We start from the raw sequence: 72,089 nt of genomic DNA on the forward strand, positions 1-72,089 counted from the left end.
AAAGGAAAATAGAGTTTTGCATCAAAAATAGTCTAAACTATGATCTATGAAAGTAAATGTTGAGGAATGTTGCAAGAAAGGAAAGCATGAAAGAAAACTATTGCAAATAAAGAAATAAGCATGATGAAGAATATCTGAATCAAACAAAATTGGGCTATTAACCTACTACAAAATCTGCAAACACTAGAAGTCCTATGAATGAGGAAAATATGTGTTTTTGGGGCAGCAAGAGGGTATTTTCCTAAACTCATAGTCCCAAAGCGAGGAATAGAGGCCAAGGCACTATTTCTAGCCTTTTGAATCTTTTCTTTATCACTACTTAACCTGCTATCGAAAGCACAAATGGAAGAAAACTACTAAATCATCAAAAGCAACCTATTCTTAACCATAAAAGAAATACATCTAACAACAACCTAATCTACAAACTGAAATAAAACATACAAATACAAGTAAAGAGGAGCTTGGCTACTTGGATTGGGCCCTAACCCAAGAGCTTCAGCTCTCTAAGGTAACTCAGTGCTAGCTCAAAAAGGATTCCATCTTTATTATCAAAACAATAACAAGATTACATGAAACTGCCACAAAATAATAAGCTCGAAGTTGGAGCAGAGTTTACATAAGCAAAAATACAACAAAAATATGACCCTAGTGAGGCCCTAGGCCTCTCTACTTACACAAAGGAAGCTACCAACAACTTCCTTAAAATCAGGGAGGCTTGGCTCCCAAAACTCGATATAATCATCAGTCATCCTACACTTGCTTGGTTGCCTTTTAGTGCATGACTTGGATGCTTGTACACCGAGCTAAATGAAGGGGAATTCGAAGTGATGAGTAATAAATGAGGGGGATTCCTTCCTATAATTCCTCTCCTTTGTCAACTTCGAGTTATTGCTACCATTTGTCCACTGGATCCTTGACTTTGACCTCAAAATTCATCAATAATCTGCATTAAACACATGTTAGACCACATGGCATCATAACTAACTCAACTCACTCTATAAGCATGAACATAATCAGAAAATCATACAATAATATAAGAGAATGTTGATTTGACTAGGTTAGGAGGTAAAATGAGCCCATATAATTACCCATTTATGAGGCTCATCATCACCCCCCTACTGAAAGTGTTGCTCATCCTCTCAGCAACTTAGTCCATCTCCTCATCTTTTATGGCCCTGGTGGCCTCCCTAGCATCCCAATCCTCTGATGTGGTCTCCTCTTCCTTGTCATAGAACCCTTCCTTCCTTTCTATCTCTTCCCACTGCTCCTCCTCTTCTTCTTCTCTTCTACCTTCTAGCATGCCTAGCAGCAGTGGGGGACTCAATTTGAGGCCAATCCAGTTGACCTTTAGCCTCTGCATGGAGCGCTTATACATTGGCAGTCTTCTTAATGCCTCCTTCATCCTCATGGGGGAATGATATTACCTGATCTGCAGACTATGTGTTAAGGTGCTCCATCTCCTCATGCATGTATGCACACAATCATCCCCAAATAGCCTTTGCATATCCCCAAAGTGTGCAATGGATTGTGCTTGATGACTTATATATCTAGGGGAAATCTAAGGATTATTGGCATGTAAGTTATGTGTTCTGATGAGTTCCATGGGATCTAATTCCTTTGCCTTGATCCTTAATGGCTCATTCCGCTCTTTTATCATCAATCTTCTTATTTCTGTCATCGTTACCTCTTCATGGTTCATCCATGAGACCATGGCCATTAGTTGTAGGTCTCCTAGCCTGGCATTGGGGTCCCCCACATTCATGTCTATGAGGACCATTTTATGTAGGTATAATTCTACCATCTTTGTCTTATCATCTGACGTGCTTTGGTCACACAAGTCCATAAACTACCTGTAATCTTGGAAAGGAATTGTGCCTCTCCGTGCCAAGGTTTTTATCTGAAATTGCAACCATTGGTCCTTGAGATATAGGCCATAGGATTTTGCTAGTGTTCTACATTGCAATGCCTCCATAAATAAGATGGTCATGCATGCCAGCTGGGTCTCTTTCTCTTGCAGCTGCCTCCTTAGCAATTCATTTTCAGTTTCAAGGTGGCTTCTTGTAATTGCTTCCTTATGTTTGATAGCACTCAACTCTCTGCCCATTTCTCTGAGTTTGTTTTCCATATGGCCAATATCCTCAACTCCTTTGGATTTGGATATTTTCATCCACCTATGTGTTCTTATTATCTCTTTCTCTAATTCAAAGAATAGTGGAATTGCAAATTTTTGTGGAATTATCTTTCCTCCCTCAAGAAGATTGTAGTAGGAGGCAAGACTAGGCTAGGGATCAGGTTCTTGTAGCTCTGTTTCTTCCTCCTTTACCTGTGGCTATCCTTCTATCCTTTTCTCAAGCTTTTGGGTCTCCTATAGTTTTGACAGTGTCTCATGTAGAACTATCTGAGCCTCTTGTAGGGTTGTTTTTGGGTCCTGTAGTTCTACCTTTTCTTTCCATGTGGTAGATCTAGGAGTCCCTCTTTCATATGTGATAGGTGCCTTGGAAGGGGATTCTTTTCCTTGGGTAGAGGGTGAATCTTCAATTGTAATTGGCACTTTTGAAGAGGGCCGAGGTTTCCCTGTTTTGATTCTTGTGCTCTTCCTAGCCCTAAAATACATGGAGGCCTACCTTTTCCTCTTTTGTTTTGGCTTGATTGGTGTATTGAGGGTAGTGAGAGCAGTTGTTGCCTCTGTTTCCAGAGTCTCAGGGGACACTTCTCCTTGTTTTATCTTTTCTGCCTCTTTTTCTCTTCCTTCTGTCTCCTTTTTTTGTCTTTGTTTGCTCTGTTTCTTCCTGCTTTGTCTCTTTAGTTGTCTCTTACTCTATATTAGTTTATTCCTCCTTCCCTTCTTGTTCTGCTAAGTCACCAGTTGCTTCATCTTCTCCCTCTTTCTACTCTTCCTCCTCACTACCAGTAGGACTAATATCATAGGTTAGGGCCTTTATGTCATCCTCAGTTGTCATGTTTCGGAAGACTTCCCATGTTGTAGGGAGTGTGAATGTATGGAGGGCTTCTTCCACTAGGATTTTGATTAACCCATGGTGAGCTAACTGCTCTGAATTTCCTGCTTGAACCTTAGTGCTGGAGTCAATGAGGGACTGTAGGAGGAAGTAGGGGATGCTGAGCTTCTAAGGGGCTGGAGTGTCCATGCCATACCTTAATTCATGAAGGATTCTAAAGTGGTAACCATAGACAATGATGTACCTCCCCTCACACGAAATATATTTGATTATTTAGTAGATAACTTCATCTCAAGGATATGGTATGCTAGCCTTCTAATGCCATTTTTATCCTCTATAGGGGTTTCATTGTTTTGGAAAAAGTTTTTCTTAGCAGCCTGGCCAATTGGTTTCTCATCCTTACTCCAAGGCAGCCCAAGAGGAAGGGTAGTGACCCTACTGATAAATTCAGGGATTATCTCCATGGAAATACCTCTAAAGATGATAGTGGCATGTGTTCTGGTGTGAGGGACCAAAGAGTGGGCAAATTCTTGGGCAATTTCCTCATCAAACCCTTGGACTTTTTCAGAAAGGTTCATCCAATTTTCTCTTGTGAATATGTCCACTACTTGGGGATGTGCATGGAGCCTGGAGGAGTTGGGGGGATCCTTCCTCATTAATCCTCTTGTCATTTTGTTTATACTTCTTTGGGAAACCAAATGTGGAGATGGAAACAACAATTTTTGAAGAAAAACAGAGTGACTGTGTTTTTTTTTTTTTAAACAGATTTCTTTTGTATTTCCTCCTTCTAAAGGCTTTATTTCCTCTTCGAATTTAAAACAATGCTTACATATTTTGATATTCAATGGGGGCATGCATGGAACCTACCTAAGATCAAAAATCATGCTAAAACCTGCATTTTCTCCCTTCAAAATAGCTCACTGCCCCTCCTGTAGAAGCCTGTTGTCCCTCCTGTAGAATTCCTATAGGTGCTCCTATAGAACCTGTAAGTGCTCCTGTAGAAAATTCCGAGAGCAGGAATATGGGAGAGATCAATGGAGAACAATGGTTACGAGGCTGTGGGGGCACAAAGAGACTGTTGTAGCTGATTTTCAAGGAGAGAATGAAGGAAAAGGTGGTGAGAGTGCTTGAAGAGGAGTACTTATTGCCCTTTATGGATATCTCCGGTGATGGAGGGTGAGCTAGAAAAGTGTATGTTGGCCATATTCAGATCGTTGGTCCCCACCTACCTTTTCATCATGGCCCCTCCTCATAATCATCCCTCATGGTTGCATTAGAGTTCACACTTCCTCCACTACCTGTCCTTGACATCTTTCTTAAGTTGACTATGCACACGTGTGGGTGACATCTTCGGATGAGTGGAGTCAACTAGATGAAGGTGGCCAAGTTAACTGGCCACCTTTCCCTTGTTCAAACTCAACCATCTCGGTTCTTTTGCATGCATTCTAATTACACAAATGCAAACATAGGATCAGGTTAGTTACTTACCTGACATCTGAATGTATTTGCTGTGAGGTGTTGTGGCTCTCTCTCTACTACATGCCCTTGTTTCTTTTGATGCATGTTGTCTACTTGCTGATGTGTGGTTGTGTCTTATGTAGGTTCTTCTCTGGTTGGATCTGAGCTTCAAGTGTCTTCTTCAACCTTCATGTTTGCACTCTCTTGCTACTGCTGTTGGATTTTAATGGGATCAGTTGCCACAAGAATTCCTACATGAGCTCCTATAGTTTCTTCTCCCCTTGAAATTTTAGCTTCTTTTTATGCCTGGAGCTGTGAGGATGATGCCAGAGATGTAGATAGATATGGAGAGGTAATAGGTAGGCTTCGTGTGATGTGGGTGGCGTTGTTTCCTTATTTTTTTTTTCTTTTCCTAAAAAAACTGTTTTTTTTTTCTGTATTTTTCATGGACAGGATGAAGAATGATGCTTGGGGTGTGACGCAAGCTCAGAAATGATGGTAAGGAGGTTTGAAGACAGTAGTAGGGTTTATAAGTTCTTTATGAAGCTTCCCTACCCCTTGAACTGCCTTTTATATCCATTTTTGGCTCTCTGTAATTCCTACAAGAGCCTCTTGTAGAAAACACAGTTCTTGGAAAAGAAGCACAGTGAGGTGAAAGAAATGTCAAGAATGATGGAGAAAGGTGTGGAAAGGTAGGATAGGTGTTGGTGTTATTTTCAGGGCTCCCTTGTCACATTCTATTGCTTCTTGTAGTCCTCCTGCAAACTTGCAATGCAACTGGAAATTCATTTTTTTCTTTTTTTTTGAAAACAACTAGGCACCTTACGGAGGTTTTCATGCTAATTGCCTACCCTGGGTGCCTCCAAGGGAGGTTTTCACCTAGGGATCTTATTTTTCTCTCTCTCTTTTTTATTTTTTTTTTGTTTGACATCACTGGGCTGCCTCAGAAGAGGTTTTCAACCAAATGATGGGACTCGAGCGCCTCATGGAGGTTTTCACTTGAGCCCTTATTTTTTATTTTTTATTTTTCTTTAGTGAGTGAGTGAAGTGGAGGCTAAGACATGCTCCACTACCATCACTATCTTATTCAGAGCTTTAATGAACTCTCGCCTGGAGAGGGTTTTCTTGTAGACTTTCAGCCAATGTCCATTGACAAGTATGGGGATGGCTTCATCATCAGTGGTTCTAATTAGAATTGAGCCATTGTCATTTCATTTCTCCACAGTGTAGGGTCCTAGCGATATTGTCCTTAGCTTGCCCTTGAGATATTTGTATCTTGAATCATAGAGTAGTGCCTAATCTCCCTCTTGGAATTGCTTCTCCTTGAGATTTTTGTCATGCCAGATCTTTCTCTGAAGCTGAACTACCTCTGTATGGAGAAGGGCCTGCATGCTGTGTTCATCCAATCCATTGAGTTGAAGTAATCTTTCTTTATATGCATGGCTAAGGTCTAGGTCCAGCTGAGTTGCCATCCTTAGGGTATTGAATTCAAATTCTATTGACAATAAAGCCTTCTTCCCTTAGACCAACTCATAGGGTGTGAACCCTGTAGTGGTCTTCCATGTTGTGTTGTAGGGCCAAGTGGCCTCAACTAATCTGTCAGCCTAGTCTTTTTTGCTGCTGCTCACTACCTTTGTCAGGATCCCTTCCAATGCTTTGTTAGAGACCTCCACCTACCCATTGGCTTGTGGATGGTAAGGGGTTGAAGTCCTGTGCTTGATTCTATGATGTGTGAGCATGTCTTCAATCAAATTGGAAGTAAACTGACTGCCTTGATCTATGACCAACTCTCTTGGATACCCAAACTTGTAGAATATGTTTTCCCTCAAAAACTCAACTAATTTTTCCTCTGTCGCTACTTTGATTGCTTTTGTTTCTTCCCACTTTGTCAGGTAGTCAGTGCACACAATGATGTATTGTTTCTGTTTTGAAGGAGGGTGGATAGGACCCACAAATTCAATGCCCCACTTCTCAAATGGCTCAAAGGTCACTTGAGGTTGCATGGGAATCTCATCCTTTGGAGTAGGTTTCCCCATCCTCTGACACCGATCACACTGGCTGGTATATCTCCTCACATCCTGATGAAGAGTGGGCTAGTAGTAGCCTGCTTGCAGTATCTTGAAGGCAGTTATTTTTGCTGCAAAATGACCTCCAGAAGGTCTGTCATGACATGTCAAGAGGATGTCAAAGACTTCCTCCTCCCTAACACATCTTCTCAAGATCTGATCTGGGCGAAGTTTGAAGAGGTTTCCCCTAATCCAAGTGAAAGGGGCACTTTTCCTTAGTATCTTTCTCTTCTCTTTTGAGGACAGGTGTGGTGGGAACTGTGCTGAAACCAAGTAGTTTTCTATATCAGAAAACCATGGAGAAAGTACTGAGATAGAAAACAAATGTTCATCTGGCATTTGGTCATCCACCATTCTTTCTTTACCTGAAGGAAAATTTACTCTAGAGAAAAAGTCAGCAACAACATTTTCTTTACCAGGCTTATCAATAATGGTCAAATCAAACTGCTACAGTAAAAGAAACCATCTAATAATGCAAGCATTTACATCAATTTTGTTCATTAAATATCTTATTGCAGCATGATCAGTGTGCACAAAGGTTTGATAGCCTATGATATAATGCCTGAATTTGTTTAAGGAATGCATGACAGCTAGGATCTCCTTCTCAATCACTTTATAGTTTAACTCTTCCTTTGACAAGTTTTTTCTTATAAATTATATGGCATAAGGTAACTTTTCATCAATTTCTCCCAACAATGCTCCTATTGCTTTGTTCAAGGCATCTGTATGAATGTGGAAAGGTAGGGCCTAGTTTGGGCCTCTCAAAATTGGGGCAGTCATGAGCTTACTCTTCAAGGTATCTAGGGCTTCTTGACAATTTTCCAACCATATGAACTCAACATCTTTACCTAAGAGGCCAAAAAAAGGATAGGCTAGCTTACTAAAATCTTTAATGAATTTCCTGTAATACCCAACTAAGCCTAGGAAAATTCTGACATCTCTTACCTATTGAGGAGGTGGGATCCTTTAGATGATGGCAATTTTGTTGGGGTCCACCTGCAGTCCTTGCTGAGATATTGCTTGACCTAGCACGGTCCCTTCAGTCATCAAGAATTCACATTTTCTTTTACTGAGGGATAGGTTCATCTCAATACACTTGTCTAGAACTTTTCCTAGATTAGATAAAGCTTCCTGAAAGTCAAAGCCATAAGGATTAAAGCCATCCATGTATATCTCTACTGCATCATGAATTAATTCAGAAAATATACTCAGTATCGCTCTTTGGAAAGTGGTTGGAGCATTACAAAAACCAAAAGGAAGGACTCGACATGCAAAAGTACCCCAAGGAAAAGTGAAAGTGGTCCTATCTTGGTCTTCCGGGCTGATTTGAATCTGATTGTACCTGCTAAACCCATCTAGGAAAGAGAAAAACTTTTTCCCTGCCAGACTATCTAACACTTGATCTATGAAAGGTAGAGGAAAATGGTCCTTCTTAGTGGCTTTGTTTAATTCTCGATAGTCGACATAGATTCTCCACTTAGCATTTTTCTTTGGCACTAGCACCAAAGAAGAAACCCATTCACTGTCAGACATGGGATAGATGAATCCTCCATCAAGCAATTTCTACATTTCTTCCTTAACAATATCTTTAAGTGATGGATTCATCCTCCTTTGAGGCTGCTTGACTGGCTTGCAATCCTCCTTGATGTATATATGATGAGTACATACTAAAGGGTGCACTCCCTTCATCTCCTTATAACTCTAGGCGAAGGCATCTAGGTGTTTTCTCAGCAAGCTACATAGTTCTTTCTCCTAGGAAGTGGATAGGGATGGATTGATTTTCAAGGTTCTTTTTGGGCCAAAATCTATATTCTTAACACAGAGAGGAGTGGAGTCGGCCACACAGAGATTATTTGAGGGGTTGTTTTTGGTTTCTCTTACTATTTCCTCTAATGGTGATACACTGGGAGGTGGATCTTGAATCAGATTTTCAATCATATCATCCTCATCTTACTGTTTTCTCCACATGGTGGTTTCTAATGCGCAAAACGGTGAAAAATAGACTTCATCCTCATCTTCCTCCTCCAACCAGAGAGGTAGATCATGTTCTAACAAGGGTTGCACAGGAGGATATAGGATTAAATGTTTGGACATATGCTCGTTCTTTATGGTCATGCTCCCAGCTCGACAGCTAATGTAGGCATTGGCAGTAGCCAACCAGGGTCTTCCCAGAATGAGAGGATACCCAGTGAGCTTTGCCTTTGGCTAGAGAACTAAGAAATCAATAGTGTACTCCCAAGAATCAATAGATATCATCACATCTTCCACAATCCCCTCAAGGGTCACGGTGGAGTGATCCGCTAGCTGTAGCACGGTCGTGGTCTTCGTCAGGGAGCTCTGGAGGTTAATTTTGAGCACTATGTCCTTTGTCATCACATTAATGGCAGCTCCTAGATCAATCAAGGTATGTGGAATCATGGTGCCATTGATTTGGACATCAACTACTAGGCTTCCAGGGTCCAGATATTTTGAACAGATGACCTACCCTAACATCAGGTCAGACAGTTGTCCTATGACATTGATGGTTGGGGCATCTCTCTTGAACCTTCCTAGATGCCTAAAGCACTTCTCTTTGATCAACCTATTGTAGATAGGCACATATTTTATGGCTTCGAGAAGTGGTATATTCACACATAAATGTTTTAATTCCCCCAGGAGTTCAGTTTCTTCTAGGGTAGGTTGGAATATCATGGATGGTCTCTTAGGAAAGGCTGGAATTACTTTAGGTTCACTTTCCTCTTTATATTCTTCAACCTCCCTAGGTGGAGGTTGGCTACCTGGGAGAAATTTCCCAGATCGCAAGTTAATTTCCTGAATCTCCACAACATAAGTTGGGCATGATGGTTCCCCACTATACACTTTCTGACCCTGTCCGTTGTCCGGGTTCAGATTTGGTTGGGCAGGCATCTAGGGTTTCTTTGGACGAGTAGGAGGTAACAATTGTGGTTGGGTAGGTGGTGGAGGCAAAAGAGTAGGAAGAGATTTATACTGGGGCCTCCACGCCTGATGAGGTGCCATTGAGGTTGTGGCTAAGCATAGGATTGAAATGGATGGTGGCTAGTTGGACTTGATATTGAGATGTGAAGGACCAAGGAGGAGGCATAGACCAGGAAGGATGAGCAGGGGAGCCCCAAGAAGGTATGGAAGTGACTTGGTTGGGGTTGTAGTATGCTTGAGATGTCCCTTGCATCCCCTACAGGTATGGCCTAGGTCCATGCAACCTCCTTTAGTTTATATAATAGAGTTGTTCAGTGACTCCCTCAGCCCCTTGATATACAACTTTAAGTCCGAGTAAGGAAGGGCACTTGTCTGTAGAATGGTTTTCTTCAAAGACTGAACAAACCTCTATAGAGTTCAATGAGCATTCATTCCTAAGATGCCTCCTGGTGCATCTAGGGAAAAAAATGGCCAAAGCCCTCTCTGTTTCCTCTTGTTTCCTTTTGATATGCAAGGTATCCATTTGCATGAAAAAAGTCTGCAGCATCTCACTCTTGAAGTCTTCCAGCATGTTTTGAATTTATCCTTTAATGGATGAGTTAGAGGAAGAGGTACTGGCTATGGGTTGACTCCCCCTACCTTTCTTTCTGGCTGCTCTAGAATGGTTTCTAAAAACAGTCCTTATGTCCTCATAGGATAGTTGGTAGATGTCTCCACCGGCTAGTAGATGGAGGGCGTCTAAAAGATCTTCTAAGATTCCCCTAAGCAAGACCAGCTTCAGAGACTCAAGGTCAAGTGTACAAATGGCCCTTTTGTAACTAAGCTAGAACCTCTCTTCATAGTCCTCCAGGGACTCAACACTTCCTATGGTCATTCGGAAAATTTCTTCTTTAGTATCGTTTAACCTACAATAGTGTCGATACTTGTTTTTAAAGGCTTGTTGCATCTGAGCCCAAGTGGTAATGCTATTACCAGGTAATCCCATGAACCAGTGCAGTGCTACATCTTTGAGAGTAGAAGGGAACAGTTTCAACTTTTTCTCATCTTCTACATAGTCATAGGTTCGACAGATAACAACAAACTCAAACAAGAAGGTGTCAGGATCTTCTGTAGTTAGACCATGGAAATGAGATAGAGTGGAAGGGCTTATATTCTTCATTTTGGTGTACCCATTGGTCTCCCGAATGGGAAAGGTACCCTCTATTCTCAGCCATTAGCTCTAGAGGAATATTTTCTTCTTCTTCTTCCCCTATAGGTTCTTCAAATATGTCTTGTTGTTCACCTAAGGGTTCTTCTTAATCGCAGTCGCCAAAGAAGAGAGAAGGCTGGTTGTGTGAAGCAGTGGGGATGTTGGGAAATAAATTTCCTGAGTTATCTCTATTCCTACGATGCATGAAAGGAAATATTTTTGGTTGGTTTTTGTTTCTTTTCCCCACACTAATAGTACCTGCAAAACTGAAATTTATTTAACAAAACAAATTGAAACTAACTGAAATGAACTTGCTGAAATGAAATTTGCAGAATTGAAAAGGAAAGCAAGGAAATACAGAACTGAAGGAAAAGAAAGGACTATTCTAATTTTGCTGAAATGAAATTCGTAGAATTGAAGAGGAAAGCAAGGAAATGCAGAACTTGAAATAAAAGAAATGACTATTTTACTTTTGCTGAAATAAAATATTAGCAGAATGTTGCAAGAAGAAAATAGAAGAAATAATCACAGAATACTCTGACGATTCCCTGAAAATGGCACCAAAAATTGGTGAGCACCAGTATTGCAGCAATAATGCTGCAACTCCTGGGCTACCTACTTTACTCTTATCAACCCAGTAGTTCGTAACAAACTAGGAAGCATCAATGATGTATGCACAAGTACTAGTTCTTACTATAGGTTGTCACTTGGTCAACTGGCGCAAGATCACTAGGAACTCAAGCCAACTTCTATGGATTCCATAAGAAGCTTTATTTGTGATGAAGGGATAGAAAGATAGATGTTATTCTAACTAAAGAAAGGAGAAAGACTTAAGTGTAAAGTAAAACTAGTGAACCCTAATTAACCAACTAATTCTACTTTTGCAGAAAGCACTATGAAAACCATGAAAGGAATGCTATTACCTACTCAAGGAAGTAAACAACATCTAATTGGGCTATTTCTAGAAGTAAATAAGCAAAATACATCTTTTTGGATTTTTATGTTTTTTTATGTGAATTTGACATGCATGTAATTTATTGTGTGTGAATGTGGAAATGAATAGGTGGTATTGGAGGGCGGTTTTTGGACTTGAGAGGTTGTAGGATGGTGTGGATGGATCCTACAAGGTCCCAGGTGGCCTTCTGGAGGATTTTCCCACACTCGTCCTTCAAAAGGAAGCCTACAAGAAAGTCTACAGGAGGACACAGGAAATCTATTGGAGGAAAAACAACGTTCTACAGGAGGCCATGAGAATTTTTCACTATTTTGAGGGTGTGAGAGTGGGTGAAAGAGGTGAAGGAAGGTTAAATGAGGTGTTAGGGCACCTATGGTCTACCATGAACCACCATGAGAGAGAAAGATGATTGGATTTGCCCAAGGAGAGAGGAAGAAGTTCTATGGAAAATGCAGGAAACTAAGGCAGAATTAAGGTGAGACTTGGGCGACCTGTAGGGCATGGATTAGATGGAGGATGGGATGGATGATAACCTGACCTACTGCTAGAAGAGATCTGCTACAAAGGAAAACATAGTTTTGTATCAAAATTAGTCTAAACTATGATCTATGAAAGTAAATGCTAAGGAATGATGTAAGAAAGGAAATCATGAAAGAAGACTATTGCAAATAAATAAGTGAGCATGATGAAGAAGATCTGAAGCAAACAAAACTAGACTATTAACCTACTACAAAAGCTACAAACACTAGAAGTCCCATGAATAAGGAAAATCTGTGTTTTTGGGGCAGCAAGAGGGTCTTTACCTCAAATCATGGTCCCAAAGGGAGAAAGAGAGGCCAAGGCATTGTTGCTAGCATTTTGAAAATTTTCTCTATCACTGCTTAACTTGCTATCGAAAGCACAAATGGAAGAAAACTACTGAATCATCAAAAACAACCTATTCTTAACAATAAAAGAAATACATCTAACATCAACCTAATCTAAGCTAGTCTAACTAAGCCCTTTTGTAACTAAGCTAGAACCTCTCTTCATAGTCCTCCAGGGACTCAACACTTCCTATGGTCATTCGGAAAATTTCTTCTTTAGTATATTTTAACCTAGAATAGTGTCGATACTTGTTGTTAAAGGCTTGTTGCATCTGAGCCCAAGTCGTAATGATATTACCAGGTAATCCCATGAACCAGTGTAGTGCTACATCTCTGAGAGTAGAAGGGAACAATTTCAACATTTTCTCATCTTCTACATAGTCATAGGTTCGACAGATAACAACAAGCTCAAACAAGAAGGTGTCAGGATCTTCTATAGTTAGACCATGGAAATGAGATAGAGTGGAAGGGCTTATATTCTTCATTTTGGTGTACGCATTGGTCTCCCGAATGGGAAAGGTACCCTCTATTCTTAGCCATTGGCTCTAGAGGAATATTTTCTTCTTCTTCTTCCGCTATAGGTTCTTCAAATATGTCTTGTTGTTCACCTAAGGGTTCTTCTTAATCGCAGTCGCCAAAGAAGAGAGAAGGCTGGCTGTGTGAAGCAGTGGGGATGTTGGGAAAAAAATTTCCCGAGTTATCTCTATTCCTACGATGCATGAAAGGAAATATTTTTGGTTTGTTTTTGTTTCTTTTCCCCACACTAATAGTACCTGCAAAACTGAAATTTATTTAACAAAACGAATTGAAATTAACTGAAATGAAATTTGCAGAATTGAAAAGGAAAGCAAGGAAATACAGAACTGCAGGAAAAGAAAGGACTATTCTAATTTTTTTGAAATGAAATTTGTAGAATTGAAGAGGAAAGCAAGGAAATGCAGAACTTGAAATAAAAGAAATGACTATTTTACTTTTGCTGAAATAAACTATTAGCAGAATGTTGCAAGAAGAAAATAGAAGCAGTAATCACAGAATACTCTGACGCTTCCCTGAAAATGACACCAAAAATTGGTGAGCACCAGTATTGCAGCAATAATGCTGCAACTCCTGGGCTACCTACTTTACTCTTATCAACCCAGTAGTTCGTAACAAACTAGGAAGCAACAATGATGTATGCACAAGTACTAGTTCTTACTATAGGTTGTCACTTGGTCAACTGGCGCAAGATCACTAGGAACTCAAGCCAACTTCTATGGATTCCATAAGAAGCTCTATTTGTGATGAAAGGATAGAAAGATAGATGCTATTCTAACTAAAGAAAGGAGAAAGACTTAAGTGTAAAGTAAAACTAGTGAACCCTAATTAACCAACTAATTCTACTTTTGCAGAAATCACTATGAAAACCATGAAAGGAATGCTATTACCTACTCAAGGAAGTAAACAACATCTAACTGGGCTATTCCTAGAAGTAAATAAGCAAAATACATCTTTTTGGATTTTTATGTTTTTTTATGTGAATTTGACATGCATGTAATTTATTGTGTGTGAATGTGGCAATGAATAGGTGGCATTGGAGGGCGGTTTTGGGACTTGAGAGGATGTAGGATGGTGTGGATGGATCCTACAAGGTCTCAGGTGGCCTTCTGGAGGCTTTTCCCACACTCGTCCTTCAAAAGGAAACCTACAAGAAAGTCTACAGCAGGACACAGGAAATCTATTGGAGGAAAAACAACGTTCTACAGGAGGTCGAGAGAATTTTTCACTATTTTTAGGGTGTGAGAGTGGGTGAAAGAGGTGAAGGAAGGTTAAATGAGGTGTTAGGGCACCTATGGTCTACCATGAACCACCATGAGAGAGAAAGATGATTGGATTTGCCCAAGGAGAGAGGAATAAGTTCTATGGAAAATGCAAGAAACTAAGGTAGAATTGAGGTGAGACTTGGGCGACCTGTAGGGCATGGATCAGATGGGATGGATGATAAGCTGACCTGCTGCTAGAAGAGATCTGCTACAAAGGAAAACATAGTTTTGTATCAAAAATAGTCTAAACTATGATCTATGAAAGTAAATGCTGAGGAATGATGTAAGAAAGGAAATCATGAAAGAAGACTATTGCAGATAAATAAGTGAGCATGATGAAGAAGATCTGAAGCAAACAAAACTGGACTATTAACCTACCACAAAAGCTACAAACACTAGAAGTCCCATGAATAAGGAAAATCTGTGTTTTTGGGGCAGCAAGAGGGTCTTTACCTCAAATCATGGTCCCAAAGGGAGAAAGAGAGGCCAAGGCATTGTTGCTAGCATTTTGAAACTTTTCTCTATCACTGCTTAACTTGCTATCGAAAGCACAAATGGAAGAAAACTACTGAATCATCAAAAACAACCTATTCTTAACCATAAAAGAAATACATCTAACATCAACCTAATCTACAAACTGAAATAAAACATACAAATACAAGTAAAGAGGAGCTTGGGGTACTTGGATTGGGCCCTAACCCAAGAGCTTCAAATCTCTCAGGTAATTCATTGCTATCTCAAAAAGGATTCCATCTTTATTATCAAAACAATAACATGATTACATGAAACTGCCACGAAATAATAAGCTCGAAGTTGGAGCAGAGTTTACATAAGAAAAAATACAACAAAAATCCAACCCTAGTGAGGCCCTAGGCCTATCTACTTATACAAATGAATCTACCAACAACATCCTTAAAATCAAGGAGGCTTGGCTCCTAAAACTCGAGATAATCATCAATCATCATCCACTTGCTTGGCTTCCTTCTAGTGCATGACTTGGATGCTTGTACTCCGAGCTAAATGAAGGGAAATTCGAAGTGAGGAGTAATAAATGAGGGGGATTCCCTCCTATAAGTCCTCTCCTTTTTCCACTTCGAGCTATTGCTGCCATTTGTCCACTGGATCCTTGACTTTGACCTCAAAATTTATCAATAATCTGCATTAAATACATGTTAGACCACATGGAATCATAACTAACTCAATTCACTCTATAAGCATAAACATAATCAGAAAATCATACAATAAGCTAAGAGAATAGTTGATTTGACTAGGTTAGGAGGTAAAATGAGCCCATATAATTACCCATTTATGAGGTTCATCAGAGAGTAAGAGGGAAGGGGATGGAGAGGGAGAGGGCGAGAGAGGGGGAGTGGGAGAGGGAGAGAGAGAGAGAGGGGGGGGGGGTGTTTAGGGGGAGAGAAGAGGAGGGAGCAATAGGGAGAGAAAGATAGGGAAAGAGAGAGAGGGAGAGAGAGTGAGGGAGGGAGAGGGTTAAAGAAGAGAGGGGCAGATAGGGGGGAGAGGGAGAGACTAGTCAGGGAGAGAGGAGTATAACGAGAGGGATTGGGGGAGAGGCGGAGGGAGAGGGGAAGAGCGAGAGATAGGTGGGGGGAGAGATGGAGCACGAATGGGAATGTGGGAGAGAGAAAGGGAGAGAAAGAGAGAGAGAAGGACAGGGAGAGGGGGAGGTAGAGTGAGAGACAAAGTGGGAGAGGGGGAGGTGGAAGGTGAGGTGAGGAGATGTAAGAACCCTATCCTAGGGTCTTCTAGCAAATCTATTTCTCTAGAATTTAAATGCAACTAGAGGGAATAATTTACTTTCTTACAAGGCTTTTGAAGAATGAAAATTTTACCATTTACATCCTAATCCTGATAACTTATAGTGAACATTCCATTTTAATAAATTTACATGAACAATCTATAGAGGAATACCTGTACTGGTGGTTGTGGAGATGCTTGTGAGCTGCTGCTCATGTTGAACACTCCTCTTGATTAACCCAATTGGATTTACCTCCCAGCCAACTAGGAAATAATTCCTAGCCCAGGAAACCTCCATAGATTTCATAGCCCTTTGAGCCCAAGTCCAACCAAATGTAGTGTGTGTCTCCAAGATGAACAATATTTCCCTCCTCTCAGCAACCCAAGAAACCTCCACAGGTTCCTAAGGTCTCCAAAAATCACATCGAGTCCTAAAATCATAGCCAACCCCAAAATCATAAGCAAGACCCAACTTGCCCCTCCCCCCGGTTTCTCCCTTTCCCCTTCCCTTTTTATACCCTCCCCCTATTCTCCATCTCAACCACCTCTCATTAATGTCATTAACTTCTCATCCATCCTTACAATTGAGTTCTCTTCTCCCAAGTAAAGCTGGGAGTACATTTGGAAATGTGACATGAATATAAAATTGGGAAATTAATGGGAGAGGACCATGTATTCTCCCAAGTAAATCTGAATGTAAATTTGGGAATGTGAGATGAATATATATATATATATATATATATATATATATATATATATATATATATATATATATAGATATATAGATATAATTAAATGGAGAGGACTATGTCTTCTCCCAAGTAAATGTGAGGGTACATTGGGGAATGTGAGATCATATATATATATATATATATATATATATATATATATATATATATATATATATATATATGTGTGTGTGTGTGTAATTTTAAATAATGGAAGGAGACCATATCCTACCTAAGATTCAATTTGAGAAGGTAAGTTGGGAATTTGAATAATAGAAATCATGAATCTAATATTAGACCAATATTTCTCAATATTTTCAGATAATGTAAACATTAATAAAATTTGCAATATAAGATTTAAGTGGGGCATTACATACACCCCTCCTTCAGAAAACTTCATCCCGAAGTTAGAATGAAAAGATACAAGGAGTTCGAAAGCATAACAAACTAGAGAGAGTTATAGCAGTAAAATTTGATAAGTTAGACAATGACATTACTTCCCATCAAGAGTCCCCAACTGATCTATATCCCCCTATCCATCCTGACCTACTTCCGTTCCCACCCTATCCTTCCTCTACTACTTTATTAGTGGAAATGGCCATACTAACCACTAATAAAGCCGACATGGTGGAAGCATCAACTATGTCGACCTAAGTTCCCCAGCAAGAAACTGGCATCCATCATCACACGTCTAGGGGAGCGTGTCCACCACTGCCCTCCCACGATTCCAGGTTTTGGAGGATACACGGTGGGAAATGCCTCCACCCCTCCTTCAGAACTAGGGTCAACGCCCTAACATGGACCACACTATAGAGCTGGTTAGACTTATCACCGAATAATCCAGTCAGGTAGTCTTTGCCACCTGTCATTTTCATTTTACTCATGTCATAAGAGTGCATATCAAGTAGATACCAAATGTAATAGAACAATGTGCATTATACCTTCCCCATGAGATGCTCGACCTTCCCTTAATGGAAGAGTAGCTATCAGCTATCATATAGTTCTTTCCCCCTGCAGGTTAGCTCTCATTCATGCATTTATATAACAACAAGATGTATAATCATCACACTATTAAGTCTAGTATCCACATGTCAATTTTGTAGTTCATACTTTAAACAATCATAATTTCATTATGTCATTCATTAGATAGATCATATCCACTTAAGCCATACATGAAACAACAATAGCTCTGATAAGTCATGTACTAGATAAATGATCACCAAGTAAGTCATACATCAAATATTTCCATCATCAAAATCCAACCTAAGTAGTTTCAAATGTTCAAGCAAATGCATCAATATTACACAATGTTCATAAATAAATAACATGGAACTGCAAAATAAAACCTTAACATAGGTAGCTATCTACGTCAAAATGGGCATCATAAATGCTCATGTGACATCCTTGTGGAACTCCTCAAATCAATTAGAGTTGAAACAAATTCAACTATCTGTCATGGAAAGTAGCATGTGAACCTAGATATGTTATAAGGTGGTACCAAAACCAAAATAATGGAAAGCAATGGATTAGTGCACTATCAATTCCACTAGAAGGTGCTAGTTTAAGTTTCTTGCATATAGTTTCTTTAAAACCTTAGAGAATATAAAAGTCCCACTCTTCGAATTTGATGGTTTTTCATTTTCCAAACCAATTAGTTAATCTTGAAAATGAAAGAATCAAAACTTCAGAACTATTTCCAACATGATTTCCATATATTTTTTTTAAATTGAGAGAAATGTCCTCTAAATGTCAAAGGTTCAAATTAATTATATATTTAATCATTGTTTACTAGTACTAAAACAATTTCATGATATATAATGTAGCTCACAATATGACTAGACAAAGGAGAAATAATTAAATGAATGGAATAATTGCCTTTGCCCTGCTGCTATTAGTATTTCCCTTTTAAATGGCACCGCATTTTTAAAGATTCCTACTCCTTTCACAAGTGACCAGTGACCACAAAAGTTGCAAAGAAAGTTGAGGGTCCTTTTATCCAAAACTAGAGACACATTACTTTTCACGGCATTTTATTCAACGCTAGAATAAGGGTAAAAGTGTATTCTAATATTTTCATTGGTTTTTCATTAACTAAATAAGCTTTCATTCTAAAATCTCAATTTCTCTACGAATTGATCTTCTCATTTAATTTAAGATCATTAAAAACAATTATCACAATAAGCCTTACACAAGTCCATGGTATTCAATCTATGTTTCCACTAGAAGATTCCACCACCCATAGAATAATCATTAACGTGACATATAGGGTATTTCAACACATCCTAATCTGAATTCTCACACTTCATAGTCATTTACTTCTCAAATTTGGGATTTGTAATTATGACTTCCTCTATGAAGAATGACAAATTTACTATCTGAAAGATAATCCTACTATCCAAATGGAAAATCTACTATGTCTTAAATAAGAATAATGATAATCTATTATCGTTAGAATAAAAATCCACCCTCATATGTCAAATAGAATTGACTACATTCTTTAGATTGGGACACATTTTGGGTATAAATTACTGGCTCAAAAACTACAAATTTTCAATGCAAATATTGTTCGCACCATCCATATATTTAATAGACATTGAGGTTGGCATCAAAACAAAATCCTCAGGTAAATATTAGTGGGAACAAAACTGAAAATTTCAAATGTAAAATATAGTTCACCTCATTCTTCAATCAAAATTTTGAGACAATTACAGAGTTTGTTCAAAACGTTCAAGTGATACATCCTTCAGCCAAATTTAATCATTGTGATGTGGCAGACTTAACTATACAATTAATGAACTTGGGCTGCATGTCCAAGCAATGGAAGATTGTTGATCTCATTACCACATTATAAATATGGGATATTCATACATTGTCATTTTTAATAGCATGGTTATTGTCTTATTCACTTGGATTGGCAAATGTTGGTCTCTCAACCTCTTCTTTGTACATCTTGAAGAGATCCGCATATTCATACAAATGGGGAAGGTTATCTTGTTGGAAGTACTAGAGTATATAATGGCGGTGCCCTCCTTTACTTTGGATTAAGTAACTGAAGTTGTTTCTTTCATTTTCACCTTATTTGGGATCATTGAGACAACCCTACCAATCATGAATTTCAAAACAACACAATGTATTAGTATTGTTATTCAATGAAATAATTACGAGGTTTTATTGTTATTCATTGTGTGATACATAGAATTCAAAGTTGTTGTTACACAAAATATTGTCACCATGACTTTCTGCAGTCAGTGTGAGTCTATCACCACTCATACTGTCCTCCTTTGGAAGTCTCAAACCTCAGCTCTTCATGTCAAGCCTTAAAAATCAGAGAAGGTCCTTGAAAGCTCTAAAACTCTGGTTCCGCACTTTCTCTTAACCATTACCTGTGGTCCCGCACTCCTTGGTCATGTTACCTATGGACCTGCCTGCTCTGTCTCTAAAGGAGTGGGTGTGGACCCCTGTAAAAGTCAAAAAGGCGCAAGTTTATTATTAACTACTCACTTTGGATTAATTCTCGACACTTCTAGAAGGCAGCTTGAGGTGGCAAGTTCGCTCACAGGTGGTTCATGCATCCCATAACTAAAGGAGCTAACCCCTTGATGAGAGGAGCTTATCCCTTTGAAGGAGGAATCTATCCCTTTGAAGGTGGACCTGGTAACTTCCCTCCTCTACACTATAAATTGAGGCATTGGGCTGGTTGCTAGGGAGGTTGAAAGCTGAATATTTTTTAGGGTAAATGCTATTGGAATTTAGACTTCCTAATTGAGCTTGAGAGGAGGGATTACATACCTTTTGGCTTCTTTAGGAAGAGAGTGAAACTTGTCAAAGTAGAGGAGATTCTTGCTGGACCCTGGGAGGAGCTTGTACAGCATCAAGGCACCAAGGTTGTAAAGTTCTTCTTTGTTTAAAGTTAATACAATCAGATTCATTTTTCTCAATAAATTGTCTTCTATGGTTTATTTCATGAATTCCTTGATCATCATGATAAATATGGTTTATTATATTGGCTATGCAGGGGTTATTTGATGTGTGTCTATTTGTGTTTGCAGGTTCTTTAAAGGGGAGCTCATTTGGACAAACGAAGCGTGGCTTCCACAAACTAGCACTGGACATGAGGTAGGGTCTAAAACATCTATTGGCCTTTATTTATAAATCGAAATATTTAGAGAAAGATAGAATTTTTTTGGTTTGCTTGTCGCTAGATATCCATAGATGCTAGGGAGATTGGTCTTGTCTGCAAGAACGATTTATCCGCCCGACAAAATGGCGACTACACTGGGGACTTGAATTTTTGGTTTTTGCCTTTTCTTTTACTTTGACTTGAGAAACTGTTTCTCTATTTCTGGTTTTTGCTTGATGTGTGTGGGATTGGGTAGGTTCTTTAGATTTTGAATTGTTTTTGTTTTTCACGCTTTTGGAAGAGGACCACACGTTCTGGTTGTAACACAGTGCAGACATCCCCACACTGTTGCTTTACCACAAAGAGTGGTAACGCACCTAGTTATACTCGGGGCCTACGGACCCTATCAAAATTTTGAAAAACTCGGCAATCTTTTCATATTTTAGGAGTCAAGAAAGAGCTTAAAGATTACTCTAATGTTTTTTTCGAAAATGATCAATTTTGCCTGAAAAATCTGATATTCTGCACAAAAACTCAAGCATTACTCATACCTGTTTAAAATAAATAAAAATGCTTCAAAAGTTACCTCTTTAAAGTGAAAAATAAACAAATTAAAAATTCATTTATTCAAAAAAGCTTATAAAAAGGGCTTTTGTAAATTCATTTTTACCGTTTGACTTCAAAATGAGAAAGAGAGCATTTGGGTAAGAAACTTCCCGTGAAGATTGCGGAAAATCCGTCCATTGGAATCGAACACCGTCACATCCAGGTAATCCACATCACTTTACTCTTGCATTTCAACCATTTGATTTTTTTTTTTAGGTTTATATTTTGATTTTTTAGGAAGAAATTTGTTTAAAATTCCACTCGCGGGGGTCCACAGGCATAGCATGCGAAACCTACAAACCCTGACTTTTTTGTATGCCGGAAAAAGCCAGGGGCCCGCACCTACTGTATAGGCAGAGTGCAGACCTACGCACTGTCTCTAACTTAGAGAGTGCAGTCCCCGCAGCATAGGTTTTATAATTCCAAATTCTTCAATTTTCGCCCAAAAACTTTGATTTAAAATGTTCTAATCCGCCTTTTCTTTCAATGTATGGTATACATCATGCTCAGGGTGACGAGCCATAACTGCAACCCAACGCATCATCTTGGGCTCTCGGGGAAGTCCAGCTTCAATGGAAAGATGTTGTGGGACCAACATTGGGACCCTCTCTAGACCAATGCTCACAACTAAGAAACCATATCCAAAGTTTTTCAGTTTTCTGTTCTTTGCTCTAGTCAGTTGGCTTTTTACATTAGCCAACACAGCTTCGCACCAGTTGAAGACGGTGCCTCGAAAACAGTCTACTACCATCCACATTTGGGATCTGGTGGCCATATGTAGTGCTACACTTCCGCAGAGTCTGGTGACAGTAAATGCAATCACTTTGAGTTCAGGACGGGAGATGGTTTTGATGTCAATCCCTTTGTCCTTGGTTTGGTCATTACAAAACTCTAGCCGAAGGCTATCGACAGACTAGCCACCTGGCCTAGTCCCGAATAGAGTCAATTATTCTCCTCTCTTGGGCAAACCAGTCAAAAATTAAATGTCCTCCGGCTCCATTTCGAGCTAGTGGCCACCAATAATAAAAATGTTGGTCCTGCACATTCCACCTGGTCACCAGCCACTGCAAAAAGTCCACCTGGGCCCTCATGCCGGGTATGGCCCAGAATTTAAATAAACTGCATTCCTTTAATGCATCAATTGAAGGTCGATGATTGATTGTGGCGAGTTCCACATCCTCGTGCTCCTGTTCCCACTAACTAAGCATGATGTATACCCTACATTGAAAGAAAAGGTGGATTAGAACATTTTAAATCAAAGTTTTTTAGCGAAAATTGAAGAATTTGGAATTATAAAACCTATGCTGCAGGGACCGCACTCTCTAAGTTAGAGACAGTGCATAGGTCCGCACTCTACCTATACAGCAGGTGCGGTCCCCTGGCTTTTTCCTGCATATGAAAAAGTCAGGGTCTGCAGGTTTCGCATGCTGCGCCTGGGGACCCCCGCGAGCGGAATTTTAAACAAATTTCTTCCTAAAAAATAAAAATATAAACCTAAAAACAAATTTCAAACGGTTGAAATGCAAGAGTAAAGTGATATGGATTACCTGGAGGTGACGGTGTTCGATTCTAATGGACGGATTTTTACAATCTTCACGGGAAGTTTCTTACCCAAAAGCTCTCTTTCTCACTCCAAAGTCAAATGGTAAAAATGAATTTACAAAAGCCCTTTTTATAAGCTTTTTTGAATAAATGAATTTTTAATTTGTTTATTTTTCACTTTAAAGAGGTAACTTTTGAAGCATTTTTATTTATTTTAAACAGGTATGAGTAATGTTTGAGTTTTTGTGCAAAATATCGGAATTTTCAGGAAAAATTGATCATTTTCGACAAAAACATTAGAGTCATCTTTAAGCTCTTTTCTGACTCCTAAAATATGAAAAGATTGCCGAGTTTTTCTTTTTAAGCTCGTTATAGCGGAATTAAAAAGATGGTCCACTTACAACTCTTTTTTGACCGTATAAACATGAAAAGATTGCCGGATTTTTGTCGTTTCAAATTCGATATTGGTTATAAAACGACGTGTCTTTGGTCACTTTTTTACTTTTTCATATCAGAGACACTAATTATGAAAAATACTCCTTGAGCGTAATGGTCAAGCAGTTCTCTCAAGTATTATTTTATACTTTTTCAAGCTTGGGAGACACAAATTTACGAAAAAGGACAACCATGGAGTTTTCTTAAGTTTTTCTTCTGACTCCCTAAAATTGAAAAACACCGAGTTTCTCCTATACTGGACTCGTTAAAATTTAACAGTAAAGGACCTGTTCAATTACAAATAGGAGCGTACCACTCCTTCTTAGGGTTTGAATTTAAACTAAGTTGGACTCATCCAAAGGATGAGCTTATAATCAAGAAAATGTTATCCTCCTCAAGCTTGTCAAAAATAAAGAGGTACTTGCCAGAAATGGTGGGGGAAAAGAGAGAAAAATTAACCTGTTTGTCATACTTTGTGTCTCAGAAAAACATTTAACCACTCTTGAATATGACACTTTTTGTTCACCTGGGTTGGGAAATCCTTTGCCTAACAGTTGATCAAACCATATTGAAAGTCTTCAGCTAGTTTTTGGGTATTATCTTTGGGTCAATTGTCACCAAACCATCTGCTGTGTCATTATGTGTTCAAGAGGTCAGTGAAAATATACCATTCATCTGCAAAATATCTTTCTTCCATCTTGACCATCCCTGAGTCAGTCCTTGCAACTATATTTCTTCAAACTTGATCTATGATTTTGTGTTGTGGGCTTGCCTACGACGAATCGCTTTCTATCAACTTCAGCTCATTATCTAGAAATATGATCTAGAAATCATTAGTACCTTGGGATCTACATGCCTCAATGGCAGGTTTCTCGCCTTCGACGATAGGTTGCATCATTGACCTTTGATCAAAGGATTCCATGACATGTTCGACATCAACACATCTATTCACATCTCATGGATTGTACTGAGTACTTTGAGAGCCATACTGGTGGTTTCTCTCACACTTGTTAACAGTTTACATCATTGACTGGTAATCAAGTGGTTTCTACCATGTTTGACTTCGACACATTCATTCACATGGATAGAATCGTACTATTTCGGGAAGTATAAATCAAGACCCTGGATCTAGTTTCCACTATCCAAGTTGCGAGGAATTTTGTTATTCATTATACAGTGGACTATTCATAAACAGATGGCTACATCCATACTGTGTCTATATGTGTCTATACTTGTGATGTATTGCAAAATCATTCCTATATCAGAGCAGTTTAGTTAGTTTTCTAGTCAGTTTTGATCTGAGTATGGGAATGCCTACCTCAGTGATGATATGATCTCATATATATATTTTGTATTGAATGTTTTTACAGGTTCCAACCAGGCTCTCCACAATATGACCCTCGAAATGATAAAGTACTTCACTCTTATTCGATGATAAATGAAATCCTCATCTACTATAGACTTCGCACTTTAGGGAGCAATCTGTTACACAAAATATTGTCACCGTGACTTTCTGCAGTCAGTGTGAGTCTATCACCACTCATATTGTCCTCCTTTGCAAGTCTCAAACCTTAGCTCTTCATGTCAAGCCTTAAAAATGAGAGAAAGTCCTTGAAAATCTCTAAAACTCTGGTTCTGCACTTTCTCTTAAGCATTACCTACAATCTCGCACTCCTTGGTCATGTTACCTACGTACCTGCCCTCTCTGTCTCTAAAGGAGTGGGTGCGTATCCCTGTAAAAGTCAAAAAGGGGCAAGTTCATCATTAAAAACTCACTTTGGATTAATTCTGGACACTTCTAGAAGGAATCTTGAGGTGGCAAGTTCGCTCCCGGGTGGTTCATGCATCCCATAACTAAAGGAGCTAACCTATTGATAAGAGGAGATTATCCCTTTGAAGGAGGACTCTATCCCTTTGAAGGTGGACCTGGTAACTTCCCTCCTCTGCACTATAAATTGAGGCATTGGGCTGGTTGCTAGGTTGGTTGAAAGCTAAATATTTTTGAGGGTAAATGTTGTTGGAATTTAGACTTCCTAATTGAGCTTGAGAGGAGGGATTACATACCTTTTGGCTTCTTTGGGAAGAGAGTAAAACTTTTCAAAGTAGAGGAGATTCTTGCTGGACCCTAGGAGGAGCTTGTACAACATCAAGGCACCAAGGTTGTAAAGTTCTTCTTTGTTTAAAGTTAATACAATCAGATTCATTTTTCTCAATAAATTGTCTTCTATGGTTTATTTCATGAATTCCTTCATCATCATGATAAATATGGTTTATTATATTGGCTATGCAGGTGTTATTTGATGTGTGTCTGTTTGTGTTTGCAGGTTCTTTAAAAGGGAGCTCATTTGGACAAACGGAGCATGGCTTCCACAAACTAGCACTGGACTTGAGGTAGGGTCTCAAACATCTATTGGCCTTTGTTTATAAATTGCAATATTTTAGAGAAAGATAGAATTTCTTTGGTTTGCTTGTTGCTAGATATCCATAGATACTAGGGAGATTGGTCTTATCCGCAAGAACGATTTATCCGCCCGACAAAATGGCGACTCCACTGGGGAACAAAACTGAAAATTTCAAATGTAAAATATAGTTCACCTCATTCTTCAATCATAATTTTGAGACAATTACAGAGTTTGTTCAAAACGTTCAAGTGATACATCCTTTAGCCAAATTTAATCATTATGATGTGGTAGACTTAACTATACAATTAATGAACTTGGGCTGCATGTCCAAGCAATAGAAGATTGTTGATCTCATTACCACATTATAAAGATGAGGTATTCATACATTGTCATTTGTAATAGCATGGTTATTGTCTTATTCACTTGGATTGGAAAATGTTGGTCTCTCAACCTCTTCTTTGTACATCTTGAAGAGATCCACATATTCATACAAATGGGGAAGGTTATGTTGTTGGAAGTACTGGAGTATATAATGGCGGTGCCCTCCTTTACTTTGGATTAAGTAATTGAAGTTGTTTCTTTCATTTTCACCTTATTTGGGATCATTGAGACAACCCTACGAATCATGAATTTCAAAACAACACAATGTATTAGTATTGTTATTCAATGAAATAATTACGAGGTTTTATTGTTATTCATTGTGTGATACATAGAATTCAAAGTTGTGTAACCCCATTGAATAAGAGGTAGAATTAAGTGGCCTATAGTACATTAACAAAGGGGCCATATTAGCTCTTTATGTGATATCCAATTGAAGGATACACTCGAACAAATAAGCCCCCAAAAAAAAGGGTACAAATTCAAAAGCAAGCACAAGCTTGGCCTAATTATCTCTAACTCTACCAAGTTTGATGGCTTAATCAAAATGCCTAGAAACCTGAGATCAAAAGTACATGTCCTAAGACTATCAAAGTTCTAGGTTGAGTTCAAAATGCTTATAAATCAAGATGGAGGGGAAGTGCAATATTTGTCAAAGTTTTCTTGGACTAGATAATTACAGTCTTTTCAAATAGAACGGTATAACCAGTTTCAAGGCCTTGCCTCAAACTACTAATTTTTGCAAAATTTGTACCAAAATCAATATAAATATTTTAGTTTTTAAATACCAAAAGAATTGAATTATGTGGATGTGTAAGATGCCAATTACAATTATAGATATAAACATCGATAGATTAAGGAATGAGAAAATTTATACAAAAAAAAAACTGTGCAATAATCAAATAAACCTCTCCAAGAATGTGGGAAGTTGGAATCTATTGTTTGTGTGCAAGCAGTTGACCTCATTGATAGAAAATAATTATTACTTCTACATGTTCTGAGAGATGCCACATTCCAAGTTACTATGCTTATCTAAAAAAAGAACAGTTAAAAAGAAAAGAGAAAGGAAAACAAAACTTGATGATTGGTGTGCTAGCAATTTCGTTTAAATTTAGAATAAATGATGAGGTCATTGATATAAAAAGAACAAGCTACATTAATCTTAGAAGGTTCCCCTCGCTTGGAAACCTGAGATTTTACTGCCTCATACAATAAGCCAACAACTCTTAAGCATCCATGACTCATATTCTAATTGGGCCTTAACAGTACAATATATTGCATATGTGACACGCTGCCGGAAGATGGCATGAATTCTATGTTAGTAAAGTGTAACAACCCTCAAATACTGAAATATGCTCGCTTATTTCCATCTCCATTGGAAATTTACAAAAAGCATATATATAATCAAAGGAACGGCTTCACAACCAAAGTTCTTGCAACATCTTTATAGCCCTAATCAAAAGCATTTTGTGAAGCAAGATAATAGCCACAAGAGAGAATATTCATATGTCTTGAATATCTAAGAGTCTACTATTAGTCCCAAGTGGATACTATTAGTCTATTAATGAAGACTAACCAGTTAGAACAATGGAAAATGTAACAAATTTAAAAAAAAAGGATATTTTTCCCATTATAATGGACAACAATAGAAAGCAGGTTCTCAATAGTATTGACCACTTCCACATTCAATGCAACCCAAATAATAAAAAGTGTTTTGAACTTTAGATTGAAGAAGGGAAATTGAACTAGTTTAATCCAAAACTTACTTAATAAAAAGTTTAAAATAGCACATCTTAGAGACAGTATTTGGAGTGCACCCATATATGATATCTAAACAGGAGGAACTTGATTCCTTCCTTTCCAAGAAGGTAAATTCGTTTTACCTTCGAGTCCTTCCAGCAAGACAGTAAATTCTATCAAGTGTTAAAATGAAATAATGATAGTTTTATTTAAGAAAGTAATGCCTGTAGTTGCCCAACTCTTTGCAAAGAACTTGTTTACAAAAATATCACCATCTATTTTCATTTCTCATATGAAAGAAAACCAACAATACATAGGGAAAGTAAAATAAGGATGTCGCTTGTATGTTTAGATGCCAAACTTCCAGCTTTTGGGGATGGAGGAGATATAATTCTAAATAGACCTCTTAGAATTGGAACATATTAGAAGCAATGCTCAGCCCAGGACTTGGAACAATCACAGAATGACCTCCTGTTGATGTTGCATGATTACTCGTAGCAACTCCAGATTGACATTAGTGGACAGTTTCCATCCCCATAAGATGCTTAATTTGATATTTTCCAAGCACATCAGCTAGGTCAGAGCAATTTGAGAAGTTATGTCATAATATACATATTCTGCAGCCATGGGCATTCTTTAGGCTATATTGCAGTATGACAACTTGCAGTATGTAGCAGCACAACTTTGATCTCCTCAGGTGCAATTTTTCCTTCTTTAGCTTGCTCTACCCGAAATACATCTAGTGCAAATCCATTGAAGCAACTGATGATTGCTTGTTGAACATCAAGCCCAAGCCCATCCAGTGCCCTCATAGTGGAGAGTAGCAGTCCAGGCCATCTAGCACAAAACATATGGATATTTAGGGCATGCCCTTCCCTCATCCGAACTTCCACCCTTGCAGGTTGTGCATTGGGACTGGGAAGTGAAGTTGGGCACTCTTCTTTCACTCGGCAAGGCAAAGAAGGTGTTGTAGGTGTCAAAGGATGGAAATTAGATGTGCCAGGTAAAATAGGTCCCTGGGACGTAGATTCAAGCTCATTGTGAAGGTCGTTTATCTTCTGAATAAGCTCTTTCCAGTGGTGACAGTGATGATGAGTATGAAGAGGAGCCTATTCCAAAGGACTGTGCACGGATTGTTTGGACAAACCTTTCAAAGAAGTGACATTGAGGTGCTTGACAGAGTGTTCTTTCATGGTGATATTGTTGCCTCAGCTTCAGATCCATCGAGACAGATGGGCATGGTGGTTAACGTGGATCTTACACTAGATTTGTCAACTCCCACATCAGTTGCTATCAGAGACATTTCCAGTAGAAATCTTCATCGAATAAGGGCATTTGCATAGGGTGATTATGTAATTCATGGGCCTTGGCTTGGAAGAGTTGATACAGTGGTTGATGATGTGACAATTATATGTGATGATGGATCAAAATGTAAACTAATGAAGGCCGACCCTGATCACCTTATTCCCATCTCCAAGAATCTCCATTATCCTTACGTTCCAGGACAGCGTGTCAGGGGCAGTTCCTCAGCAGTTTTCAAGAATGGTATATGGCTGTGAATGGAAGAAAAATAAAAAGGAAGCTACAGTAGGTGATGTGGAACTGGGATCAGTTTGGGTCAACTGGATTGCTGCAGTGAATCCTGGTTACGATTTTCAGTCAAATATCATCCCTGCAGAGCAACAGGACCCTGAGCAGCTAAATTTATTGTCTTGTTTTTCACATACTAATTGGCGGTTAGGCGACTAGTGCCTGCTTCCTAGGATGTCAGAAAGGAAGAGGTCAGAAGTTACTCTGCTCGCCACAGATGACATTGTTGTCCACAGTGAAGATAACATTCTTGATGGGGTGCTATCTGTGGGCAACAAATGGACTAAGGTAGATGTGATATGGCAAGATGGCACAAGGACATATGGCGTAGATTCTAGAACATTGATTCCCATTTATAATCCTTTGGAGTATGACTTCTTTTCTGAACAATATGTGTTGAATAAGTATTCAGATGATGACGATGCTTCTTCTAAAGGCAGACGAGTGGGAGTTGTAAAGTGTGTGGATTCAAAAGAGCGCATAGCAAGAGTGAAGTGGCTCAAGGCTATGGATTGTCCTAAAGATACACATAAATTTGATGGCGAGGAGTTGGTAAGTGTGTATGAGCTAACTCACCATCCAGATTACTACTACTTTGTTGGGGACATCGTTACATGTCTCTTTCCTGTATATGGGGAAACAGAGGTGCCTGCCATTGTCAATCAGTTGGTTGGACAAATAGAATGTAAGGATGAAACAAGACCCAAAATGTTTTTGGAACTATAGATCTATCTAGAAACCAAAACACTCTGATGAAAAGAGAGAAGGCAGAGCTTGACAAGAGTCTCGAAGAATCTAATCTATCTTGGATTGGGAATGTCATAGGTCTTCAAGGATGGAGACATCGAGGTAGCATGGGCAATTGGAATGGTGTCAAAGGTTGGACCTCAACAAATATTTGTGGTTCATGGAGATGAAGATGATGCATCGGTCTGCAATAATGCTGAAGAAGATGATAAAAATGGTCCTGCAGGCTGGAAAACTGTTGATTTTGATTTAGTTAAGTTGATATTTGGTAACCTTGATATGGAACAGAAAAGAGAGGAGGATACAGTGCACATGGAACAGAAAAGGGAGGAAAATACAGTGCATAGCTTGCCCAGTAGCAGTGGTCATGACCTAGGTCACTTCAAATAGTTTGATAGTGTAAAGGACCCTATGGATCACTTCTACCACCAAGAAACAAACCAGCATATTAATAAGCAGAAATGGATGAAGAAGTTTCAGCAAGAATGGAACATTCTCCAAGAAAATTTACCAGATACAATATTTGTGAGAATCTATGAGGATGGGATGGATTTTCTTAGAGCTGTGATTGTTGGAGCAACTAGGACTCCATATCAGGATGGGTTTTTCTTCTTTGATATTCATTTTCCATCTGAATATCCTAATGTACCCACTTTTGTACACTACCATTCTGGTGGGTTATGGTTGAATCTGAATCTGGGAAAGTGTGTCTGTCTTTTAAAGACATGGGCAGTGATGAGATGTTGCACGAAATGAAGGTTTCAAGTTTACTCCAAATTTTAGTTTGATACTAGCACTGAGACAGTTGTAGCTGATTCCATTGATGTCATTTGTACCTAAAAGCTATTCTTTTGAATACTCAATTGCATCTCTGAGAATAGAGGCTCGATCCATATTGTTGATCTTAGGAATGATAGACCGAAGCATGTAAAGCCTATCATTGAGCTTCTTTTGGTTCCTTCATTCGGCCGTCAGATTCTTAGCAGGTAAGCCCTTCTCCTTGCCCTTATCTCCACCGCCATTAATATTGTTATTAACAACAACAGCTTTCCCAGTGCCTCCTACAGAGGCCATGCCATATTCCCCAATCTGGTCGACCTTATAACTACTATTATTGTTACCACGAACATCATCCGAATCATATGGAACCCTAGACCCATCATTGATTTCATCCACATCCTCCTCCTCTTTCTTATCAACACCCACTGACATCAACTTCCTCTTCCCTTACACATTGTTATTGCTAGTGCCACTGGGGATCTCTTTGTTACACTAAAAAATGTCACCATGACTATTTGCAGTTAGTATGGCTCCATCCACTGTCATACTATCCCCCTTGGCAAGTCTCATGCCTCTGCTTTCCATGTCAAACTTCAAGAAAGAGAGAAAAGTCATTTAAAAGTCAATTATCTTTGGTACGCAGTTTCTCTTAGCCTCACCTGTGGTTACGCAACCCAAGTTCACAAAATCTGCGTACTTGTACGCTCTGTATGTAAAGGGATAGGTGCGTACTCCTGTAAAGGTCAAAAGGCGCAAGTTTCACTCTAAAAAAGTTACTTGTGGTCATTTCTAGAGTCTTCTAGAAGCATGTTTGACGTGTATGAAGCGCCTCCAGATGGTTCATGTATCCCTACCAAAGAGGAACTTATCCCATCAATAGGGGAGCTATCCCATCCAAAGAGGGGCTTATCCCATTGATGGTGGACCTGAATAACTTCCTCTAGAGCATTATAAATACAGGCATTGGGCCAAAGGGAGGGGAGGTTGAAAGCTGAACATTCCTAAGGGTAGATGCTGTTGGAATTAGGACTTCCTTGTAGAAGCTTGTGAGGAGAGATTACCATCTTTACTTGTTTCCATTGGGAGGTGGGTGAGCTGATCAGAGTAAGGGAGAACTCTTGTGGACCCTGGGAGGAGCTTGCACAACACCAAGGCTCAGGTTGTAATGGTTCCTTTTGTTACCTTTTAATACAAATTAGTCCATTCTTCTCAACAATTTGTTATTAATGAGTTGTTTCATGTACTCCTTGGTCTACATGTTAAATATGTTTTATTTTATGTGATATTCAGGTGCTATGTAATCATTTGATTGTTGGTGAATGTAGGTTTCGAAGGGAAGGAGGAGCTCATCCGGATCAACGAAGCTGGACTGCTACAACAACGTTGGATTATAGGTAGGATCTAAACACTTGATTTCTCATATTGTAAAAGCATATTTAGAGAAGGATTGCTCTTATTTGTCTTGTTTGTCATTAGAGAGTCTTAGGCTTTCTAGGAAGGTCAGTTGTGTCCGAACTAAGGGCTCTTTCCGCGTGACAAAATGGCGACTCCACTGGGGACTCCATTAATGTGTTTGAGTTCTTTTTGATTTGATATTTTGATATGAGAAAAATTGCTTGTTTTCTGATTTTTGGTTGTCTAGCTGTGTATTTGGGTGGGTTAGCTTAGAGTCAATTTAGTTTTTTATTTTTCTTAGTCTTTCCAGTAGTACGCAGTCTCTAGGTTTAACACAGTGCGTACTTGTACGCACTGCGTCTTTGTGCACAGTGCGTACCCGCGCCTGTGTGAACAGATGACCTGCGTACCCCTGTCAATTTTGAGAAAATTTCAATTTTTGCTTTTTGCTCTTTTAGATTTTTCTTTTACTTTGTTTTTACTGCCCAGATCCATCAGTTTACTGTCAAAGATCTTCACCTAAACTTGTCCCGTTAGTGTCGAGGGTTTTGGTGGAATTCATAGGGATTTTTCCTTAGGGTTTGATTTTTAACTGGTCCTGTAGTGACTTTGGCGTTAGGGGTTGTCAAACTTTGGATCTCCCTGGTTTTGATCAGTCCTCTTAGGAGTCGGGCCTGTCATAGAAGTCACCTTAGTGAGATACCTACCTTTGTGTCTTCTCTTTGCGAATCTCGAAAAGTTTGTTTGTTAAAGCCTTGAATTCCATTCTTGAGAAAAAAGAACAAAAAGATTTCGATTTTGTTTTTTGGTTAGTTTATGATTCTGCATGAACTGATCCTTAGTTGCATTTTGACTAAGTAAAACATCCGGGAATCATCCTTGTAGGCTTTTGTCCTCGTTATTTTTACTTTTAGGTAAATTTGCTTTTGATTTGATTGCCTTAGATTTGTTAAATTCGATTTGATACAATAGTTTTCCATGCTTTATTAACATAGAAAAAACACAAAAAATTCTTTTGGAAAAAGTTTGCTTTGGTAGCATCTGTAGACTTTTGGGAGAAGAAGGAAATTTCGTAGAGTAATTAGTGGTCATGAGTTGTGCATTTTGAAAAGATAAAAAGAATTGTTTCTTTGATTGTCTTTACTAAGAAAGTTGTTTTCTATAAAATTTGCATTTTCCAACTCTCTTAGTTAGGAGATTCATTGAAAAGGAAAAGTAGTGTAAATCATCTTAGGTGCATCTTTGTAGTGGTTGTGAGTCGAGTCTACACACCACCAATTTCATCTCCACTACCTTTTGTCTTTAAGAAAAACCATAAAATTAACGCTTAAAGTAAAATCAACATAGTAACTTTTATTTACTAGGGCTCTGAAACACCAATTTAGATTAGGCTAGTGTCTTGGAGTAGGAGAGTAATTAACTCTCCAAGACAACAAAACCAAACAAGTAGCTTATCTTGTGATAGAATAAATCCAATTGTCTCATTTGTACCCTGGGAAAGCTCCTCTTAAAGGAGAAGCACGAGCTCGTGTCCGAACCAGTGAGGGGATCAATCCTCCCTCGTTGGGAACGACGCCAGACACGCATGTATTACAAACGGTAAACCTCAGATTCACCATTGTCGAGGAGCCAGTGGTCACTTGTCATTAAACCTTGGATTATTGTCAAGGAACCGGCAAGGGGATTGAGCTTGATACTCTGCCCTTGCGTGCTGTTGGAGTGTAGACTGTTCCCCCAGGTGCATTTGTTGCGGTTGGTAACCTTAGTAACCATTATCTTTAGGATTCTACCGAGGTGACGGTGGAGGGAAGATCCCACTGTACCTGGAGCAGACGTCGGCTAGACTCACTTGGATTTTCCGGGGGGTTCACTTCACTCGAGACGGTTAAAGTGGAGGAACTTGTGCCGGTCTATTCATTAAGAAGGTTGTCGGGGTAACTGTTCCACCCGCCACTTCTGTACTGAATCCAGCGATGTTGGGTTTCATCTCCAACTAGCGTTTTTGGTCTGGAAGGCTACTGTTTTTGCTTGGTTTGACGCCCTAGATTCTTTAGGCGTATGATTCAAATTTGTTTGGTTCTTTAGAGACTTTAGGTGGTTTGTTTTGAGATTTTACTTTGTTTGCGTGTGCAGTAGTTAAAAGTTTTTAACTGTGGCGGAATTACCGAGACAGTCCCGTAGACTTCGGGGCAAGTCACCTGAGATTGTTACCGGAACCGATTTGTTGAGGAAACTCCGTAGATCACGGGGTGGACCTCCTGAAGACGTCCCGGGTCATTACAAAGGTTTAAAGGTCCTTGTAACTCCTCCTAGCGGCAGTAGAGTAGGTTCACCAGAAGAAGGAGAGTCTTCGTTGGTAGTCCATCAAGATTACCAAACTCTAGAGACAGGTTATAATCCTGAGGCAGTTGAAGTTTCTGAGCTTGCTGGTAGTTTTTCATCTACTAGTGATATATGCGAAGAACCTGAAATATCTGAACCTGTTACTCCAACTTCTAGTGTACCAGATTCACCTAGGGTAGAAAGAGTCATCACCGAAAATCTTCCTACTGGTTTGATAGCTATTGAAGAACTTGCTCCAGAGGAAGAATTAGGCGTATCTACCCTTGAAGATCAACCTACTATTGATCTCATGGAGCGTGAATCTATCTTTTACAGTCCTCCTAGAAGTACTACTTGGTAATTGTCGTTAACCAATTATTTAGACAACTCAGGGGTAGGTTTTTCTCCACCTCGTAATCCTTTTCCACCCAGAGGTATTTATACTCCTGTAAATATGTCTGGTCAGTCGTCCGTGTTTACTCAAACTCCTGAATCTTTCTTGCACGGCGGTCCTTCTGTTCCGACCGGGTATCAATCACTTTCTGGTACCTTTGCGGGGGCATCTCCTCAACCCATTGATCATGGGTTATTACCTGGAAACAATGGTAACAAACCGTTGGGTGTAGGAGACATTTACATGATGTCAGGTTCAGTTCCCGTTTCTCAACCTCAAGGTGGTCAATTATCGCCTGCGGGGAAGCCTCAATTAACACCCTAGGGGCAACCTCAAGGTACACAAATTGTGTCTGGGGGGCAGCTTCAAGGTCAGTATGTACCCGTGGTGCAATACATGCCTCAAGGTCAACCCCATCCTCAATATGTACCCCAGGGTCAACCTCAGTATCAATATTTACCTCAAGGGTATCAACCCCAAGGATATCAACCTCAAGGGTATCAACCTCAAGGTCAAGGTCAACCCCAGTATCAGTATTTACCCCAAGGTTATCAACCTCAAGGTCAATACTCGAGTCAAGGTTATCAACCACCTCAAGGTCAGTCATATGTTCAAGGTATGGGAACTATGCCTTTCAGTTATCAATCCTATCCTCAATCTGGTTATGGATCTCAGTATCCTCAACCTGTTACGGGTCAATACCTCGGAATGATAGTGTGGGATCCATCACAAGGTCAACAGGTGTTGCAGCCAAGTATACAGTTGGTACCTCAAACTGGACAATCCGTAGTTTCTGGTCCACCCCAGCAACCGCAATCTGTCCTGTCAAATGTTCAAACTTCTGTGACTTCGGTAGTTACTCAGCCGCCAATTGCACCTAGTACTCCATCTCAAACGGCTGCTGCAACTACCGCACTTACTTCTGGAGTATCGACAGCTCCGGTTTCTACTGTCTCTGCAACCACTCCTCAGACATCTTTACCGTTGTCCGGATCTACGATTCAAACCACGGTCCAGATGCCTGTAGGGCAGCCTGGTTTAAGTACTGTTGTAACAACTCAACCTCAATTTACTCACCAACAGTACCAGGGACAGTACCAATTCGGTCCTGCTGTCCAACAACCGGTTTACCAGTATCAAAAGTATCCTGGGTACACTTATCAACAACCTCAACAACCCCAGTACGGTCCGGTTAATCCTGGTTTTCCAGGAGGATATAATATCCCTAATGCGATTCCTGTTCCTAGTTATCCTGGATATCCTCCTCCTGGGACTGGTCTTGTGACCCAGAGTTTTAGAGATCCTAACTGGCAGTTACCGTTTATCGCAACTTTGGATTTACCAGACTTGACGCACCTAACGAACGATCCAATTCAATATCTTCCGTTCTGGCCGCCAATGCCAAATAAGTTGCCCAGTGATATACCCAAGTTCGAAGGTAAGTATGGAGAGGATCCGTCCAATCACGTGATGACTTACCACCTCTGGTGTGCTTCAAATTCTATCTCGGATGATTCGATCCGCTTACGTCTTTTCCAACGTACGCTCATTGGTCTCGCGGCCAAGTGGTACATTGAGTTACCACGGGCCTCTTTTTACAATTTTAGCCAGTTAGCTACCTCGTTCCTAACTCATTTTCAGTTGCCGGTCAGATACGATAACGACACGGAGCTATTAACTTCATTAAAATAGTCAACCTCCACTTATATTTCCGATCATATTCATGAATGGAGACGTCGAAGAAGTTTAGTGAAAGTTTTTATCCCGGACCAAATCTTAGCTGAATGGTTTGTAAAATCATTATTACCGAAGATTACTGAAGATGTAGCTAAGGCCGGAGTGGTTACTAAGGAGCAAGTCATTGCTCAAGCCCAGTACCTTGACTTAGTTTATACTCAGTCGGGTACGTTGCACGAGAAGATCCCAGATCTTCCTAAGTCGAATCAAATTGTTGCTGCTCCTTCGGGGTCTCATGCTGCTGATGGCATGATTGGTACGGTGAATACTAAAAGTAAGAAGAAATCCTCAAAGAATTCTTCTCCAATAATAACCTTACCGGACTCCCCGACAGGAGAATCTTCTCCTGAAATTACTGCCGATATTCATGCTGTAGAGTCATCTACGGCTAAATCAAAAAACGGTGGTAAGAAGAAAGGCAAGAAGAAGGACAAAGCAGACAAGGCTCCAAAGGAGAAAAAAGAGAAGTCGGAATCTAACGACGAAAAGCGCAAACCTCGCTATCCTTGTTTAATTTGTGAATAAGATCATTTCACAAGAGATTTCCCTCATCGGGTAGAGGTTGTGAAAATCGTTAAAGGTTCCCCAACTCCTGCTGTTTTGAAAGATCCATTTCCAAAGTAGGAGAGTAAGATGATAGGTTCTTCCTCGAGTGCCAGTGAAGAACCCATATTGATGATGTCTCATGTACGGATTGCGACTCGATCGCAAGATTATGGTAGTAAGAATCCTGTTGATGGCAAAGAAGCAGAATCTTCTCATTCTAATCCATCAACCTCAGCTCCCGGTTCCGATCCACTACAGATCGAGAAACCTAACCCGGACTTGATAATTAAACCACCCGCCAAGGGTATACTTCGAAAGTCTACTTTCAATCCACATGCGAGAGCAGCTCAGAATTATAACATTGTTGAGGATTTAGCTGTTTCACCCTCAGCAATGTCGGCTTTGGAAGTGCTGCAATCATGCCCAGCACAACGAAAATTACTCTTGTTGGCTATAGGAGCTATTGATATTCAGGACCCGAACCTGATAATCTTTGACCTAGAAAATAGTACACCGCGTCTCCCTCATCAAATGGCTTTCCAGATTCCAGTGATAGTAAAAAACAGGCCTATTCATCAGACTGTAATTGATGAAGGAGCTTCTACGTGTATTATGTCGATTCAGTGTTGGAGATCGCTTGGTTCTCCTTCACTGAACCAATCCCCGACGATTCTTAAGGCCTTTGATGGCCGTGGGTTCTATCCGTTTGGCATTCTACAGGATTTGCCTATAGGGGTTGAAGGAAAAACCGTTAGTCTGGATGTGGAGGTGGTTGATGCCCCTCTAGACTACAACCTTCTTTTGCGTCGCAGTTGGTCTTATGCTATGACAGCGGTTGTGTCATCGGTCTTCAGAGTTATAAAGTTCCCACATAATGGTAAGATCGTGACAATAGACCAGCTGGCTTTCTTTTCATCCGACCCAGCCTCTTCAGAGAATATCCAGCATGTCGGTAAAACGACGATCCCTTACAGGAATGTTGGTGTAAGATTGGTTAAAGATTCTGGTTTACTGGGAACTTTTCCCTTTCCTTCCATCAATGCAGACCCTTCATTCACATCAATTCATATGATTACTTCAGACGCTATTATTTACGATGATCCTTGGATTGTCCCATCTGAATCTGAAATAGACTCCTTCGGTAATACAATGCCTTTGAGTCCATATGAAATTGCTTATGAGGCTGTGCAGTCTTTTTCCAACTCTAGTTCAACCCAATTCGACCAAATGAATGTGGTCCGTGAGAAATCATTTTTCACGTCAACCTCGGAACGGATAACGTTTCCCGAAGTTGTGTCATCTGATGAACAACTTCGCGAAATCCTAAGTGTAAACGATCTACCATGGGAAGATCTTCATCATAGATCTTCGTTTTTACCTGAGGGTGATGACTTTGAAAATGATTTTTCATCATTTTTTACAGCTGAATATGTCAAGGACGCTCAGAATCCCATGAAACATCCTGATTCAGAGTTGAATTTGGGAAACATTTCCCAAACTATTGCCATTGACATTTCAGTCAAAACCGGAAATATTGAAAACATTCATATAGGTGCCTCGTGTACAGATAACAAAATTCAAACATACAAGGTCCTATTTCAAGAATTTCGCGACGTGTTTGCCTGGTCCTATGAGGAAATGCCAGGAATTGATCCATCCATTGTTGTTCATGAAATCAAGACCTACCCGGACGCTAAACCCATTCGGCAAGGTCTGCGTTAGATACACCCTAGGAAAGCGGCTACGATTAAAGCAGAAGTCGAGAAGCTATTGAAAGCAGGTTTCATTTATCCGATCCCGTTAACGGATTGGGTATCGAATATTGTTTCGGTTAACAAGAAACAAGGAACAATAAGAATATGTATCGACTATAGGGATATAAATCGTGCTTGTCCAAAAGACAACTATCCTACACCCTATATCGATCAAATAATTGATGATTGTGCCGGCAGTGAAATATTTTCCTTTATGGACGGTTTTTCCGGTTACAACCAAATCAATATTCTACCTGCCGATCAACCAAAAACGGCTTTCATTTGTCCTTGGGGGACATTTTCTTATTGCAAATTACCTTTCGGACTTAAGAATGCCGGAGCCACTTTCCAACGGGCAATGTCTTACGCGTTTGACGACATCAAGCACATTGTGCAACCGTATCTCGATGATTTGCCTGCTCATTCTTTACATCGAGCTAATCACCTTGTCCATTTACGCGCTATTTTTATGAGGTGTCGGCATTATCGAATTCAGTTGAACCCACACAAATGTGTCTTTTGCATAGAAGTGGGACGATTGCTAGGATTTGTCGTTTCAAAAGCCGGTATCCGCGTCGATCCCTCGAAGGTCGAAGCTATCATCAAATTGCCTCCTCCTTCGAGTTTGCGCCAACTCCAAAGTTTGCAAGGGAAAGCAAACTTTTTACGTCGATTCATTCCTAACTACGCCGAGGTTACAAAGGGTTTCACCCGGTTGTTGAAACAAAACGCTCAATTTTCTTGGGATGAGATAGCTCAGAAATCTTTTGATGCACTTAAGCACGCGTTGACCCATGCACCGTTGTTGCATCCTCCCAACTACAACCAGGATTACTTTTTGTATCTCGCCGCCTCCCACTCCACCATTGGAATGGTCTTAGTTCAGGAAGACGAATTTGGAATGGAACATGTGATATATTACCTTAGTCGGACGTTAAATCCAACCGAGCTAAAATACTCGCATGTGGAAAAGTTGGCACTGGCAGCCGTTCAAGCTGTCCAGCGTTTTCGTCATTACATTCTTCTCCGTAAAACTACAGTGATTTCAGATTGTAACCCTATGATCTATATTTTGACAAAACAATTGCTAGGGGGCAAGTACTCCAAATGGATTGTTATCCTGCAGGAGTTCGATTTGGAGTTTGAGAAGTCCAAGTCTAAGAAATCCTTAGTTTTTGCGGAATTGATGTGTGACTTCCTGCGTGCTGACACGGAAACTGTGGCAGAGGAACCCATTGCGGACGAATCTCTATTTCTTATCAGCACTTTAGATCCGTGGTATGGGGATATAATCGTCTATCTCCAAACCCAATCCTTTCGGCCCAAAGCTTCAAAGTCGGAACGTCGGAAAATTCGATTCCAATCCCAACAATACAAGATTATTGGAGATACTCTTTATCGTCATGGGGCGGACTTGGTTTTTCGTCGTTGCTTAACTCATGAAGAGGCAGAAAAGGTTTTGAATGACTGTTATTCTGGAGCATGTGGCAGTCATATGTCTGGGTATGCCACAGCTCAGAAGGTGTTGCGTGCTGGCTATTTCTGGTCGTCCATGTTTAAAGATTGTATCATTGCGGTCCGAAAATGCCATAACTACCAAGTGTTTGATCGCAAGATGCATGCACCACCTGCTCCTCTCCACCCTATAATTGCCATTGGTCCTTTTGCTAAATGGGGTATCGATTTTATTACTTGTAACCCTCACTCGGCCGGGGGGCATGCGTATATCATCGTTGCGGTTGATTATTTTACTAAATGGGCCGAGGCGATGCCTACATTCGAGGCAAGCGGCAAAACAGCAACGATTTTCGTATTCAATCATATTATTTCTAGGTTTGGTGTCCCAAAAGCGATAATCACTGACCATGGGCGCCATTTTCGAAACATTATGATGACAGAACTTACAAGCCAGCTTGGTTTACGCCATGATAGTTCTACTCCTTATTATCCTCAAGCAAACGGTTTGGTTGAATCCATCAACAAAGTTCTCCTTATCATGATCCGACGAATCATTGGTATTCATCGGTCGAATTGGCATAACATGTTATTCTCAGTGCTTTGGGCGTATCAAACCTTAGTAAAAACATCAACAAGGTTCACTCCTTTCCAACTAGTTTATGGTTTGGAAGCAGTGTTTCCCATTGAATGCGAAATCCCATCACTTCAAATGGCTATCGAATTACTCCCAGCTACTTCCGAAGAGGAGAAGCGTCTGTTATACTTAGCTAAATTAGATGAGACTCGACGTGACGCTGCTTTGGCAATCGAGACTCACGCAAAAAGGATGAAAGCTCAGTATGACCGTAACGTGACCCCTCATAATTTTTCGGAAGGAGACCTAGTGCTATTATATGATCAAGCTAACAATAAATTAGGTGCTGGAAAATTCGTTCCCATGTGGCATGGGCCCTACATTGTCAAGCGAAAGCTGGCAAAAGGGGCCTATGAGTTGGTAGATTTTGATGGGGACTCTTTGGGTAAGCCCAGAAATGGACTTTACCTAAAGAGGTATTATGCTTAAATGGTGGGTATGGAGATTTAGTTAGTCCTAGTTAGGTTAATTTTCTTTTTAATTGGTATGTTTGCTTAGTTTAGGCTGTGTGCTTAGTTTAAAGAGTGTGTTTTTGTCGTTATTCTGGCTTATCTTGGTTTTACTCTTGATATTGCAGATGTCGACGCCTCTCCAAACGTACATTGGATTTGCTGATGGTGCTTGTCGTAGTACATGGAATATCTCTTCTGCAGCTTGGGTTATCTGTTCGCCCTCTGACGAGTTAGTTTCTATGCATGGGGTGAGCCTCGGTCAAACAACAAACAACATTGCAGAATACAGTGCAGTGATTGAATTATTATCTGAATCTATTTCATTTGGGATTCGGAGTTTGATAGTGAGGTTAGATTCTGAACTCGTTGTATTACAGCTTAATAGAGTCTGTGCCATTAGAAATCCAGTGTTATTAAGATTGTTTTTGAGGGTGCGTCTCTTGGAACGTGAATTTGATTACATTGAATATCAACATATTCCAAGGTCTTTAAATACATTAGCAGATGCAATGGCATCTCGAATGTTAAATAGACATTTGTAACAATCATAAATGTAAATTTATAAACATTTCATCACACATGTTTAACAAAATAAGCCGGTAATAATGATATATATAGATAGGAGTGTGTCAAAAATATACATCGTCTTCGATCATAGGTTGAAAAACACCTTATGATCGGCAAAATGATAAGTACAAAAAAACCAAAAATGTCATGTGTCTACAAAAGTGACTAGCCAATCACTGGTGGTGCTCTCTATACGAGACCACTGCCCGCGCTACCCTACATAGGAACCTCTTGAAAGGTCCTGGGATTGCGACCACGTAGCGCTGAAGTCGGATAGGAATGTCATCTATAGTGGTCTCTGGTATATCCGCCGTCAGACGCTCTAGATCCTGTTCTAGCTCGGCTAAGGTCTCTGCGGCCGCATCCTGTGGGGCTGGTGCTGGTACAGCTGGTACTCTCCTCTCAAAAGCCCGGAGGTTGGCCGGACGCCGTGGACCTACATCTGCATTTTGAAAATTTGTGCTGTTAGTTTTGAGACGATATATAAAAAACAAAAAAAATACATAATTTAAAACTTGTGAAGAATGAAATACCTCTGTCGTCCCATTGTTCTCCCTGTGGAAGAACCATGTCCGGATCATTCCGAAAATCCATTCCGGCATAAGGAAAATCCTGAATCGCAAAGACCTGGTTCTCCAACCAGTGAAAGTAACCGTCAGGAAATCGAACAACTGCTGCTCCCTCATCAGGATGCCGGGCCATTACCGCAATCCATCTCGTCAACTTAGGCTCCCGAGGAGGCCCAACTGGAACTGTAAGATGCTGGGGGATCAGCATTGGAACTCTCTCTAGGGCAAAGCTCACAACTAAAGACCCATATCCAAAGGTCTTCAGTTGTACTCTCTTTGCCCTGGTTAGTTGGCCCTTCATATTGGCCAACACAGCATCACACCAGTTGAAAATGGTGCCTTGGAAGCAATCTATAGCCATCTGCATTTGGGACCCGGTGGCATGGTGCAAAGCGGCCATGCCGCAAAGTCTGGTAACAGTAAAGGCTATCACCATAAGTTCAGGTCGGGATATGTATTTGATTTCTATCCCCTTCTCTTGGTTTTGATTGTTGCACCACTCTAGCCAGAGACTAGTAAGGGATTGGCCACCCGGCCTAGTCCCGAATAGAGAGAGTTGCTCGCCCCTGTTAGGAAATCCAGTGAGAAAATATATGTCGGAGGGCTCTATCTCGAGCTGGTGCTCTCCGATGTAGAAACACTGATCCTGAATGTTCCACCTTTCAACCAGCCACTCAAGGAATGGCACCTGGGCCCTCATGCCAGGTATGGCCCAGTACTTATAGAGACCGCATGCCTTTAACGCATCAATAGAAGGTTGATGACCTATTGCGGCCAAATCAACGTCCTCGTGTTCTCTTTCACGCCAATCAAGCATGGTGTGCACCCTGCACATCATAAAACATCTGTTAGAGTCCATAAAATTTTAAAATTTTGGTCCATTTTGGAGAAATTAGGGTTTCAAAATGTGTTTTGCGGGGTACGCACCCCGGCTTTTAGGAACAGAGCATCCCGACGGAGCTTCCCTTAAGGCCGGGTGCGTACGCCCAGTATTTTCCCCATTGAGAAAATATCGGGGTACGCAGGTCAGTAGTGCATGACCTGTGTACCCCGAAGGGCGCATCTTGAAACCCCAAGACCTACAAAAAATCAAATAAAAACCTAAAAATGAATTTTAAATGGATGGAAAGCAAGAGAAGGATGTTGTAGAATACCTGATGAGACGGCGTTCGGTTCTGGTGGTCGGATTCTCCGCAATATCCACAGGAAGTTTCTTGTCAAAAGCCCTTTTCTCAACCTCAACAGTGAAATGGTAAAAATGACATGGTAAAAGGTCTTTTTATAGGTTTTTTGGATGAATGAATACTAAGTTTGTTTATTTTTCACCATGAAAGGATATTTTTCAATGTATTTTTGCCCATCTTAAACAGGTATGAGTAATGTGTTGTTTTTGTGCAGGACAAAGGGAATTTAGGGTAAATTATCATTTTTCACGTCAGAGTCATCTTTTAAGCCCTTTTCTGACTCCTAAAACATGAAAAGATTGCCGAGCGTTTCTTTTACACTCATTAAAATGGAATTAAAAGACGGTCCTCTTATAGCCCTTTTCTGACCGTAAAAACATGAAAAGATTGTTGGGTTTTTGTCGTTTCAAACTCGATATTGGAAATAAAAGGACGTGTCCTTGATCGCTTTTTACTTCTCAGGTCAACGGCACTAAACATGAAAGTACTCCTTGGTCGCAAGATCAAGCGGTTCTCTCAGGTATTATTTTATACTTTTTCGGGCTTGGGAAACACAAATTTACGAAAAATTTCTCTTTGGAGTCTTCTTTAGTTTTTTCAGACTCTCTAAAAATGAAAAACGCCGAGTTTCTCCTATACTGGACTCGTTAAAATTTCACAGTAAAGGACCTGTTCGATTACAAATAGGAACGGACCACTCCTTCTTAGGGTCCGAATCTAAACTAAGTTGGACTCATCCGAAGGATGAGCTTATAATCAAGCATATGTTATCCTCCTCAAGCTTGTAAAAAATAAAGAGGTACTTGCCAGAAATGGTGGGGGAAAAGAGAGCAGAATGAACCGATTTGTTATCCTTTGTTACAGAAGAACCTTATCACCGCTCTTGAACACGACACTTTTCATTCACCTGGGTTGGGAAATCCTTTGCCTTAAAAGTTGATCAAACCACTTTGAAAGTCTTTAACCGTTTCCGGGTATTAACTTTGGGTCAATGATCACCAAACCATCTATCGTGTCGTTATGTGTTCAAGAGGTCTCTGCAAATAAACCATTCATATGCAAAATACTTGTCATCCATTTGACCATCCCTGAGTCAGTCCTTACAACAATATTTCTTCAACTTGAACAATGATTTCGTGTTGTGGGCTTGCCTGCAACGAGTCGCTTTCTATCGACATCAGCACATTATCTAGAAAGATGACTTAGAAATCGTCAGTACCTTGAAGGCTGCATGCATCAATGGCAGGTTTCTCGCCTTTGACGACAGTTTACATCATTGACTTTCGATCAAAGGATTCCGTGACGTGTTCGACATCAATTCATTCATTCACATTTCATGGATTGTACTGGGTACTTTGAGAACCATTGACATCACTGGTGGTCTCTCTCACACTTGTTAACGGTTTACATCATTGACTGGTAATCAAGTGGTTTCTACCATGCTCGACATCAACTCATTTATTCGCGTGGATAGAATCGTACCAATTCGGGAGGTAGAAATGAAGACCCTGGATCTAGTTTCCACCATCCAGGCTGCGAGGAGTTTTGTATTCATTATACAGTAGACTAATCATAAACAGATGGCTGCGTCCATACTGTGTCTACAAAAGTGTATGATTGTGATGTACTGCAAAATCATTCTTGTATCAGAGCAGTAGTTAGATTGTTAGTTAAAGTTTTCAATCTGAGTATGGGAAAGCCTACCTCAGCGATGATATCATCTTATATATGTATTTTGTGTTGAATATTTGCAGGTTCTGACCGGGTCCTCCACAAGATACTCCTTGAAATGATAAAGTACTTCACCCTTCCTAGATCATAAAAACCCTAATCTACTACAGGCTTCGCACTTTAGGGGGCAATCTGTTACACTAAAAAATGTCACCATGACTATTTGCAGTTAGTATGGCTCCATCCACTGTCATACTATCCCCCTTGGCAAGTCTCATGCCTCTGCTTTCCATGTCAAACTTCAAGAAAGAGAGAAAAGTCATTTAAAAGTCAATTATCTCTGGTACGCAGTTTCTCTTAGCCTCACCTGCGGGTACGCAACCCAAGTTCACAAAACCTGCGTACTTGTACGCTCTGTATGTAAAGGGATGGGTGCGTACTCCTGTAAAGGTCAAAAGGCGCAAGTTTCACTCTAAAAAAGTTACTTGTGGTCATTTCTAGAGTCTTCTAGAAGCATGTTTGACGTGTATGAAGCGCCTCCAGATGGTTCATGTATCCCTACCAAAGAGGAACTTATCCCATCAATAGGGGAGCTATCCCATCCAAAGACGGGCTTATCCCATTGATGGTGGACCTGAATAACTTCCTATAGAGCATTATAAATACAGGCATTGGGCCAAAGGGAGGGGAGGTTGAAAGCTGAACATTCCTAAGGGTAGATGCTGCTGGAGTTAGGACTTCCTTGTAGAAGCTTGTGAGGAGAGATTACCATCTTTACTTGTTTCCATTGGGAGGTGGGTGAACTGATCAGAGTAAGGGAGAAATCTTGTGGACCCTGGGAGGAGCTTGCACAACACCAAGGCTCAGGTTGTAATGGTTCCTTTTGTTACCTTTTAATACAAATTAGTCCATGCTTCTCAACAATTTGTTATTAATGAGTTGTTTCATGTACTCCTTGGTCTACATGTTAAATATGTTTTATTTTATGTGATATTCAGGTGCTATTTAATTGTTTGATTGTTGGTGAATGCAGGTTTCGAAGGGAAGGAGGAGCTCATCTGGATCAACGAAGCTGGACTACTACAACAGCGTTGGATTACAGGTAAGATCTAAACACTTGATTTCTCATATTGTAAAAGCATATTTAGAGAAGGATTGCTCTTATTTGTCTTGTTTGTCATTAGAGAGTCTTAGGCTTTCTAGGAAGGTCGGTTGTGTCCGCACTAACGACTCTTTCCGCGTGACACTCTTCATCGAGCATTTCAATGCAAGGGTTCATTGCACCTAGGCTGAGGGAAGTATGTCTGAGAGAATCCCACTTCTGAAACAAATTAGGCTGAGCACCCACTGGGGCGCAAATCTCAAGGGGTATAAGAATGTCTGGGCTGCTAAAATTTATTGGCGCAGTGAGTCGAGGGATAACAAGGCCCCAAAATATTGCTCAGATTATTATTGTTGTTGTTGGTGTTGTGATTATTGCTACCAAATAATCCGGTGTCCGAGAGATTCAGGTTTCTCGTGGGCATCATTCTGGGGTTCAGATTGGAGCTACCACTACCACCCATCTAGCTGTGTGGGCTGCTGATATTAGGCGTCAGGGTAGCAAATTTCGTGCGGGGACTCGAACCCGCGAAGCTAGGACTCAGCTACCTAAAATTCCTCCCGAAAACCTCCCATACAAGTAGTTATTGCTGCTATTGTTGCTACTAGCATTGTTGTTGCTCACCAACCCCTCATAGGCTAAGTCCTGGAAGGGACTCGAACCCGCAACGTTGGGGAGCTGGGGAGCATGGTGATGATGAAGATGATGCTAATGATGGTGGCTCCCCCCTAGCTAGGAAAGGCTGGACCTGCGAAGGGTTCAAGCTGAAAATCGAAGTGGGCGATGATGAACAACAATTCATGGCATTCTGTAACAGCATATTGGGAGGCTCAGGATTCGGATTGACCAAAGATGAATAGCATCAGAAATCCTTCATATATATATTGAAACACAGGCCCTCGGGATGGTTGTTAGCATTTATTCATACTGGCAGTAGTTATATCGTTATTGTTAATATGGTTGTGAGAATTAAACCATTCTTCCGTGTCCAACATTGCCTTGAACATTGGAAAATTCGAATTCTCATTGTTGTTGCAGTGGAGGTCTGTGGCATCTTCCAGACCCCACATGCCACCATTCACATTCATTCTCGACAACATCTTTATCCCCAATCAATCCTCAATGCTGTCAATCTATATCTATATATATAACTCACTAGTGTTCTATATATCGATTAATTATGGCGACAACTACCATATATGATTTAGCTTTTATATGTGAGAACCGATTAGTATGAAGCTTTTGGATGCATATTCCACTGAAATCTAACAACTCTCAGCCATTTCTAGTCCCTAGGATTCGATCCTGCACCATCTAAAGAGTTGGAAAGCCCATTTCTTCTACTCAGAACTCGCTCAGCTCAATCTGTATATGAGGGAATATTGGCCTCGATACAACTAGCAGGAAAAATAGAATAAGAGGATAGGGAATAGCCATGCTACCCATGGTTTCTAACACCGAAGAGACAATAGCGAAGTCCTCATTTCCTCGCTCTATAAGAGCACCATTTCTTGGAGACACCTTTTGGTCCTCTGAATCCAACCATCCTCTTTCGGTCTTCAAGACAAACCTATAGCAGGCATTGGGTCTGTAACTTCCAGAAATTCCAATATTAGTTATGGAATTTCTTAAGCTAAAACGTTGTATCAAGTTATCAACAATTGCTATGAACATACTTACATGGTGAGAGATTGGTAGTATTAATGTATGACTCATTTCAAATGTTATACTAAAGTAGTTGGCCGAGCTCAACATAGACTTCACATAGTTTAACGGATTGTGTGTAAGCATGGGGCTCAAATCTATATGCAAGTTTGTCATTAGTGGGAAGTATAAATTGTGGGTTTAGTGGGCTTGGGTCCAGATTTTAACCAAAGCTCTAATACCATGTGTAAGAGCCCTATTCTAGGGTCTTCTAATAGATCTATTTATCTAGAATTTAAATGCAACCAAAGGAAATAATTTACTTTCTTACAAGGCTTTTGAACAATGAAAATTTTACCATTTACATCATAATCCTTATAACTTATAGTGAACATTCCATTTTAATAAATTTACATGAGCAATCTATAGAGGAATACCTCTACTGATGGCTGGTGGAGATGCCTATGAGCTGTTGCTCCTGCTGAATGCTCCTCTTGACTAACCCAATTGGATTTACCTCCCAACCAACTAGGAAATAATTCCTAGCCCAGGAAACCTCCATAGGTTTCCTAGCCCTCCAAGCCCAAGTCCAACCAAATGTAGTGTGTGTGTACAAGATGAATGATCCAGACCAAGATGAACAATATTTCCCTCCTCTCAATAACCCAAGAAACCTCCACAGGTTCCTAAGGTCTCCAAAAATCACAGCCAGTCCTAAAATCACAGCCAACCCCAAAATCATAAGCAAGACCCAACATCCCCCCCCCCCCCCCCCCCCCCCCCCCCCCCCTTTTCTCCCTTCCCCCTTCCATTTTTATACCTTCCCTCATTTCTCCATCTCAACCACCTCTCATTAATGTCATTAAGTTCTAATCCATCCTTACAGTTGACTTCTTTTCTCCCAAGTGAAGTTGGGAGTACATTTATAAATGTGACATGAATATAAAGTTGGGACATTAATGGTAGAGGACCAGCTCTTCTCCCAAGTAAATCTGAAAGTACATTTGGGAATGTGAGATGAATATATATATATATATATATATATATATATATATATATATATATATATATATATATATATATATATATATATCTTGATAATTAAATGGAGAGGACTATGTCTTCTTCCAAGTAAATGTGACGGTACATTGGGGAATGTGAGATGTAATTAAATGGAGAGGACCATGTCTTCTCCCTCATAAATGTGAGGGTACATTAGGGAATGTGAGATGAATATATATATATTATTTGAAATAATGGAATGAGATCATATCCTACCTAAGATTCAATTTGAGAAGGTAAGTCGGGAATTTGAATAATAGAAATCATGAATTTTATATTAGACCAATATTTCTCAATATTTTCAGATAATGTAAACATTAATAAAATTTGTAGGATAAGATTTAAGTGGTGTATTACAAGAGAGAAAGAGAGTGGGGGAGGCGGAGGGAGATGGAGAGAGGGGGAGGGGGAGGAGGAGGAGGAGAGGGTGGCATAGGGGGAGGAAGAGAGGTAGAGGGAAAGGGAGGGAAATATAGGGAGAAAAAAGGGAAGGAGGAGAGGGAGAGCGAAGTAGAGGGATAGATAGATAGATAGATAGATAGAGAGAGAGAGAGAGAGAGAGAGAGAGAGAGTGGGGGTAGGAGGGGGAGATTGAGGGAAGGAGCGAGAGGAACAGAGGGAGAGGTAGAGAGGGGCTGGGAGGGAGAGAGGGAGGGAGACGGAGAAAGAAAAGAGGGTGAGGGAGAGGGGAGAAGAGAGAGATGATTGGGTGGAGAGAGAGGGGGAACGTGAGAAGAAGGGGAGAGAGTGAGAGAGGGGGAGAGGGAGAGGGAGAGGGAGAGAGAGGGGGAGGGGGAGGGGGAGAGAGAGAGGGAGAGGGGGACAGGTGGGAGAATAGAATGGCAGAGGGGAGAGGGAGACATAGAGGGAGGGAGAGGGGGATGGAGCTGAGGAGAGGGTGGGAAATGGGGAGGTGGAGAGGTAGAGGGAGAGTGAGGGAATTAACATGATAGAGGAGGAAAGAAGGGGAGGGAGAGAGAGGTAGAGAGAGAGAGAGAGAGAGAGAGAGAGAGAGAGAGAGAATGGGTGGGAGGGGTAGAGAGAGAGGGAGAGGGGGTGAGGGAGAGAGGGAGAGACAAAGAGATAGGGAGGGAGGGAGAGGGGTAGGGAGAGGGGGGGAGAGAGGGGGGGAGGGGGGGGGGGGGGGGGTAGGGGATGGAGTAGGAGAGAGAGGTGGGGTAGGGGAGGGAGTAGGAGAGAGAGGTGGGGTAGGGGAGGGAGCGGGAGAGAGGGGGAAGAGATAGTGGGAGAGGAAAAGGGGGAGGGGAGGAGAGTTGGAGGATGGGGTGAGGGAGAGGGAGAGAGACAAGGAGAGGGAGGAAGATTGTGGGAAAGGGGTAGAGAGAGGAGAGATACGAGGATCACAAGCGTGAGGGAGAGATAGGGAGAGAGGTGGGGTGAAGGGAGGAAGGGGGAGAGAGAGAGAGAGAGAGAGAGAGAGAGAGAGAGAGCGAGAGGGAGGGAGGGGGAGAGGGAGGGAGGGGGAGAGAGAGGGAGGGGAGAGAGAGGTATGGAGAGAGAGAGAGAGAGGTGGGCATAGGGATAAGGGGGAGGGAGTTGGAGAGCGAGGGAGAGTGGGATAGGGGGAAGGGGAGATGGTGGGAGAGGGGGAGGGGGAGAGGGAGAGGGAGAGGCTGAGGAAGGTAGAGGAATGGAGGAAGTATGAGAGATGAGGGAGGGAGGATGGGGGGAGAGAGAGAGAGGGAGAGGGGTAGGGGGAGGAGGAGAGAGAGAGAGGGAGGGAAGGAGATGGAGATAGAGGAGAGGGGGTTTGAGAGCAAGAGGGAGAGATAAAAGAGGGTGAGGGAGTTGTGGAGAGAGAGGGAGGGAGGGGGTGTGAGAGAGAGGGAGGAAGGGGAAGGGCAAGGAAAGAGAGAGAGGGGGGGAGAGAGAGGGGAAAGAGATAGAGAGGGGTAAAGAGAGACAGAGTGGGGGAAAGGTAGAGGAGGAAGGGGAAGTAGGGAGAGGAAGAGAGATATAGAGAGAAAGAGTGTGAGGGAGAGAGAGAGAGGGAGGGAGGGAGACATAAAGAGAGAGAGAGTGAGAGAGAGAGAAGGAGAGTGCATGAGAGAGAGAGAGAGGTAATGGGAGATAGAGAGATCATGAGAGTGATATAGATAATGTGTGTGTGTGTGTGTGTGTGAGAGAGAGAGAGAGAGAGAGGAGGATAGGGAGAGGGGAAGAGGGGGAGGGAGAGGGGAGAAGAGAGAGAGAAGTGGGTGGAGAGAGAGGGGGAACGTGAGAAGAAGGGGAGAGAGTGAGAGAAAGGGAGAGGGAGAGGGAGAGAGAGGGGGAGTGGGAGGGGGAGAGAGAGAGGGAGAGGGGGACAAGTGGGAGAATAGAATGGCAGAGGGGGAGAGGGAGACAGAGAGGGAGGGAGAAGGGGATGGAGATGAGGAGGGGGTGGGAAATGGGGAGTGGGAGAGGTAGAGGGAGAGTGAGGGAAATAACACGATAGAGGAGGAAAGAAGGGGAGGGAAAGCGAGGTAGAGAGAGGGAGAATGGGTGGGAGGGGTTAAGAGAGAGGGAGAGGGGGTGAAGGAGAGAGGGAGAGACAAAGAGATAGGGAGGGAAGGAGAGGGGTAGGGAGAGGGGGATAGAGAGGGGGGGAGGGGGGGAGAGAGAGAGAGAGGTGGGGTAGGGGATGGAGTAGGAGAGAGAGGTGGGGTAGGGGAGGGAGTAGGAGACAGAGGTGGGGTAGGGGAGGGAGCGAGAGACAGAGGGGGGAGAGATAGTGGGAGAGTAAGAGGGGGGGGGGAGGAGAGTTGGAAGAGGGGGTGAGGGAGAGGTAGAGAGACAAGGAGAGGGAGGAAGATTGTGGGAAAGTTGTAGAGAGAGGAGAGATAGGAGGATCACCAGTGTGAGGGAGAGATAGGAGAGAGGGGGGGTGAAGGGAGGAAGGGGGAGAGAGAGAGAGAGAGAGAGAGAGAGAGAGAGAGAGAGAGAGAGGGGAGGGAGAGAGAGGGAGGGAGAGAGAGGGAGGGAGAGGGAAAGAGAGGGAGGGGGAGAGAGAGAGAGAGGTGGGCGTAGGGATAAGGGGGAGGGAGTTGGAGAGGGAGGGAGAGTGGGATAGGGGGAAGGGGAGATGGCGGGAGAGGGGGAGGGGGAGAGGGAGAGGGAGAGGTTGAGGAAGGTAGAGGAATGGAGGAAGTATGAGAGATGAGGGAGGGAGGATGGGGGGGAGAGAAAGAGAGGGAGAGGGGGAGGGGGAGGAGGAGAGAGAGGGAAGGAGTGAGATGTAGGGGGAGAGAGAGAGAGGGAGGGAAGGACATGGAGATAGAGGAGAGGGGGTTTCAGAGCAAGAGGGAGAGAGAGGGAGGGAAGGAGAGGGGGTTTGAGCAAGTGAGAGAGAGAGGGAAGGGAGTCGAGAGGGGGAGGGGTAGAGGGGGAGATAGAGGGAGAGGAGGAGAGAGAGAGGGGGGGGGGGGAGAGCGAGAACAAGAGTGAGAAGGAGGGGGATAGAGAGGGAGAGGGGAATGGAAAGAGGGGGGGGGAGAGGGAGAGAGAGATGGGGAGGTATAGAGAGAGTGAGTGAGTGAGAGAGATAGAGAGATAGAGTGGGGAGTGGTAGAGGGCGAGGGGGCTAGGGGGAGAGAGTGGTAGATGGAGAGGTCGAGCCAAAACGGGAGGAGAAGAGAGGTGACGAGAGAGAGAGGGGGGGAGGGGGAGGGGAGGAGGTTGAGGAAGATGGAGAGAGACATAGAGAGGGAGAGGGGAGAGAGAGGGATAGGGAGAGGGGAAGGGGGAGAGGGAGGGAGATGTGGAGAGAGAAGGGGGAGGGGGGGGGGGGAGAGGGGAACACGGGGAAGGAGAGGGGGAAGGAGAGGGGGAAAGCTAGGGGGAGGGGGGGGAGAGAAAGGGGTGGAGGGAGAGGGAGAGAGAAGAGTGGGATAGGGGGAGTGAGAGAGAGAGGAAGGGGGGGAGAGAGTGAGAGGAGGAGGGGGAGGTGTAGGGGGAAGAGAGAGGTGGGAGGTGAGGGAGAGAGAGAGAGAGAGAGAGAGAGAGAATATAACATCATAATATCATAGAAAATAATCCACATTCCATCATAAGAATACAACATCATTATCCTTACATTTAAAATTTATAGTAATAAATACAAAATAAAATAAAATATCAAGTTTTACATCCAATGCAACACTTTCCCTAAACCATAATACCACCATGGAATGTTGAAGTGCATTGCTTAAGTGCTAATTCTGATATGCATTTTCTTGTTTATTTCCAATTTCATGACCAACAAGAGGCTATTCCATACTCAAAAGAAGATCCCTCATCTATTATCTTTCTTTTCTAGTATATGAAACATAAATTAAGCCATAGTAACATATAAATTTGCTAATAAGAAATTATCCTTCAATCAACCCTAGTTTCCAAAATTATGAAAAGTTACTCACTATTATGAACTACCAGATCATCCTATCCATAACTAAATTCAAAACATTATTATGCCTAAAAAATCACAAATCATAGTAAAATCCAAATGATAGTATGTAATATTCTTACATACTCAATTATATAAAACAACTTTAATGTAAATCCTACTCTTTAAATTTATTAGATAACTATAATACTTTTAAAATATATACCTCTATACCAAATTTAACTTCCAATATACATATTAATATATTATTTGTAATTTTAATATTAATACCATAATATTAATTTCATGAACAAGAATCATTACAAAATTATGTATTATAATTCATATTAGATTACATCCATTCTTTTTAACTATTTAGCATTCATAACACTAATATTTTAAAATTTCCATAAACACATTCCAAAATTTACTACTAAAGTAAATACTTAATGAATAATCTTAAACTTACTCATACTTATATCAAATTATTTGTTCACTTAAAATAAAATAAATATAAATTTATTTTACTTTTTACATAAAAATTTATCATAATATTTTTTTTTAAATAACTTAAAATCTCTCTAAAATTATATGTAATTTAACCAATAATCTACACTTTATTTTAAACATTAAATATTCTCATTTATTTAATGACATAAATTTTATTTCCATATATAAAATCCAAAATCTTATTACTATTTATTACTTTAACAATAGTAAACACATGACACTTATAAATACTAAAGACATAGAGTCATACATCTTATAATGGGTAGACTTGATTGCCTATGAAGCTTGAATGAACTAGAGATGAAGATTTATCATGTGTGGCTAAATTTTTATTAGATTAATGCCTCCCACCATGTGCCACAACTTGAGATAAAATCCACACTCCAAACAAGAAAGAAAATGGAGTAAAAAACAAAGGTATATCCATTTCAAGGCAGGGAAAAATTAAATCCTCCATTTTCATTGCTTATAGGTTTATTAATCCAATTATGCCACATGCTTCACATCATGATTCATGGCCCATTGCAATTGAAATAAAAAGAGCCCTGCAGTATGTATGTCTTCCTAAGGTTACTCAATTTTCTAAGAAAACATATTTTCGATCGCTCTATCAATTTGTATATTTTGAATTATATGTCCCAAAAATTAATTCTCAGTGGTTCTCTACATTCTTTTTTCAGAAGAAAAAACTCTTATATCTTTCTATTCATATTAAATCATAGATACATTATAGTTTTCATTTTACTTGGATACATTACAGTTCCATTTTACGGTGATCATGATATGAACTTCATTTGAAACACTAGTATCCTACTAATCTTGGTATGAGGAGAACAATTACAAAAACCATTAACAGTATATTACAAAAACTGAAAAAATTGTTATAGCAACATTTACAACTCTTGATAGATTTGATGCTCTGGTTATGGCCTAGTGCAACCGTTCCTTTCCAAACTTAGTCCAAATTCTAAAAAACAATATTTTACTTCCCATACACTATTTTTCCCTATATAAAAAGTGTGTACATGTGGGTCAGTATATACCCATCTTGCATATATGTGTTAAGACAATAAAAAATAAATAATCTCCTTAAATTCGAATGGAATTTATGGGTTTTACAAGTTACTCACCTACTATAGCCTGTGGCCCAACTAAAAAAAACTAATTTGGAGAAGTATAAATAAACATCCATGGGAAGACCTAAAGGGAGAAGAGAGGAGACGAGATATTGATATTATAGTTGACTACATCCTTGATCAAGTCTAAATAAATCCCTTTGCCTCCTGCACTCCCAAGTTATAGGAAACCTTTGTTTCCTTCTTTGAGATGTCCTTCATCCCTTTCATGGCATCCTTGTGTATATCAATGGAGGAAGATTGTTGAGGCCTGGGCAGGACAGATCCGGAGGATGGTTCTGCCTAGAGCTAGAGGAAGACTTAGATTGTAGTTTTCCACATTTCATTTAGCTTACATCAATAAAGAAATGTTGTTATGTTCCTGATATTCATTTTTTTTATGCATTAATCTATGTTATGATTTTCTTATGAACCTTATGTTAATGCTCATTTTGCTCACTTGCATATATGATTTAACACCTATATCATGAACATGATTTCCATTACTGCTATTGTATATCATTTTTTTGGATAAGTTATAGGTTCTAAAGGCATTGGAAGGAGTAGAGGGATTGGACACTGCGGGATTGACCTTGAATGTAGGACCTTTGGGTAATACCTCTTCTTCCTACATTAGTAGTTTAAGAATTTAGACTGCTTTTCTACATATTTCTATATGTTGTATGCCATCCACTCTATTGGGGTTTTCAACCTCCCTTTAGGCCTTCCCATGGAGGTTTATTTATACTTCTCCAAATTAGTTTTTCCAGTTGGGAAACAGTTGGACCACGGGTTATAGTAGGTGAGTAACATGTAAAACTCGTAAACTTTGCCCAAATTTAAGGGGAATATTTATTTTTTATTGTTTTAGCACATACACATGAGTTGAGTATATACTGACCTGCATGTACATACCTTTTATACGGGGAAAATAGCATATGGGAAGTAAAACACTGGTTTTTAGAATTTGGACCAAGTCTAGAAAGGAAGGGTTGCCCTAGGCCATAACGAGAGCATCAAATCTACTAAGAGCGGCAAATGGTGCTATAACAAGAATCCTATGCCAGGTCCAAGGAGTCTTGCTACAATGATGGGGCTTTTTTGTTGTTTAAATTGATCAGAATTTCCTTCCATTTTTCCATTAATTAATATTATATTTAAATAGCATTCTGACTTTTCTTCAACTTCTTTTTCCTTTTTTTTGTCAAGGGCTCTCTATTGAGAAACATTCAAATTTGAAGGGATAGTCTTAATTTCTAATGGAAGAGAATATATTCATCTAACCTTCTCTGCCCTTCTCCCTTCTAACAATGCTTCCCCTCTCTCCCTCCCCCTCTCTACCCCCACTTATCTCTCTGTATGCCCCTCTCCCTCCCTCTCTCTCTCTCCCTCTCTCTCTCTGTTGCGGGTGGAAACACACTAGTTTCTTGGGTTAAAAAACCCAATAGAGCAGAGCGCAATCAACATAAAGAAATATGCAGACAAGCAATCTAAATTCTTAAACTACTGAAGTAGGAAGAGGAGGTATTACCCATGATCCTATCTTCGAGGTCGATCCCACAGGGTCCAAAAACTTTGCTCCTTCCAATGCCTTTAGAACCTTTAACTTATCCAAGAAAAACGTATACAACAATAGTAACAGAAAACATGTTCATGATATAGGTGTTAAATCATATAAGAAAGTGAGAAAAATGAGCATTAATATAAGATTCATAAGCAAATCATAACATAGATTAATGCATAGACACAATGAATATTAGGAACATAACATTATTTCTTTATTGATGTAAGATAAATCAAATGTGGAAAACTAGAATGTGAGTATTCCTCCAGCTCCAAGAGGAACTGTCCTTCGGATTCATCCTACCCAAGCCTTAGCAATATTCCTCCATCAATATACACAAGGATGTCATAAAAGGGACGAATGACATCTCAAAGAAGGAAACAAAGATTTCCTATAACTTGGGAGTGTAGGAGGCACAAGGATTTCTTTAGACTTGATCAGGGATGCAATCAAATATAATACCAATATCTCAGCTCCTCCCTTAGACTCCCTTTAGGCCTTCCCATGGAGGTTTATTTATAATTCTTGAAATTAGTTATTTTGTTGGGAAACACTTGGGCCATGGGCTATAGTAGGTGAGTAATAGGTAAAACCCGTAAACTCCACTTGAATTTAAAGAAATTATTTATCTTTTAGTCTTTCAACACATATACGTGAGTTGGGTATATAATGACCCGTTTGTACACACTTTTTATCCAGGGAAAAATAGTGTATAGGAAGTAAAACATTGTTTTTAAGAATTTGGACCAAGTTAGGAAAGGAAGGGTTGCCCTAGGCCATAACTAGAGCATCAAATCTACCAAGAGTGGTAAATGGTGCAATAAAAAGAATCCTATGCCAGGTCCAAGGAGCCTTGCTACAATGATGGGTCCTTTTTAGTTGTTTAAAATGATCAAAATTTCCTTCTATCTTGCCATTAATTAATATTATATTTCAATAACATTTTGACTTTTCTTCAATTTCTTTTTCCATTTTGATTTGGCAGGGGCTCTCTATTGAGTAGTATTTAAATTTGAAGGGATGGTCTTAATTTCAAATGGAATAATATATATTCATCTAAACCAATAAATATTAAAGGTTATAAAAAAATTATACTTCTATTGACAACTGTATATTAAATAAACCCCTCAAAGAATGTCAAAATGAAATAGTGTCCTAAATTTTTAAAATCTTAAAAATTTAAAGACTAACTACATTAAAACACTATAAAATCTCAATAAAACTTAGTAAATAAGAAAACATTTTTCTCAAATTCCATTAAAAAAATCTAAGTATATGTTTCTTCTATTCATTTGATGATCTTCAAAAGTATTTGGACTTACATCATTGAAAATATAAATCTATTTGTCTAATGGAAAAGGCTTTCTAGTTTTCATTTATTTCCATACATCATAAATAACATTCCAATCTACCTCATTTAGAGCATGAGGAGCACTAAGAGACAAAAACATTAACATCTCTAGTGCCTAATGAAAGTCTTAATCTACCATCATTTTTTATCCTATTTAAATTTGAGAAGCCTCTTTCACACATTGTTGTGCTTGCTGAGATAACAAGAATAGATTTCCATAATTGCATCAAATATGGAAAGCCTTCAAACCATTTAGGTTCACCTCCACATAGATCCCATGCTCCATACATATGTTTTTTGGGGTATGATATAGAAATAGTACAAATAAATTCATCCATTTCACCTAAACATCTATCAGTATCCACAATAGGTGATTCCCCAACACTAAATTTTTCACATAAACATTTCAACCATCCTTTTTTTTTAGAGTCTTTATCATTCACTTCATAATAATACTAAGGACTGAAAAAACTTGGCAACATTAAATACATGTAAATCTGTGAATCTCCTATCTAAATATTCAATCACCTTTATAACAAAACATTTTCCTAAAATAATACAATCATTTAGTGTCCCCGATATTTGAAATGATTCCATTAGCTCTCTTATTTTTTCAAGGAGTCTTGCTACAATGATGGGTCTTTTCTTTTGTTTAAAATGATTAAAATTTCATTCTACCTTTCCATTAATTAATATTATATTTCAATAACATTCTGACTTTTCTTCAACTTCTTTTTCCATTTTTCTTTGGCAAGGGATCTCTATTGAGAAACATTCAAATTTGAAGGGATGGTCTTAATTTCAAATGGAAGAGCATCTATTCATCTAACCCTTTATAGATGAAAGGTTATAAAAAATATTATACTTCTATTGACAAGTGTTTATTAAATAAACTCTTCATAAAAAGAATATGGGGGTGAGGGGAGGGAGAGGGGAAGCAAGAGAGATAGATGGGGGAGAGGGGGGGGAGAGCGAGACAGAGGGGAATGGGGAGAGGGAGAGAGAGAGAGAGAGAAGGAGAGGGGGAGGGGGAGAGAGAGCAAGAGAGAGAGTGGGAGAGGGGGAGGGTGAGGTGAAGAGAGTAGGAGAGGGAGATAGAGAGAGAGGGGGGGGACGAGGGAGAGGGGGATGGGGAGGGAGGGGAGGAGAGGGTGGGATAGGGGGAGAAGGAGATGGAGGAAGATAGTAGGAGAGAGAGAGAGAGAGAGAGTGGGGGTAGGAGGGTGATACAGAGGGAGGGAGGGAGAGGGAGAGGCATAGTGGGAAAGGGAGAGAGGGAGGGTGAGGGAGTTAGGGAGAGAGAGGGAGGGAGGGGGAAGAGAGAGAAACATAATTACCAATCAAACGGTAACTATTACCTTAAAATGGGTAATCGAGCCCAAAAATCCCAAAAAAACATTAAAAACCAACCCAAAAATAAAAGTATTGATTTTGCATCACCATTTTTTTCAGAGTAATTTTTCAATATTTTTTTAAAATAACAGTAGAAAAACAATAAAAGCCATTTTCTTTTTCTGCAAAAAACACCTTGAAATCAAAAGTGTTGATGCCTAAAATAACATATTTTTTTTTCAAGGTACATTTTCAACATTTTTTAATAATGACGTTAAAAACAAAATATCTCGACTCGGAAAAACTTTAAATTTCCAATGATTTTCAAGCATGACATTAATGATAAAATATCACATCTTTGAAAAGCCTTAAAATTCCAATGATTTTTAAGCATTATATTAAATTTAAAATATCACTTCTTTGATGGGAGGTGGCAGGGAGAGGGGAGGGGTTGGATGGGGGGACAAGAGAGGGGATGGCCAAGGGTGGGGGGCGGGTAAATTTTTTTTTTTTAATTGTTTCCTTTTAATTTATTATTATTTATTTTTTTATTTTTTTTAATATATTGTTTTAATATGATTTGAAATTTTCTTTTTCTTTTTTTTTTATAATTTATTTTTTAATTGTTTTGAAAAAAAATAATGTTTTTTTTTTTCTCTTTTTGTTATTTCTTTATTTTTATAATTTTAATTTAAAAAAATAATTCTTAAATATTTATTTCAATTTTCGTAAATATTTTTATTCAATTTTCTTTTAAATTTTTACGAGTTAATTTTGGGATTTTTTTTTAACATGTTTTATGTCATTTATATTTTTTTGTCATGTTTTTTTATTTTTTATTTTTATGTTTTTTATATTCTTTTTTATGTTTATTTACTAACATGTTTCTATTATTTTTATTTTTGTCATGTTTTATTTTTATTTTTATTTTTATGTTTTATTACTAACATGAAAATCACAACATTTAAAAAAATTATCCACAATTAATTCATTAGAGAATTTAAAGTGTAAAAATTGAGCCCTTTAAAAAAAAAGGGTTGATGTTCATCACACTTTTCAAAATCAAGATGAAAATCACTAACAAAAAGAAAAAATGTTCACACTTGATACGTAAAAAAAATTAAAGTGTAAAAAATAAGCCCTTTAAAAAAATGTGTTGATGCTGCATCAAAACTTTTCAAAATCAGCATGAAAACCACTAACATTTAAAAAAGTATTCATACTGGATACATAAAAAATAAAAAAAAAATTAAAGTGGAAAAAATATGCTCCAAAAAAAAGGTGTATTCTGAATCACCATTTTTCAAAATCGAGTGATTTTTTGCTACCTCAAAAAAATGGGTAATAGGTCATTTTCTCGTTTGATAGGTAACTATGTTGAGAGAGAGGAGGCCAGGGGAGGGGGAGGGAAAGAGAGGGAGAGAGAGAGGGAGCAGTGAGGGAGAGAGAGAGGGAGTGGGGGAGAGATAGAGCAGGAGAGGGAGAGGGGTACGCGGAGGGGGAGGGGGAGACGGAAATTTGGAGAGAAAGAGAGAGGGAGGGAGAGGAGGAGGGGCAGAGGCAGGGAGAGGAAGAGAGATAGAGAGACAAAGAGTGTGAGGGAGAGAGAGTGAAAGAGAGGGAGGGAGGGAAAAAGTGCAAGAGAGGGAGAGTGCGCATGCAAGAGAGAGAGAGAGAGAGAGAGAGAGAGAGAGAGGGTGGGGAGAGAGATGGCGAGGAGGAGAGGGCGGGAGAGGGGGAATGGGAGATGGCAAGAGAGGGGGAGGAGGAAAAGGAGAGGGAGAGGAAGTTAGAGGAAGAGAGAGAGAGGTAGAGGGAGGGCAAGAGAGAGAGAGAGAAGGGGGGGGGAGGGGGCCGAGATAGAAAGGGGGTGCGGGAGAGGGGAGGATAAAGAGACAGGGAGTGGGGGGAACAGAGGGAGAGGGGGAGAGAGAGGGAGATGGGTAGGGAGAGAGGGGGAGAGGGAGAGTGATGAAGAGGGGTAGGGAGAGAGGGGTAGGGAGAGAGGGGGAGAGAGGGGGGGAGAGGATATAGGGATATGGAGGTGGTTGGGAGAGAGAAGGGGAGAGTGAGAGGGGGAGAGAGAGATAGGAAGAGAGGGAGAGAAAGAGGGGGGGTGAGAGTGGAAGAGATAGAGGGGCAGTGGGAGAGGTAGAGGGGAGCGAGAGCAAGAGAGGAGAAGGGGAATAGGGAGAGCTAGAGTGAGAGAGGAGGAGAGGGAGGGAGGGGGAGAAAGAGAGGAGGAGGAGAGATATGGGGGAGAGAGTGAAGGAGAGGGAGAAGGAAGAGAGGTAGGGAGAGGGACAAAAATAGAGATATAGGTGTGGGAGAGAGGGGAGGGGGGAGAGGTGGATAAGGCTAGGGGGATTGGGAGAGGAAGGTGAGAGAGAGAGGCGGGGGGGAGGGAGAGAGGGAGAGGGGGAGAGAGAGAGAGATAGAGAGAGAGAGAGAGAGAGAAAGGGAGAGGGGTGGGGGGATTAGGAGAGGGGGATGAGTGGGGGAGTATAACTCCAAAGGGAGAGATAGAGATGGAGAGAGAGAGGGACAAGAAGGGAGAGGGGGAGTGAGAGGATGAGAGAGGGGAGGAGGGAGAGGGAGAGGGAGGGAGATAGCAGGAGAGAGAGAGAGAGAGAGAGAGAGAGAGAGAGAGAGAGAGTGGGCAGGAGGGAGCGAGAGGGAGAGGGAGACACAAGGAGGCAGTGAGAGAGGGGGAAAGAGAGGGGGGACCAAGAGGGAGGGAGTTGGAGAGAGAAAGGGGTGGGATAGAGGAGGGGCACAGAGAGAGATGGAGAGAGAATGGGGGAGAGAGAGAGATAGAGAGAGAGAGAGAGAGAGAGAGAGAGAGGAGGGTGGAGAGATAATGGGAGAGGAAGACAAGGAAGGGAAGAGTCCTGGACAGGGGGAGGGCGAGGGGGAGAGATAGAGAGGGGGGGAGGGAGAGATAGCGAGGGAGACATAGAGGGAGGGAGAGAGAGAGAGAGAGAGAGAGAGAGGTAATGGGAGAGATATAGAGAGATAATGACAACAATATAGATAACGCATTTGAGAGAGGGAGAGATATATATAGAGAGAGAGGTGGGGGTAGGGGTAGGGGGAGGGAGATGAAGAGGGAGGGAGGGTGAGAGAGGTGGAAGGAGAGGGTGAGAGAGGGGGAGGGGGAGAGGGAGAGGATGGGAGAGATTGTGATAGAGGATGGAGGGAAGGGAGGGAGAGGTAGAGAGAGGGAGAGAGAGAGGGGGGGAGGGGGAGAGGGAGGGAAGGAGTGAGAGGGAGGGAGATAGAGGGAGTGGGAGAGAGAGAAACAGAGATAGAGAGAGAAAGGGAGTGAGGGAGGGAGGGAGAGTGAGATAGAAGAGAGGGGGATGGAGAGAAGAAGAGAGAGGGAGGGAGGGTTGGTGAGAGGGTGAGGGGCAAAGGGGGAGAGAGAGGGAGAGGGAAAGAGAGAGGGAGAGTGAGAGGTGGAGGGAGGTGGAGAGAGAGAGAGAGAGAAATAGAATGAGGAGGAAGGGGATAGGCAGGGATGGGGAGAGAGATACGGGGGGCAGAGAGAGAGGGGGAGAGAGGGAGAGGATGAGAGTGAGAGAAAGAGGGGGGAGAGTTTGGTTGAGGGAGAGGTTGAGTGAGAGTGGGAGGGGAAGAGAATGTGAGAGGTAGAGGGGGATAGGGGATGTAGAGAGGGAGAGAGAGGGAAGGGGGGGAGGGGATGAGGGAGAGGAAGAGGGAGAGGAAGAGAGAGAGGGAGAGATGGGGGGAGGGGGAGAGAGAGAGGGCTGGAGAAAGAGGGAGAAGGAAGAGAGGGGGAGGGGGACTGGGAGAGAGAGGAATGAAGGGGGGAGATAGAGAGACGAGGAGGGGAGGGTTAGGGGGAGAGAGAGAGGTGGGAAGGGAGTGGGAGAGTGGGCAAGGGAAACAGGTGAGAAAATTCTATCACTGTAGCAACTAATTTTGTTTTCCTACTTATTACATAATAAGTTATTGATGAAATTACTTCAATAAACATTAAAATAAATACTTTTGTCGATAACACACCATAATACAGAAACAAACATATGCACAAGAATCAATGCATTGACACAGTTATTTTGGACAACAGTCCCCAGAAAAACCCAATGTGGGAAAACCGATGCAGCAATGTAGGTTTTTATTATTCAACAATTCTTTAGTACAACAAGGTGCCAAACTGGCTTACCCACAGGGAGAAACTCCATCACTTCTCCCAATCCCAGCATCAGCCTGACTGACCTCTACATGGCTCTACAACCCACTGTGTCAGCCCTTGCTTGATTGCGTCGGCCCTGGGCTAATCTGCATCACCCACAAAGTCCCAGCTAGGGATTGCACAGTCTTCTATTTCCTCTGCATCTGCCTGAAAAGCTCTGCGTCTACCTCTCCTTCCTCAACGCTGATCTTCAGTGGTTGATCCTGCATCTCTGCTTTGTACTTGCTGCCTCCTAACTACTCACCAAACCACTAGTTCAATTTCTCATCTAACCCTGCTCCAGAAATTGAATTGACTAGTCTCCCTCAATGTGTTCTCCAAGTGACCCTCAAGCCTCCTCTTATTCCTTTCTCATTGACACATCAAAGGCCGAGATTAAGTCCCTAATCAATGGCTAAGATTAGATCTGGCTTGATACATGAATTTTGGATCATTCTAACACAATTTTATATTAATTCACATTAATATTTTATTTTCCCTATGTTTAGACCTAGGGATTCCATTCAACATATTAATTATTTTAATATCTCCCAAAATATTTAGAATCTGCCCAAACCATTTCTAGGTATTGGAGATCTCATGCGCTTTAGCCTTTCGACCAATTTTCATGGCTAGATTACATCCGATGCTACTCCAAATCAACAACACGGAGCAAGAGCGATAGGGGTAGAGAGCTGGGGGGAGAGAGGAGGGGGGAAGCAGGGGTAGAGAGGAAAGGGGGAGAGAGTAGGGGGATAGATACATACAAACAAAGAGGTTGAGGGAGGAAAAGAGAGAGAGTGAGAGAGAGAGAGGGAGAGGGAGAGGGAGAGGGAGAGAGGGGGCGAGAGAGAGGGAGAGGGGGAGAGAGGTGGAGCAAGAGGGGGTGAAGAAGGGGGAGAGAGAGCGAGGAGGGTAAGATAGATGGGAGGGTGGAGAGAGAGAGATGGGTGGGAGAGGAGGATAGGGAGAGGGAGTGGGGAAGAGGGGTAGGGAGAGGGGCAGAGAGAGAGATAGGTGGGGGAAGAGAGGGGAAGAGGGAGAGGGGGAGCAGGATCAAGAGGTGGAGAGAGTGATAGAGGAGGAGGGGGAGATGGAGAGAGAGGGAGAGGGGTAGAGAGAGTGGGGGAAGGGGAGGGGGAGGGGGAGAGAGAGGGAAGGGGAGCGGTAGGCAGAGGAGGAGAGGGCGGGAGAGGGGGGTGGGAGAGGGATAGGGAGAGGGAGGGAGATAGTAGAGAGAGAGAGAGAGAGAGAGAGGGGGGGGGGGGTGTTTAGGTGGAGAGAGAAAGACAAAGAAACAGGGAGAGGGAGAGAGGGAGAGAGAGGGAGGGAGAGAGAGGGAGGCAGGGAGAGGGGGAAAGAAGTGAGTGGGAGCGAGACATAGGGTGGTAGAGATAGAGATTTAGGTGGGGGAGAGAGGAGGATAAGCAGAAGGATTAGGGGAGAGGCAGAGGGGTAGGGGAAGAGAGAGAGATTGGGGAGGGAGAGAGGGAGAGGGGGACTACGATCAGGAATGGGTAAGAGAGAGAGGGATAGAAAGAGAGGGAAAAAGAGAGGGGGAGGGGGAGAGTGAGTTGAAGGGAGTGGGAGAGAAAGATAGAGAGAGAGGTGGGGATGGAGAGGGAGGGAGAGGGAGAGAGAGGGAGAGAGAGGGTGAGTGGGAGGGAGAGGAGAGGGTGGGATAGGGGACGAGGATAGGGAGAGGGAGGGAGATAGCGAGAGAGTGAAGGGATGGAGGGGGGGGAGAGAGAGAGAGAGAAGGGGAGGGAGGGAGAGGGAGAGAGAGAGAGGGTGAGGGAGCTGGGGAGAAAGAGGGAGGGACGGGGGGGGAGACAGAGGGAGAGAGAGGGGGTAGAGAGAGAAAGAGAGGGATAGAGAGAAAGAGCGGGGGAGAGAGAGTGGGGGAGAGGGAGAGCTGGAGGGGGAGGGGCAGGGAGAGGAAGAGGGAGGGAGGGAGAAAGAGTGTGAGGGAGAGAGAGTGGGAGGTAGGGAGGAAGAAAGAAAGCAAGAGAGAGAGAAGGAGAGAGGGAGTCATAAAGAAAGCAAGAGAGAGAGAGAGAGTGAGGGAGAGAGAGGGAGAGAGAGAGAGTGTGTAGAGAGAGAGAGAGAGAGAGGTAATGAGAGAAAGAGAGATAATGAGAGAGAGAGAGAGAGATTCTGGGGGGAGGTATAGGGGAAGAGAGATGGCAAGTGGGAGAGGGCAATAGAGGAGGAAGGGTAAATGGTAGGAGAGGGGGAGGGGGTAGCGGATAGGGAGAGTGGGAAAGAGAGGAAGTGAGAGAAAGAGAGAGAGTGGGAGACGGGAGGGATGGAGGAGAGGGAGAGAGAGGGAGAGAGAGAGAGAGAAAGAGAGAGAGAGAGGTAGAGGGAAAGGACGAGGGGGAGGGGGAGGGGGAGAGAGAGAGAGAGAGAGAGAGAGTAGGAAAGAGACAAAGGAGGGGAGTGAGATAGAAATGGGTTGGGAGAGGGGGAGAGAGAGAGAGAGGGAGACAGGGGAAGAGAGGGAGAGTGACAGGTGGAGGGAGGGGTAGGGGAAGAGAGAGGGAGATGGGTAGGAAGAGATGGATAGGGGGAGAAAGAGGAAGAGGAGGAGGGAGAGAGGGGGAGAGAGAGAGAGTGAGGGGGGGGAGGGAGGGAATGGGGTTGGAGAGCGAGGGGGAGATGGAGAGGGAGAGGGAGAGGGTTAGAGAGGGGGAGGAGGAGAGAGAGATAAAGAGGGGGAGAGTGTGGGAGATGGAGAGGGGGAGCGAGAGTGGGAGGGGAGTAGAGAGAGGGAGGGGAAGGGGGAGAGGGATAAGTAGAGAGGGATGAGAAGAGGGAGAGAGTGAGAGAGGGAGAGAGGGAGGGAGGAGGAGAGACAGAGGGGGAGAGAGAGGAGGATTAGGGGAGGGAGGGGGATTGGGAGGCAAAGGGGCAAAGAGAGAGATAAGTGGGGGCAGAGAGGGGTAGGGAGAGAATGGGAACGTGAGCAAAAGGGGAGAGAGTGAGAGAGGGGGAGAGGGAGAGGGAGAGATAAGTGGTGGGAGAGAGGAGAGGGAGAGGGAGAGATAAGTGGTGGGAGAGATGGTTCTTCATCCATGGAGGATAAAGAAAATTGTGCCTTAGTGAGTTAGGCAAAGAAGGGAAGGAGAAGGATTCTCATTCCAATTCGAGTTCTTCCCATGGTGGGAAGAAGTTTGACAAATCGAAAGTGTGATGCTTTCATTGTCATGAGGTGGGCCATTTTTTTACAAATTTTCCACTGAATAAATCCAAGAAGGGATCCTTGGAAGGATCAGAAGGTGAGGTACTTGCCTCACAGTTTGAGTTGGATTTCACACTCTTCGCATGCATGGTTTCATCCATGGTGGGAAGTGGTTGGTTTCTTGACAGTGGAGCTTCTTTCCACATGACCGACGACTAGAGTTTGTTCAGTGCCTTGGAGGAGAAAGATCTCGAGATACTCATCAAGATGGATAATGATGAAAAGTATAGTGTCTTAGGTGTAGGCACAATTGTTTTTAAGAGGGAGCATGGAGCTCGCATTACCTTAACAGATGTCAAGTATGTACTAGGTTTGAAGAAAAAGTTGGTGTCGATCGTGATGTTGGAAGACAAAGGCTATGATGTAGTCTTCATTAAGGGAAAGCTTTTCCTTAGACACATCACCACTAGTCAGGTGAAGCAAATCCATTCATGAGTTAAGAACTTGTATGCTCTTGAGGTTCAAGATGCATGCAAAGCCTTAAGGAGCAAGGCTACTGATGGAGACTTGGTGGTTGAGAGGGAGAGTAGATTACCTCTCAACATGCAACCATAGGAGAAGTCTCAGACGATTATGGAGGAGCCACGATTGGTGAAGCAACTTCAAGAGGTTGTGGAGAAGCCAGAATTGGAGACGCTGAGAGGAGATCAAGTGGAGGCATATACTCATGTAGAGACCTTTAGTAGGGGGAAATTTCAAGCCAGGTGGGCAGAGGTATCACATGCATCCATACCTACATGTAGGAGGTGGGGTGATGTGGAGTGATCATCCTAAGGCTGGAATAGGGGCAGGATCCTTGTGGCACCCAACCTCTTTGATTCGACTTTGCGACAGGAGCCCTGATGAGGAGTAGTAGGACTGGTAGAGTGGGTAGAGATAGATGCGGATGGAGTGGCAGAGAGAGCTCCAGTGCAGGAGTCCCAAGACAGTGTAGAGCTAGTAGGTTGTAACAATGCGAGAGGCACAAGAGTGTTGCACCAGTGTAGGATGGCACAGAGAGGTGCGCAATGATGTGAGATGCATGGAGTGTTGCAGCAGCTCAGAGGTTAGAGAGGGAGCATTTGTCAGCGGCAGAGGGAGCTTCAACATCAGAGTATGTTTCTAGCCCAACAGAGAGGTTAGTTGGGAGTTTTTTTGTTTCTAGAGTTGTTGGAGTGTCCACACTTGGAAGAAGTGTTGCATGCAAAACATTCCAAAGGTTCAGGATTAGGTTTGAGTTGAAGACTTTCTTGTTGAGAGGGAGTGTTGAAAATGGCAACAATAAATGCTAAAAATAGAAGTGCTAAAAGTAGCACTACTATAAATATCAGTTTAGGTACCAGTGCTGGACTAAGCAACAAAGAATGAAAAATGGAAGTGCTAAAAGTAGCATTGCTATTTTTAGCAGTTCGGGATGGATTCCTATTTTAGTCAGTCCTTATACTAAAATAGTGAAGTAAAATTTGAATTTGATCTTAGCAGCAGTTTGTAAAATAATTAATTAATTCATCTTGAGTTAATTAGTTAAGGAAAATCAAACTTGAAGTCTATGTGGGGACATGCAATAGCTTCTCCATTAATTGAGGAATTTATCCATCAGTTAAAGGATAAGGATGAGATGTAATTAGTTGGCTCAGTTAACTGAGTCAAGTCTAGTTAGATTAATTCAAATAGTTTGTTGAATTAATTGTAAGTTCAGTTAGTTAATGCTTGCATGTATGTAACTGTTGCACTTCAGATAACTGAATATTCTCTCATAAATAACTCATGCATGTCAGTTCAGAGAAAGACCCAGTTGAGATCAGAGGAGGGACAATGTACTATTAGTTGGATGGATTTTTCCTATAAAGGAAACTCATCCATGGAGAAGGATTTATCTCCTTCAGGATTGTGCAGTTAGATCAGAGGTTACAGTGAGTGTGATGAGGCCAATTCACACATGTGACATCACTGGACCCCAAGAAAAATTGCGCAAGGAAATAGGAGGCTTGGAGGGTAGAGGAGAAGGTTTGTGAGAAGCCTTTGACTTTCTATGAGCACCAGTTTGATTGTAGAGAGAGCAGGATAGCTTGTGAGATGATTCTTTTTGTAATCTGAACATATTTCTACTTGTATGATAATACAGAGTTGGGGTTTTAGGCTGAGGCTTTCCCCATGATATTTCTTCTGTGTTATGTGTGATTGACTTCTCATTCTTAGTTATATGTGTTCTCTTGATCTTGCTCAATTCGATTAAGCTTCCACAAAGTGTTGTAGAAGTAGATCTTGTATTGTGTTTTAGGATATTACATAAGCTGTTGATCTACAGTGGGAATTTCTACAGTTTTGACATGTAGTTTTCTTTTAATTTTCATAATTTTGATATGACATATCTTTGGTTTCTTTGACTTGTGTGTTATTGGTTTTTTTGTACGTTTTAAAGACCTACTATCAGTGTTTTGTTGATGAAACTTTCTCCCATTCAGTAGCAATATAAAAACATTGTCTCTTTGTGATATTCCAATAAGTTATTGAGAGGCTATGACTCTATACAACATATGAATGTCAAAGTGAAAAAGGGTCGCTACAAAATCCCTGATTCTGTAGTATCCCTATCTTATTTCTATTTGTATATTATAATGCCTTCATAACACTTTATTTCATATGCTTGATTGAATTATATATAAGCCCTAATATCTACATGTGGTATAAGTTGATGAATAGTTATTACCTAATGCATTATAAACTATGTGATAATTTACGCTTGACTGTTTTTACATTTGGTTTATTTTCCATATTTGAATATTTGTTATATCATGAACTTATCATATAAGACTTGGTTTAAATATATTACTGACTAGACAACTCATTTATGATTATTGTGAGTTTATATTCATGTGTATGGTGATATTTCTTTTGAAAGTTTCATATCTGCAATCATGAGAAATGATGGTTCTCGGGCTAAGGGTTATTGCTTTGAGATTTGTATTATGGTTTTATGGGTGATTTGGCATTCTCGTCAGGGATGTTAATCCTGATTTGCACCAATTGTCTCAAATCCACCACTCATAAACACTCATATATGACAACCATTAATGTCTCTATACCATACCTCCTGACTATCAATGTTTGAGTTAATCCCTTGGGGTTTCAAGGTTACCAACACCTTGTTGTTTCATTGTTCTTGTTCATATTTTTTACATTGCTATGTAAGTTAGGGTTTTGACCCACTTGTTGCACATTTTCCCTCTATGTTTCACCTTGATTCCTGGCTGAAACCATCTTGGATTCTAACCATGGCACCCCTTATCCAGTTTAAAGCCATTTGAGCTGAGATAGTAGAGGCATATGATGAATGTGCAAACTTGTTCCACTAGGTCAGCTAGTGGGATTTACTTCAATTGTTTCAGGGTTATAGTAAAGAGTTTACCAAGGATTTTTCCTCTTCTTTTGATACGAAGAAAGCTTGAGTGGGTGATCTAGAGATGGTTACAGATATTGATTTCATTGTAGCAACTACTCATATCCCCTTTGAGAGAGAGAAATGGTCTAAAAATTGTGCAATGTGTGACATTCCCTCGAAGCAACTTATCGTCAGTAAAGATTGTGGATATCATGTGAAAGGTATGCCAATTTCCTCTTTGAAATCTAAATGGCATAATTTAGTGCTTTTGTTGCATCAATATGTTACTTGTGAAGGGTGACATAGTCTAGTTTTTATTTATCATAAAAGGTTGTTAATGGCATTTCTCGTCCATAAACTTAATTTTCCCTTTTATCTATATAAAATCCTAACTAAAATGTCCTGCACATACCAGTCACATCGCAAGAACTCTGAAAGATCACTCTTTCATCACAATTTCATCTATATTCTAGTTAGAAACCATTTGGAAAAGACAAGGGATGAATAAGATCATTTCCTAGATCGAAATGGTTTTGAAAAACCCCAATTACTCGAGTATTCTAATTCCTCGGGAATTTGTACACATAACCCTTCAGTTACGATAATGTCATTCATTATAGAATGATTGTGAAGAATAATTTCATGAAGAAAACCCTTGTATTTCAAATGATAATAACATTGAAACCCTCATACCTACTGGTGTTCACTTAACTAGAAGCATGAACAAGGGTACTATTGTCTGTGATATGGAATTAAAATAGGAATTTAAGGATAAAAGAGAAGTGAAACCCTCCAGGGTAAGTCTTCAACCCAAAATTGTACCTACAGAACCTGCACATCAAAAAGAGATCAATCAATTAGAACAAAAGCCCTCAATCTAAAGTTAATATTAAACAAATTAAGAGGAAAATTTCCCGAGCAAGGTGAAACAGACAATAGAATACTCCTAGAAACGATGAGTTTGTCCATATCGAGGCTCATTGCAAGGCTCATCCATGCCTCTTGTTGTGATGACAGTCCTCCAAGAAACATCCATTTGAATGAGCCTAAATTAAGAACATGTATTGGTACGAACAATACTTGCTCATTGTCTCATGTCTTGAAAAGTGTTTTCGTTAGCTTGTCCATGAAAATAATCAACTTAGAACTTCAATTCAAGCTAAGGAAAGACACAAGGAACATAAATCTTCTAGTACTAAAAATAAATCTCAGTCTAAAGATACACATATTATTATCAGGTCATCGATGGTGAAAGTAGTTATATCTTCTGATGTAGATGGTTCTGATCCTGATAAGTAATGACTTTATTGTTATCTATGATCGGGATTTTTGAAGTTTTCAAGGTATGTATCTATTTTGATTTATTTTACTAAATTTAAAAAAGGGAAAATACAAAATCCATGATTTTGTAGCAACCCTATCTTGTTGTCCATATAAATGTCTAATATAAGTCTTGTTGGTTGTAACAAGTCCTCCATATTCACTAGATGATGACCTTAGATTCCAC

At 41.0% G+C, this 72,089-nt stretch overlaps 2 pseudogenes; both read right to left on the reverse strand.

Annotated features, from left to right (window-relative positions):
* Positions 1–28,577: 28,577 nt before the first annotated feature.
* LOC149143596 (transcription factor ICE1 pseudogene) lies at positions 28,578–31,485 on the reverse strand (annotated as a pseudogene).
* A 15-nt stretch (positions 31,486–31,500) lies between these two features.
* Positions 31,501–47,938, reverse strand: LOC149143597 (uncharacterized; annotated as a pseudogene).
* Between the last annotated feature and the right edge of the window lie 24,151 nt (positions 47,939–72,089).

This window comes from Pinus tabuliformis, chromosome X (genome assembly GCF_031772625.1).
Source record: "Pinus tabuliformis cultivar Carrire ecotype Pingquan chromosome X, CPIR1, whole genome shotgun sequence".
Lineage (NCBI taxonomy): Eukaryota > Viridiplantae > Streptophyta > Pinopsida > Pinales > Pinaceae > Pinus > Pinus tabuliformis.